General features: G+C 40.5%; 1 protein-coding gene and 1 non-coding gene across 2 annotated transcripts; both read left to right on the forward strand.

Annotated features, from left to right (window-relative positions):
- The first annotated feature begins 20,375 nt into the window (after nt 1-20,375).
- SMC3 (structural maintenance of chromosomes 3) lies at nt 20,376-55,747 on the forward strand. The gene is made up of 29 exons (XM_009010270.4): nt 20,376-20,513; nt 21,623-21,698; nt 26,761-26,799; nt 28,259-28,326; nt 30,508-30,579; nt 30,937-31,016; nt 31,771-31,849; nt 34,476-34,593; nt 35,772-35,947; nt 36,422-36,502; nt 37,261-37,425; nt 37,717-37,838; nt 38,067-38,280; nt 42,129-42,232; nt 42,416-42,515; nt 42,925-43,085; nt 43,535-43,676; nt 45,666-45,816; nt 47,030-47,182; nt 48,940-49,091; nt 50,105-50,263; nt 50,878-50,985; nt 51,485-51,593; nt 52,494-52,741; nt 52,822-53,034; nt 53,637-53,828; nt 53,992-54,169; nt 54,345-54,451; nt 55,342-55,747. Exons 1-29 carry the CDS (start codon nt 20,499-20,501, stop codon nt 55,411-55,413), a joined length of 3,654 nt encoding a protein of 1,217 aa, XP_009008518.1. The 5' UTR covers nt 20,376-20,498; the 3' UTR covers nt 55,414-55,747.
- LOC118146603 (small nucleolar RNA U13) lies at nt 29,415-29,516 on the forward strand. Its single transcript, XR_004732453.1, has one exon. It is a non-coding gene; the product is annotated as a small nucleolar RNA U13 (small nucleolar RNA).
- Nucleotides 55,748-72,089: the final 16,342 nt, after the last annotated feature.

A 72,089-nucleotide genomic window follows, 5' to 3' on the forward strand; every position in this document is an offset into this window, starting at 1 on the left:
TTTGTCATTTTAGTGATTTCCTCGTTAATAAGTTAAATCAAACTATGACACATGCTTATGTGAGAATTGAGTTTTTTTTAAATAAAGATTTGAAGATTATGGTGACACAAAGTTAATTTTAAGTAGAGAAGCAAAATGAAGGTTATTGAGAGTTTTTAGGCACTTCTTTTTAAAATTACTGGTTTTTCCAATATTGACAATTTTCCTGGCATCATTCCATGGAGGGCTGAGGACCTGTATTTCCTGTGAGGTAGAAGGGTCTGGTCTTTAGTTTGGGGGGCTTATTACAAGTATCTGAAAAGGCTTCTTTGTAAGGTTTTTCTCTGAAGTCCCAAAAGAGGCTTTGCAACATCTCCTAGGTATTTCTCTTCTGTGAGAGAAGCGGTGAAAGAGTTTGTCTCTCTTTCCTAAATCTCATCTTCTCACAAATATTCTGCTTCCATGTTTCAGGATGAGAGTGCTCTACGTTTTCTCTTGGGTGATTTGATGGTCCCAGGCATCACCAAGACAAAACTATAATTTGTGAACATCTCTAGGCTGTCAGTTCTATCTCTTGGGTACCATGAGGCACCATGAGAATTGAATAGGAACTGGGCAATAGTGAGGTATCTCTTTCTTATTTATGAGACTGGGAAGTATCCATAGAAAGTTTTCTAGCCTGCCAGGTGCGGCAGCACTTTGGGAGACTGAGGTGGGTGGATCATCTGAAGTCGGGAGTTTGAGACCAGCCTGACCAACGTGGACAAACCCCGTCTCTAAAAATACAAAATTAGCCAAGTGTGGTGGCGCATGCCTGTAATCCCAGCTACTCAGGAGGCTGAGGCAGAGAATCACTGGAACCCAGGAGGCAGAGGTTGCAGTGAGCCGAGATTGCACCATCGCACTCCAGCCGGGGCCACAGGAGTGAAACTCCATCTCAAAAAAAAAAAAAAAAGGAAGAAAGTCTGTCTTGCCTGAGAATAAAAATGGATAGGGTAAACATAAGAAAAAAAAAGAGGCTGGGCGTGGTGTCTCATGCCTGTAATCCAAGCACTTTGGAGGCCAAGGCGGGCGGATCACCTGAGGTTGGGAGTTCAAGACCAGCCTGACCAACATGGTGAAACCCTGTCTTAAAAAAAAAGAGAAAGAAAAAAAAGAGAGATAAAATATTTTTTAAGAGGTGGGGAGGAATAACAGATTGATAAAAAGATAAAATCAGTCCATGATCCCTTCCTGAGATGATAAAAGAAACTGAACTGAAAATAATTTAGAGATGGAACTTTCCCATGGAATCTCTTAGCAGTGGAGAGGAGATAAGGAGGGCAATGAGAAACTACGACATCAAGGTGCATCATATGTGCACTTCACCCTGTCCTGTCCCTCACCTTTGCTGTCTTTGGAGTTCTTATTGCACCAGATACTTTCCTGCACCAACAACGTTGTGTGAAAGAATCTACAGCCTCAGAATGTTTTTGAAATATGGCCAGAAGTCTGGGCACAGGTCACAGTCCTCTGCTCAGGTGGCATCAGACTGAAATCAAGGCGCAGCCAGGCTGCAGTTTTATCTGAGCCTCAGAACCTCTTCCAAGCTCCCTGGATTTGGCAGAATCCATTACTAGCAGTTGCAGAACGGTAGAACCTTTGAGACTCTAATGTCCCGAAAGAGGTCTTGCAACGTCTGCTAGCTATCCATGAGAGAAGAAATGAGTTTGTCTCTTTTTTCTAAATCTTTCCTTGGAGCCACCTGTCATTCCCTGCCACATGGCCTTCTCCACAACATGGCAGTTTGCTTCTTTAAGGCCAGGAGGAAAGCATCTCTGGCTTTGAATCTCTCTAACTTGACTTCCTTTCTGAAACCTTCTTTTAAAGGGATCACCTGATCAGGTCAAGCCCACTGAAGATAATCTCCCTCTTCATTAACTCAAAGTCACCTGATTAGGGATCTGAATGACATCTGCAAAGTCTCTTCACCTTTGCCACATATCAGTAACATAAGCTAATCACAGGAGTCATCCCCCATCAGAGTCACAGGTCTTAGCCACACTCAAAGGGAGAAGTATATACAGGATGTGCACCACAAGGGGGCAGACATCGTAGGTCCATGTTAGAATTCGGCCTGCCACAGAAGGTGAAGGAAAATATCAAATAGACGTAAGAGAGAAGAGACCTGCAGCCTCAGGAAGGGCAAGTGCAAAATCCCTGCAGAAGGAGACACCTGGTGCCCGTCAATGTGGCTAGAACTGAAGAGACGGTAGCAAGAGATGAGATCAGAGGGGTCAAAATGAGCTAGATTGTTTAGGATCTTACAGAACTTTTGTCTCTAAACGTATTATAAAAATGTTCAAAGTACAAAAAAGTTAAAAAATTTATTTTCTTTAGAGACTGAGTCTCACTGTATTGCCCAGGCCGGAGTGCAATGGTACAATCTTGGCTCACTGCAATCTCCTCCTCCTGGGTTCAAGCAATTCTCCTGCCTCAGTCTCCTAAGTAGCTGGGATTACAAGCACACACCACCACATCCAGCTAATTTTTGTATTTTTAGTAGAGACGGGGTTTCACCGTGTTGGCCAGGCTTGTCTCAAACTCCTGAGCTCAAATGATCTGCCTGCCTCTGCCTCCCAAAGTGCTGGGATTATAGGCATTGAGTCACCGCACCTGCCTTTTTTTTTTTTTTTTTTGAGACGGAATCTCGAGCTGTTGCCCAGGCTAGATTAAAGTGGAATGATCTCAGCTCACTGCAACCTCTGCGTTCTGGGTTCAAGTGATTCTCATGCCTCAACCTCCCAAGTAGCTGGGATTATAGACGAGCACCACCACACCCATCTAATTTTTGTATTTGTAGTAGAGATGGGTTTTGCCATGTTGGCCAGGCTGGTATCAAACTCCTGACCTCAAGCAAATTGCCCACCTTGGCCTCCCAAAGTGCTGGGATTACAGGCGTGAGCCACTACACCTGGTCAAAATCATTTTTTTTTTTAATTTTTTTTCTTTATTTATTTTAAAAAATTATTTTATTACTATTTTTAAACACGAGCTCTTGCTCTGTGCCCAAGCTGGAGTGCATAATGTAATCTCGGCTCACTGAAGCTGTGATCACTCCTGAGCTCAAATGATCCTCCCACCTCAACTTCTCAAGTAGCTGGAACTACAGACCAGAGCTGCCGTGCCTGGCTTCCTTCTCTTTCTTAAGCAACAGACTACGTTGCTAGTTGCTTCGAACTTTTCAGTTTCCAAGCCTCTCCACAATCACCACCACCTTTTTCTCACTCAGACTGAATTCTGCACCAGTAACGTCTTAAATTTGTATAACCATGGGGTTTAGGAGTTTTCCTACTTTTTAATTTGCTAGTAAAGGAATTGAGGAAATAAAGGGATATGATTTCCACGTGGCCAACAGGGAAATTGAAACTCAGAGTCATTCCGCCCATGGTTCTACAGCACAGCTGGTGACTGATCTGGGACCCGTTGCTGATTTCCAGGCTGGGGCTCTTTCACTAGGTAAGTGGCTTATCTGGTTTGCTTTTCTTGCCATTCCTCCCTCACCAAAAAGCAAGACTCCTGCTTTCATCTCCTGGGGAACAGAAAAGAAGGAAGGGAGAATTCTGCGGCTAATTACCCTGCAGAATTGTTTCCACCAGTAATTCCCCTGAATTAGCTGTCAGGGATTTCCTTAAATAGAATTGTTTTTTTTTTTTTAAGATGGAGTTTTATTCTTGTTGCCCAGGCTGGAGTGCAGTGATGTGATCTCGGCTCACCGCAACCTCCACCTCCCGGGTTCAAGGGATTCTCCTGCCTCAGCCTCCCAAGTAGCTAGGATTACAGGAATGCACCACCATGCCTGGCTAGTTTTATATTTTTAGTAGAGATGGGGTTTCTCCATGTTGGTCAGGCTGGTCTCAAACTCCTGACTTCAGGTGATCTACCTGCCTCGGCCTCCCAAAGTGCTGGGATTACAGGCATGAGCCACCTCGCCCTAGATAGGACTTTTAACACATACCACAGGCATATTCTCACTTCAGTGCCTTCACGTGAGTGGTTCTCCTCTGCTGAAATGCCTTCATCTGTTCTCTTCATGAACCCAAATCCATCCCAGTCTGCAGACATCTTCTATGTCACTTTCCTGCCTGACCCCACTTCACCCCACCAGGACTGTGACTCAACCATAGTGACCAAGAGTCTATGATGGGGCCAGTCATTGCTTCTAGGGTCTTCCACCTTCCTTATAGCATTTCAACCCACAGAAAACATGTGAAGCAGATGTTTTTATTCCCGTTTTAGAGCTGATGCAACCCAGGCTCAGGAAGGTTGAGAACTCCAGCTTCTTGACTGTCTTTTCTTTTCCCCATAACTCAAGGTGTTTTTTCCTCGTCAATGTCTTTTCCTTTAAAAAACATTCTAGGCCAGGCACGGTGGCTCAAGCCTGTAATCCCAGCACTTTGGGAGGCCAAGGCGGGTGGATCACGAGGTCAAGATATCGAGACCATCCTGGTCAACATGGTGAAACCCCGTCTCTACTAAAAATACAAAAAATGAGCTGGGCATGGTGGCACGTGCCTGTAATCCCAGCTACTCAGGAGGCTGAGGCAGGAGAATTGCCTGAACCCAGGAGGCAGAGGTTGTGGTGAGCCGAGATCACGCCATTGCACTCCAGCCTGGGTAACAAGAGCGAAACTCTGTCTCAAAAAGAGAAACAAAAAAACATTCTAGTTTTTCTGTGTACCATTCAGATGAACTACAAGAATTTTAGTTCCAACGTTAGGTAAGCCTCATGTAACAGTCTGCTGCAGGGGACAGGAGCGTGCACAGAATTGAATAATTTCCACTTAGGATTTTAAATAAAGTTTGCCAAAAACATATTATATTGCAAGCATCCAAGTTACTAGATGTCCTGAATGAGAGGTATAGGGTTCAAGGTCCTGGCCCCACTGGAAGTTCAAAAATCACTGACGTGGCAGATTAATAAGAGAAAAGGCATACAAATTTATTTACTGAGCACATGCTCAGGCAGAATCACAGAGTAACTGCACATCTCTTAAAAGGCTTCAGAAGCTCTTCCAAAATTCTTTTTTTTTTTTTTTTTTTTTTTTTGAGACAGAGTTTCGCTCTTGTTACCCAGGCTGGAGTGCAATGGCGCAATCTCGGCTCACCGCAACCTCTGCCCCCTGGGTTCAGGCAATTCTCCTGCCTCAGCCTCCTGAGTAGCTGGGATTACAGGCACGCGCCACCGTGCCCAGCTAATTTTTTGTAATTTTTAGTAGAGACGGGGTTTCACCATGTTGACTAGGATGGTCTCAATCTGTTGACCTCGTGATCCACCCTCCTCGGCCTCCTAAAGTGCTGGGATTACAGGCTTGAGCCACCGCGCCCGGCCCCTTCCAAAATTCTTAACTGAGTTTTGAGAAATGCATAAACCGTAGAATCTAAACCTCTATAAAGATACAGAACTTTATCATCATCCCCCAGAAAATTCCCTATGTTCCTTCCTGGTTCTCTCCAACTCTCCGTGAAGCAATCACTTTTCTGATTTTTTCTTTTCTTTTCTTTTCTTTTTTTTTTTGAGATGGAGTTTTGCTCTTGTTACCCAGGCTGGAGTGCAATGGTGTGATCTCGGCTCACTGCAACCTCTGCCTCCTGGGTTCAAGCAATTCTCTTACCTCAGCCTCCCAAGTAGCTGGGACTACAGGCTAATGCCACCATGCCCAACTAATTTTTTTGTATTTTTAGTAGAGACAGGGTTTCACCATGTTGACCAGGATGGTCTCGATCTCTTGACCTTGTGATCCACCTGCCTCGGCCTCCCAAAGTGCTGAGATTACAGGTGTGAGCCACCGCATCCGGCCTGATTTTTCTTAACCTATATGCCCTCATTATCAGACAGAGCTGATTTTTTTCCACCATAGATTTGTTTAACTCGATCTAGAACTTAATATACATAGAATTATACAGTAAGTATTCATCAGGGGAAGGCTGTTTTCACTCAGTATGATATATATACTTTTTTCCTTTTTGTGGAGATTGGGGTCTTGCTATGTTGCCCAGGCTGGTCTCAAACTTCTGAGCCCAAACATTCCTCCCGCCTCTGCATCCCTAAGTGTTGGGATTGCAGGCATCAGTTACCACCCAGGCCACACCCAGTATAATATTTTGGAGAGTCAGCCATATTACCACATGTGTCTGTAGTTCACTTTTTTTTCTTTTGAGATGGAATCTCACCCTTGTTGCCCAGGCTGGAGTGCAATGGTACAATGTTGGCTCACTGCAACTTCCGCCTCCTGGGTTCAAGCGATTCCCCTACCTCAGCCTCCCAAGTAGCTGGGATTACAGGCATGCACCACCACACCCAGCTAATTTTATCTTTTTAGTAGAGATGAGGTTTCGCCATATTGGTCAGGCTGATCTTGAACTCCTCACCTCAGGTGAGCCACCTGCCTTGGCCTTTCAAAGTGCTGGGATTACAGGTGTGAGCCACTGCCCCCGGCCTGTAGTTCACTTCTTTATATTTTCGAAGTATAGCTATACCTCAATTTATTGACTGAATCATCTGTGGATGGACATGTGTGTTGTTTCCAGTTTAGGGTCATTATGAATAAAGCTGCTATAAATATTTTTATATAGGTCCTTGTGGACGTATAATTTAATCTTGAACAAATACCTAGGTCACAGAGTAGGGGATGATTAATTTTATAAGAAACTAAAGCCGGGCGCAGTGGCTCACACCTGTAATCCCAAGACGTTGGGAGTCTGAAGCAGGTGGATCATGAGCTCAGGAGTTCAAGACCAGCCTGGCCAACATGGTGAAGCCCTGACTCTGCTAAAAATACAAAAAATTAGTCGGGTGTTGTGCCATGCACCTGTAATCTCAGCTACTCGGGCTGAGGCAGGAGAATCGGTTGAACCCAGGAGTTGGAGGTTGCATTGAGCCAAGATTGTGCCTACTCCAGCCTGGGCAAGAGGGTGAGACTCGGCCTCAAAAAAAAGAAAGAAACTAAAGCTTTTTGCAAAGTGATTGTCTCCTTTTGCATTCCCTGCATGAACTTATAAGAGTTTCACTTGTTCTGAGATCTTGCAGACATTTAGTATGGTCAGTATTTTTAATTTCAGCTATTCCAATGGGTGTGTAGTGGTATAGAAACAAATCTTAACTGTGTTGAATTTTAAAATGTTCAGAGATTTTGGGGTCTTGAAAGTTGTCTGCTTGGAGAGCATTGAAAAAAGAGCTAAGCTATATTTGGTGAAAAGTATGAAATGTGAAGTTGTTTCTTAGTAAATGTGGAAATCATGTGTTGTTTGTTTTTTAGCCAGAAAAACAGGTAATACAATATCTGCATTAAGTGTTTTTGAAACAACAACTGGCCGGGTGCGGTGGCTCACACCTGTAATCCCAGTACTTTGGGAGGCTGAAGCGGGTGGATTATGAGATAAAGAGATTGAACCATCCTGGCCAACATGGTGAAACCTGTCTCTACAAAAAATACAAAAATTATCTGGGCTTGGTGACGTGCGCCTGTAGTCTCAGCTACTCAGGAGGCTGAGGCAGGAGAATCGCTTGAACCAGGGAGGCTGAGGTTGCAGTGAGCTGAGATTGTGCCACTGCACTCCAGCCTGGGTGACAGAGTGAAACTCCCTCTCAAAAAAAAAAAAAGAAAAAAAAAAGAAAAAATGTGTTGTTATATGGCAAAGGCCTGAGGTTAGAGTCAGAGTCTTTAACTCTTCCTGTAGTTTCCTACAGAAAAGGGAGCCAAGCACCGCAGCTCATCCCCGTTATCCCAGCACTTTGAGAGGCCAAGGTGGGCTAAGGAGTTCTAGACTAGCCTGGGCAACATGGTAAAACCTTGTCTCTACCAAAATATAAAAATTAGGCATAATGGTGTGCACCTGTAGTCTCAGCTACTCTGGGGGCTGAGTTGTGAGGATGGCTTAAGCCCAGCAGGTGGAGGTTGCAATGAGCCGAGGTAGTACCACTGCACTCCAGCCTGAGAAACACAGCTAGAACTCATCTCAGGAAAAAAAGAAAAAAAAAAGTGTGTAGGGAGTGGACGAACCTCCCTCCTCTTAATAACTTGTTTTTCACATTTCATTGCTTTCTCCCAAAAATACTCATACTAGATTACAAAATATTTTAAATCATAAAAGATATTTTAAACCAGAAAACATATTAGCTAACGTTATTGTTAAATAATGTACTTTTGTGTTTAACTTTTTTTTTTTGAGACGAAGTTTCACTCTTGTTACCCAGGCTGGAGTGCAATGGTGCCATCTTGGCTCACCACAACCTCCGCCTCCTGGGTTCAAGCAATTCTCCTGCCTCGGCCTAGGAGTGCCCCCACATGCTCGGCTAATTTTTTGTATGTTTAGTAGAGACGGGGTTTCACCATGTTGACCAGGATGGTCTCGATCTCTTGACCTTGTGATCCACCCGCCTCGGCCTCCCAAAGTGCTGGGATTATAGGGGTGAGCCACCGTGCCCGGCCTTTTGTGTTTAACTTTCTAGGATACAGTTACTACTGAATAAAATATTGGGAATTTGGAACATAGCATAGTTGATTCTATGCCAGAATTTGGATTTCTGCATTAACCTAAATAGCTCAAGCTTTGTGTAAAGACGATCTAAACCTGAGATTTCAATAGCGCATTTGAAATTATAATGTATTTCAATTATATACAGCACTGTTATAGTTTATAAAATGGTTCAAGAATGACTTAGATAATTTATACATTATAATTTGTGCATGGTCTAAATATTGTTGTGGTTCAAAGATTCACTGTTGAAATCTTGTCCTAGGTTTTTCCAGCTTTATTAAGATATTTTCGCATACAATAAAATTTACCCATTTAAAGTATGCAGTTGAGTTGTTTTCACTATATTCAAGAATTCATGCAATCATTATTACAATATAATTTTAGGATATTTTCAACACTCCCTTACCTCCCCTACAAGAAAACCTGTATTCCATTTTCAAACCTTCCCTTCCAATCCCCAGCCCCAGGCAGCCACTGACCTGTTTTCTGTCTCTGTGGATTTTTCGATTCTGGATGTTTCATATAAATGGAATCATGCAATATATGCTCTTTCGTGACTGGATTTTTTCACTTAGCATAATATTTTTAAGGTTCATTCATTTGGTAGCATATTTTAGTACTCTTTTTTATTTGTGAATAATGTTTCATTATATGGCTAAACCACATTTTGTTTACCCATCTATCAATTGATGGGCATTTAGGTTTTTTTATGGTTTAGCTATTATGAATAATGATGCTATGGACAGTCATATACAAATTTTTGTGTGAAAGTATGGTTTCATTTCTCTTGGATATTGTAGGGGCCAAAGGAAAACTTTCCCTTCATTATCTAAAGATTTGCTGAAAAATCAACTGACAAAAGGCAGATTAATAAGAGAAAAGGCATAAAAAATTTTATTTTAACATGCATGGCATAGGGGAATTGCAAAAGAATGATTACCCAATAACCCAGTGCTGTGTAGTAGATTATGTACTCTTTTTTTCCCTAGGGGAGGGGAAGATGGAAAATGTAGACAATTCTTTGGAGGAACAGTAAATAATCAGGGAGAACAAATGGAGGCAGATAGAGGAAGTAGAGGTGGAGCTGCACAGGACAAAGGTTGCCTTCTTATGCAGACAGTGCCTCCCAGGTAGCCTTTGGGAGCTGCCCTCAGCATGGTGATGACTCCTCATCTCTCCTCTTCTCCAGTGGTTGATCCTTCCTGGTTATTTAATGAGATTCCTACAAAAGGGATTTAAGACAATTATATTTCTTTTCTTTTCTTTTTTTTTTAAGACAGCGTTTCACTCTCGTTGCCCAGGCTGGAGTGCAATGGCACGATCTTGGCTCACTGCAACCTTCACCTCCTGGGTTCAAGGGGTTCAAGCGATTATCCTGCCTCAGCCTCCTGAGTAGCTGGGATTACAGGCATGCACCACCATGCCTGGCTACTTTTTGTATTTTTAGTAGAGACAGGGTTTTTCCATGTTGGTCAGGCTGGTCTCGAACTCCTGACCTTAGGTAATCCACCCGCCTCAGCCTCCCAAAGTGCTGGGATTACAGGTGTGAGCCACTGCGCCCAGCCAATAATTAGGTTTCTTTCGGAAAGAAGCTTTCTTGGTCAGATAAGGGAATTCCAAAGAGAGCCTCTCCTGAGCTGGGAGGGGAGGGGACAAGACAAAGTTAGAAAAACCGTCTAAAAAGTTGTTTATCTGACCTTTCAAGAAATAGAGAGAGAAAATAGCCAAATCCCAAACAGGCCTGTTTTAGCCAGCATGATTAGGAAGCTTCCTCTGCTTTAACCTTTACAAGGAGAGCAACTTTGAAACAACCGTGCTTTGTTTTCTTCAGTTTTCCTTAGCCCTTTTCTACCTAGAAAGCCATGATCCTCTGCTCAACTCACCAGCTGATCTTTTCCATAGAATGGGGTATTGCCTGATTCTAGAATCACAAGTAAAGCCAATTAAGATCTTTAAACTAAATTTGTTATAATTTTGTCTTATGATTGTTTAAGTCTATGACCCATAGGGGTTTGTGGCTATGGCTCATTATCCTAGGAGTGAGATAAGTCAGCAGCCAGTGATGGTATGTATAGCTTCACTTATATTCCAAATTAGATTAGGCTTGGGCAAGCACAGGCTGATGTCAATCACCACAACGGAAAGTCTCAACCCCTCATCCAGTTTATGGATAGGAGGCAGATCTCACACCACAGCCCATCAACTCAAGAGGAAGCTGAGTCCTAAGGAAGGTGTATTTTCTCCTCACTTATATTCAGGATCATTTCCTTCAACCTGACCTTGAAACTTAACAGAGTAACTGAACCCTAGGAAAAAGGGAACACCAGTATCTTTTGAGTGCTGTTGGATATACAATCTGAGCTGACACTGAGCTCAAACATGTTTACGGCTCCCTTGATACAGTGGAGGTGTACAAAGGCACGTGATAAATGAAGTCCTGGCTCAAGTTTGTTTCACGTTGGTTGCACTGGGTCCATAAACCTATCCTGTGGCCATTTCTCTGACCAATGAGCACACAGCCAGGATGGATTTTTTGTTGTTGTTGGGGTCCGGCAAGTCTGTTGGGGGACTACCGACCTGCAGGAGTCCCCGAGACCACCAACGTAGATGTCTCTTTCAACCTGAGGGAGAGAGTGCGCGGAAGTGAAAGAAAATAGAAAAGCGGAGTCTGGAGGGCTGGCTTAGGCTATGTCCAAGCAGCAATTTTATTTTTGCAATACGTTTCATTATATACTTTTCTGAAGTCAAAGTTGTTTACACCAGATCAATGTACTTAAGTTACAGTAAGCAAGTTATGCCCACTAAGTTACGCCCAGTAAGTAAGTTAAGTCCAGTAAGTAGGTTATGCTCAGTCAGTAGGTTACTTCCAGTAAGTAAGTTACGCCCAATAGGTCAAGGTAAGTAAGTTACAGTCACGCCCTGTAAGCTATGGTAAGTAAGTTACAGTTACACCCAGTAAGTTACAGTAAGTTACCAAGCGTAAATACTTAAGTTAATATTTTACAATGAAGATAACAAGGGTCCAAAATGAACACAATCAAGCAATAAACGATAAGGAGCCAAAAGTGGTCACAATGCCTTGCAAGTCCTCATATCCATAAAGTAAAGTCTGTTAATTATTTTGAATAACATATAGTTCCTCTCTCGGTTCCTGCTTTCCCTCAGCTCGACTCCCCCAACCAGGGATCTGTGTCTGGGCTCAAGCTCACCGTATGGGGAGGCCCATTTCCTAGGGGCCTCACATGGGAGCGACCCCCACAGATTCCCACATTTTTTCTCTTTTTTGAGACTGAGTCTCACTCTGTCACCCAGACTAAATGAAGGGAATAAAACCATTTTTTTTTTTTTTTTGGAGAGGGAATCTTGTTCTGTCACCCAGGCTGGAGTGCAGTGGCACAATCTCTGCTCACTGCAACCTCTGCCTCCTGGGTTCAAGTGATTCTTCTGCCTCAGCCTCCCAAGTAGCTGGGACTACAGGCCTATGCCACCACACCCTAATTTTTTTTATTTTTTAGTAGAGATGGGGGTTTCACCGTTTAGCCAGGATGGTCTCTGTTTGGAAAACTCTGCCCCTACCGCAAAAGCTCTCTCTCTCTTTCCCTCCCCCACAAAGAGGCTCCCTTATCTCTCACTTTACATACCGATACCGGCCCTAGCCCTCCCGCCGCCCAGCTTCCCGCCCAGCAGTTCAAACTGACCAACAGTTGCCCACCACCTCGGCTTTTGGCTTCCCCACCCCCCAGCCCTTCAGCCCCCTATAAAACAACCCTGCCCCTCTGAGCGGCGCGGCCATTTTTCCTTTTCGTCCCGGCTGGCCTGCCCGGAGGCTCTTTCCTCTCAATAAAGCCTGAACTTAAGGAATTTCCTCTAGCCTGCGGTCCGGTTTTTTCCGAACGAGCTCAGTCTTCCCGCAGAGGGTAGGTCGGACAGTCTCAATCTCCTGACCTCGTGATCCACCCGCCTCAGCCTCCCAAGGGCTGGGATTCCAGGTGGGAGCCACTGCTCCTGGCCTGGGAATAAAACCTTTTGGGTCAATGGGGAAACTTTTGGAAATCTTAGCATGGGAAAAAGTCAACATGGGTACTTCAAACATATCAGGAGGCTGTGTTCAAAGTATTGGTTAGCTGTTCAACCATATTCCCATACTGTTTGCAAGTTTAATAGAAACTAGGAAACAACCACCAGAAGGAGAGATTAGGTGACTCATGGTCACAAGCCCTCTCCCCACACAGGACTGGGGGACAAACACTCAGCAACTCAGAATTACTTGGGGGTAAAAGCCCTGACAGCCCTGACCAACAGCAGCAACCCGCTCAGTTCCCCTTCCAGGCTGTGGAAGCTTTATCTTTACTTGCTCAATAAACTGCATTGCTGCTCACTCTCTCGGTTCGTGACCTCTTGTTTGGAGCTGGAACACTCACCGTTGGGTTAAGGCTCTCTGCTCGATTCTTTGAGCAAGGGAAGCTAAGAACCTGAGCCTGGAGCCCAAGCTGCAAATCCGGTTATGGTGTGATCTTAGCTCACTGAAACCTCGGCCTCCCTGGTTCAAGCAGTTCTCCTGCCTCAGCCTCCCTAGTAGCTGTGATTTCAGTCTCGGGCCACCAAACCAGGCTTATTTTTCTATTTTTGGCCGGACGTGGTGGCTCACGCCTGTAATCCAAGCACTTTGGAGGCCAAGGCAGGCAGATCACCTGAGGTCGGGAGTTCAAGACCAGCCTGACCAACATGGTGAAACCCCATCTTTAAAATAAAAAAAACAAAATAAAATAATTTTCTATTTTTAGTAGAGACTGGGTTTCACCTTGTTGGCCAGGCTGATCTCAAACTCTGGACCTCAGGTGATCCGCCCTTCTCAGCCTCCCAAAATGCTGGGATTATAGGCATGAGCCACCACTCCTGTCAGGATGGATATTTTTAGTGACTGACAGAAATCCCACGTTAGTTTCCAGACCTATGAACTAAGAGCCATTGTGGTAGAGAAGCCACGTAGAAGTCCCTAAAACTGCCTCAAGCCCTGCCAAGATAGTAAACCAGAAGCAGTACCACATCCTAGGCAGAATGGTAGTGAGTGCCACTTTCAAAGATTTAAATGTGGTGTTATCCATCACATCTCCATTTATTTCACCAGTTAGGTAAGTCCTTGACAAAATCAGATGGATTATGTCAGGTGACACTGGACTAACTTCACTTAATTATGCAAGCATAACTCTGATCTCAACTGCTTTGCTGGATGTGGAATTTTTCTTTTCTTTTTTTTTTTTTTTTTTTTGAGACAGGGTCTCATTCTCACCCAGGGTAGAGTGTGGTAGTGTGATCTTGGCTCACTGCAGCCTTGACTTTCTGGGCTCAGATGATCCTCCCACCTCAGCTCTCCTGAATAGCTGTGACTACAGGCGCATGCTCAGTTAATTTTTTGTATTTTTTTGTAGAGACAGGGTTTCGCCATGTTGCCCAAGCTGGTCTTGAACTCCTGGGCTCAAGTGATCCACCCACCTCAGCCTCCCAAAATGCTGAGATTACAGATCTGGCCTTGGATGTGGAATCTTTACTGGACAAGATCAACATAGCCTTTGGCACTTATTTTGCACCTCTTATCTGGCAAATGCATTCTTGTCAGTCTTCATCTGGAAGAAGGATCAGAGACTTTCCTTGGTGCAGGCAGCAATTAACATTCAAGGTCTTACTCTATGATGGGGTTCCCAATCCCTCCATGGCCTGTTAGGAACCGAGCTGCATAGCAGGAGGTGAGCGGTGAGCAAGTGAGCACAGCTTCGTCTGTCTTTACAGCCACTCTGCATCGCTCGCATTACCACCTGAGCTCCGCCTCCTGTCTGTCAGATCAGTGGTGACAACAGATTCTCATAGCAGCACAAACCCTGATGTGAACTGCACATGCAAGGGATCTAGGCTGCAAGCTCCTTATGAGAATCTAATGCCTGACGATCTATCACTGTCTCCCACCACTCACAGATGGGACCATCTAGTTGCAGGAAATCCCACTGCTCAGGGATCCCACTGATTCTACATTATGGCGAGTTGTATAATTATTTCAATATGTATCACAATGTAATAATAATAAAGTACACAATAAATGCAATGTGCTTGAATCATCCCAAAACCAACTCCCTCCCACGCACCCCCCTGCCATCCGTGGAAAAGCTGTCTTCCAATGAACCCATCCCTGATGCCAAAAAGGTTGGGGACTGCTGCTCTAGGGCCTTTTCTGTTTTCTACCATGGTCTGAAGAATCCTTGAGCATCATGTCATTGAGCAGAATATGATGCTAGAATACTGTATTGGTAATATCATGTTTTCGGTCCTGTGAGGGAGGAAGTGGCAAGTATCCTGAATAACTTGATGAAGGGGTTCAGAATATATCACTGTGGCATAGAAATTATTTTGAGCTTAAGGCATCTGAGTTCCTGAAATCTCTTACCCGCTTAAAGCAGAGCCTCTGTGGGGACAAATGTGACTCCATTTTGGATGCTAATCTGCCATGTTGACTTCTGCTTACCCCTGGTTCCCAGGAATGGCTCCCTCCCCTCTCCTCTTCTCTCTCTCTCCCTCTCCTCTCCTCTTCTCTTCTTCTTCTTCTTCTCTCTCTCTCTCTCTCTCTCTCTCTGTCTCTGTCTCTGTCTCTGTCTCGGCAGAATCTTGCCCAGGCTCCTGCATCATCTTTTTTATTTTTTATAGAGACAGGGGTCTTACTATGTTGGCCAGACTGGTCTTGAACTCCTGCATTCAAGCAATCCTTCTGCCTCAGCCTCTCAAAGTGCTGGGATTACAGGCATGAGCAACTGCACCAAAGCGCCTCCAAAATTTCTACTTTATTGACTGTCCTTAGTGTAAAACTGTTTAACCTCAGTGTCATAGCACAAATTATAAGCTGCGACACAGACAGCATGCTCAGTGGTTCTGGATGCAGTTTGCCTTTAACGTCCTGCTGGAGCAAGTACACCTTTTTCCTAGGGTATATAAGCCTCAGGTCTGGGAGGTAACGGTGTGAAGAGCTACCTGCCTTGCAGTAGCCCAAGGCTACGCATCTCTCTGTAAGTTCCCCAGTAAGTCACCCTCCGCTGACAAACTAGATTTGTCTGCCTTATTCTTTGGTTTCTCAGTTCTTTCAGTGTTTGGGAATTGCTTTGCATAGACAGCCCTTTCATGAAACACTCCTAAAACAACTCAATTGTTACAAATCTCTTCCCCTGGAAGAACCAGGGAAGACTGGCTCTTCACCACAGACAGTAAGTCTCCACACCACACTTAAACAGACAATGTCACAAAAGCCATCATATCTTCCAAACTATCATTTATTTATCTTTCCTAAAAGTTTTTTATTTTCCTGTAAGTGCCCTTCTCCCTCTCCTTTTTCACCTATTCAATATTATGTAAGCCCCAAATTGTAACTGCCCTTTTGAGTCACATTTCTTTGTGAACTTCCACATGTATATATGATGTATGTGATTAAAATCTGTTTTTTCTTTTGCTAATGTGTCATCCAGGGTGGAGTGCAGTGGTAACAATCATGATTCACTGCAGCCATGAACTCCTGGGTTCAAGCCGTCCTCCCACCTCAGCCTCCGGAGTAGCTGGGACTACAGGCAATCGCCACCAAGTCTTAAGCTTCTGCTCTCTTAGGTTCATGGATTGCACCCCCCACTCATAAACATAAAAAAGCAGAGGAAAAGTTTCTTCCTCCTCAACACTATTAAGACACATTCATGCAGAGACAATCATGAAATATCTGTTCAATGAATGAATGAATGAATCAATCAATCAATCAGTAATGGTTGGTGGGGTGGTCCCAGAGTCTTTGGTCAGTTTTCTCCCGGCATGTTGACCTTTCAGTTTAGCTCTTTGCTGTCTTTTCCCAGGGATTTGCTGAATACACGTTTGGCTTTGAACTAACAGCAAAAAACAGCTAACATTATCTCTTGTGCCAGTTATTTTAAGTAAATCATCTCAATTTATCTGCAAGGAGATTTCCATAGATATCATTAAAATCCTCACTTAAAGATAAGGAAACAGGATGCAGGAGGTTAATCTTCCCCAGGTCATGTGTCAGCAAGTGGTAGAGCCGGGATGTGACCTAGGACTCCCAAAGTCTGACCACTGACTATTGGGGCAATCTCTATCTGCATCTTTGCTGCCTGGGAAGGCACAGAATATTCCCATTTCATTTACAGGAAAACTAAAGTCACATGGTAAAATGACATATTCCAAGTCATGGAATCTGTCAAATGGAGTCAGCATAAGACCCCTGGGTTTCCAACCCAATGCAAAATAAGTGCCCTTGCTCCTCACAGCATCAGTGAGAAAAATCTAAGACAGACTACACATGTGACAGCATTTCGAAGCTGGTGAAGAGCTACACAAATATAGGGGATTATGATTGCTGTCTGTCTGTGCTTTGAGCATTAAAGAGACTCCATTCTTAAAGAGACTTATGATTAACCCCTCTTCCCCCCGCCCACTCGAGTGTGTCTAAGTGATCATGCTGAATCAGTCTGAAATAAAAACACAGATGAGGTGATGCCATGTGTTGTTAATGGGATGTTTAGATGTCAAATGATGTTACCAAGCAAAAGAGGCTCGCTGCTCGATGTGCTAGAAGTCCATACTATCATACTGGGTTTTTGAGAAAAGAAAAGCTTTTTATTGCAAGTTGACTAAAAAGACAAGAATCCAGCTCAAATCTGTCTCTCTGTGCTAAGTTTGAGGTAGTAATTTTATTAGAAAAAATTAGAGGGTGGATTCTGGGATTAGTAGGTGATTGGCAGAAGGAAAGGAGAGGTCTAGAAAGTGCTCAGGCATGCAGTTACCTCTTCATGTCACCACATGGATCATATGTCAAATTCATGGGGAGTTTGTATGAACCATGCACTAGAAACTCAGGCTGTAGTGTCAGCAAATCGTTCTGCACAAACTCCAGTTGGTTATATTGGTTCCAACCAATTTCAGTCAATTTTTTAATATCACAAGTGAAGGGAGTTTCAGCAAGTTGTTTCTTCTCAGCTGGGCGCAGTGGCTCACGCCTGTAATCCCAGCACTTTGGGAGGCCGAGGCAGGTGGATTGCTTGAGGTCAGGAGTTCTAGACCAGCCTGGCCAACATGGTGAAACCCCATCTTTATTAAAAAATAATAATAAAATTAAAAAAAATAAAAAGTTGTTTCTTCTCTCATCTGCTATCTTGCAAACTCAAGAATTTGTTAGTCATAGGCTTCTTTAACTCTTGGGGGCACTGTTTCAAAGGCTGCAGTTCTCCATTGTTTAGCTATGAGCCAGTAGGCACTGTGTGGCTGGTGTTTTGCTTTATGATGGCAATTTCTTTCGGGAATGTCCCTTTGCTCACAAATAGTTCATAGGTTTGAAGAACTATTCATCCCAGCCAAAGGAGATCAGTATGTTATACTCCTAAGAAAAGAATGATGCTCCTAAGAGGGATGGGAGGGGAGTGGAATGAGGACACAGGGAGCTTTTAAACATCAATGGCTGGCATATGTGAGCCCTGCACCGTGCTAAGTACTTTGCCTCTGTGAATTTTTCACTCCTAAGTCTTTACAGTGCTTTCTGTGAATTAGTTACTAAGTAACAGCAGGAACAAAATGAAGTCCCTTCTCTCTTGAATTTATATTCTTGCAAAGACAGGCAATAAATACAAAAATATAAAGAAAATAAAAGCATTACCTCAAAATCACCTTTTGATATTTTAGGTTTTTTGCTATCTTTTTTTCTGCCTATATAAATTATGTAAGCTAATTGTATAAGATTCATGTAATATGGAAAAGCCTAAGGAAGAAATTTTAAAAACCCCATTACTGTGAAATCTATTGAAATGTTTTAGTTACCATCTTTTCATATTTTACTTACATATATATACACAATTTCAGGTAAATAGGAATATCTTATACCTCCTGTTTGTAATTCTAAATATGATGGAGTTTTATCATCTTCATTTTATAGAGTGGGAATTGGTGAACTTAAAAGTTTTTTTTTTTTTTTTCTGAGACAGAGTCTCACTCCATCACCCAGGCTGGAGTGCAGTGTTGAAATCTCAGCTCACTGCAATCTCCGCCTCCAGTGTTCAAGTGAGTCTCCTGCTGCAGCTTCCGGAGCTGGGATTACAGGCGCCCCCACCACGCCCAGCTAATTTCTAGTGTTTTTAGTGGCTCATGCCTGTAATCCCAGCATTTAGGGAGGCAGAGGTGGGAGGATAGCTTGAGGCCAGAAGTTAGAGACCAGCCTGGGCAACATAAGGAGACTGGCCTTTATTTAAAAAAAAAAAAAAAAAAAAAAAAAAAAACCACAAAAGTTACCTGGGCTTGGTGCCCACAGCCTGTAGGTTGAGACAGGAGGATGGCTACTCTGATGCAGGCTGAGGCAGGAGGATGGCTTGAACCCAGGAGTTCAATGCTGCAGTGAACATGACTGAGCCACTGCTCTCCACCTGGGTGACAAATCAAGATCCAGTCAAGAAAGTAAGAAAGAAAAGAAAGGGAAATGCTTAAATATTTATGTATTTATTTATTTTGAGACAGTCTTGCTCTGTTGTCCAGGGTGGATGATCTCGGCTCACTGCAACCTCTGCCTCCCGGATTCAAGCAATTCTCTTGCCTCAACCTCTTAAATAGCTGGGGTTACAGGTGCCCACCATGATGCCCCGCTAATTTGTGTATATTTAGTAGAGACGGGTTTTCACCATGTTGACCAGGCCGGTCTTGAACTCCTGACCTCGGGTGATCCTCCCCTCGTTGGCCTTCCAAAGTGCTGGATTACACACGAGAGCCACTCTACCCAGCCTATTTATTTTTTCAAACCGAGGGCTGGAGAGGATTTGATTCGGGCTCCAGATAAAGGACTCCTAGGGAGATACCCTGGTTAACAGAGGCAGTTAGAAGGGTATTAAAAATAGTTCTATCTTGCTTATACCCATTACTGGAGATAGGAATTAAAAAAAAAAAAAAGAAAATTGTTCAATTTAGAAATAATTAGGGCCAGAAATGCTTCCAGTAGCAGGACTGGTGGTGGGGCTAGGGCTGGGGATGATTTGGGTAGTTATTTTCTTCTCTTCCCAGCAAGTAATTTCAGAGCGTCCCAGAGGTCCATTTTCTAAACAAATGTTTTTCTGCCAAGACTGATAAGGATCAGAAAGACCTAAGGTTGCCACTAGCCCCTAGTATCTTTCAGTTTTTTTGTTTGTTTTGAAAGTGGATTAAAAGCTTTCAGCCTTACCTAAATCTCATTGTTGCACTTGTACAGATCTGCCTAGATTTATAGCAGATGGCAGAACAGAAACAGCTCCCAGGGGTATTAATTACCACATTACTAAAACAAATGTTCGAGCATTGACAAGTCCCTTCGGGGCTATCTTCAGAGTGGGCAGTTCGGAACCAGCTTGGGGCGTGCAAAGACTAAACGTTCCTAGGAAAAGCGATAACAAAGGGGCAGCGGCGGGGGGGGGGGTGCACACGTAAAATTCCAGCCGTCACCAGATTGGCACAGTCCGCGCGGGGTCCGCTTTTTTAAACAGCGCGGAATCACGTGGCCGATGGCCCACGGCACTCGGAATCTCCCACTCAGCTTTGGCGCGGAACCTTTCCCACCTTGTGGACGCGACCATTGGCCCCGTGCTCGGAGGTGGTACGGGCCAACCTTATGGTCATGGCTTCTCCAAGTAGAGCTTTTGACTAGGTCTCAGAAAAGCGTTAGCCACAGAATTCTAGATTAAAATGAAATCCACCAAATAACGCTGTGGAAGACCCGTTTTGCCTAAAAGAAAGAGCAGATCTGAACTTGACTCCCCCTACGCCCTGTTACTGCTGCAAGGTGGTTCCTTCCGAGGCGCGGACTCCTCCTCCACGAGCGCCGCCATTTTGTTTGGCTTGAGGGGAGCAAGCGGCGCTTTGTGGGAGGGGTCGTGTAGGCGCTTCACCCGACTCGGCCGCCGCGCAGTTGCTGCTCCCGGGCGGGTTTCCGTCCCGGCGAGGTGTGCGGAATCATGTACATAAAACAGGTAAGGCCTTTGCGTCCCTCCACCCCGTCCTGGGCCAATGAGGACCGCTCCTTGAGGCAGGAGTCTTGTGGTGCCTCTTCCCACTCCCCACGGGCTGGACCGGGGCTGGGCAGGGACTGTGGGGGAGGAGAGGGACCCCGGCCTCGCGAGTGCCAGGGCTACGGGGTCGCGGAGAATTGGGGCGCTTTGCAGCTCGGGCCTCCGCGCTGGGGCTCGTCTGGGGGAGTCAGGATCACCGAGAGGTGTGGATGGGGCTGGCGGGCGGGCCGCTGGGAGGGACCCGGCCTTCCCGGGCGGCTGGAGAATTGGCGCGGACACCGCGCCGGGGCGGCCGCGGGCGGGAAGGGCTGCGTGGTCCTGCAGGGGTGGCCTCGCACGGGCCTTGTGCGTGGGATGTGTGGAAAGGCGACCTCACCGGTCCGGGGGCGCCGGTGGGGTCACAGACTGGGGTGTCACTGGCACCGCGGGGGGCCGTTCCTCTGCCGGATTAACCCGCGAAGCGAGCGGGACCCTCTGGCTTGCAGGATGCGGAGCGCCGCCTCCTTCGGTTGTTTACTTCTGTCAAGATGGTCTTTCCGCGCGGGAGTCCACCACAAAGACGAGCCCAGGCACACAGCCTTGGAAACCGTTTTCTATTAGGTCTGTCGGGCTCTGAGCGCTCCTTCTTTGTAACGTGGGCTCTTTCTGGCTGGCGGGTGCGAGTGACTGAAAGCTGCCCTCGCTGGTCTCGGAGTCGGGGAGCTGAGGCCGGGCGGCCTGCTGGGATAGACTTGCTATTTTGCATTGCAGTGTTTACTGTTCCAGTTAAGCTCACGCAGTGTTCTTGATTTTGAAAGGTCCTTAACAGGTTAATAACTATAACTCCTAAAGAAAAAAAAAAAGCGAAATCCAGTAGCGTTGCATTGACAAAGGTTACCGATAAAAGGACTTTTTTGAAAGCAGATTTTTAATCATCGCTTTCCAGAGTGAATTTTTCTTATATGAAATTGCAAGTTTTCTATATTGCAGTAAATAAGAAACAAGAAAGGAAAGAAATACAAGAGAAAAATGTTAATGTATATATTATTTCTTTTTTGGGTGCCTTCTCAAAAATGTCTTTTATTTATTAGGTGATTATCCAGGGTTTTCGAAGTTACAGAGATCAAACAATTGTAGATCCCTTCAGTTCAAAACATAATGTGATTGGTAAGTGTTCTTGGCTTACTGGATCAGATTTATAGTCTTTACAGGTAACGTAAATTCTGTCCATTTGTATATTGGCTTAAGGAGACAGGAATTGTCTTTGAATATCGAGTAAAGTTAAATATATTTTTCTGCTTGAAATAACTCATTGCATTGATGAACACTTATTTTTATAGACAAAATGTTTGGATAATACACTCTTTAAGTTACACATTTTTATCTGGGTAGCCTTGTATGTATGTGTAAGAGTGTTTTAAAGCATTTGAGCGTTTCTGTTCATGTTATATATCCTAGTTAAAATACTGTTACCTTATTTCAGACAGACAATTTTTATTCACAAAGTGGATCCCAGGGTTCCCCGCCCATCAGTGTCTAAGGACAGACCAAGTAGCTAGATTGGAAGAGCATAAACTTTGGAGCATAGCAGAAGGGGGTTCAAATCCCAGTTGTGGCATACATTCTTTTTTAGACTTTCTGAGAAGCTTCAGTTTTCTCATTTGTAAAGTGGAGATGATACCTGTCTCATAGGGCTGTTGGGAAAGTTAAATGAGAAACCTTACATAAGTGTGACGATAAAGGGTTACTGGTGATTGCCATTAACAATATTTTGTCATTTTAGGCTGTTCAGATTGTACTGTGCATTTTGTTGATACAGCTAACAAAATGTTTTCTGACATTCTGCTGAGTTTTTTAAAAGATAGATGAAAGGAGTGGTTCTAGACACCAGAAAAACAGACTGCTATTGACAGTTTTGCTATAGAGTCCATGCTAAGAGGTATATTCGTTTGCTTAGGCAGCCATAACAAAATACCCTAGATTGATGGCTTAAACAAGAGATTTTTTTTTTCTTGCGGTCCTGGAGGTCAGACATCCATGACCAGGATACCTGCGTGGTTAGGTTCTGGCGAGGCTCTCTTCCTGGCTTACAGACAGTTGCTCTCTTGCTGTGTGCTCACATGGCCCCATCCTCATGTCCTTATTTAACCATAATCATCTTCCAAGGGCCCCCCATCTCCAAATACTGTCATATTTGGGTTTAAGGTGTCAGTTGTTTCAGGGGACACAGTTCAGTCTTGGTGTGAGCGAGATTCATATTACCGTTTCCAGAAGACCCGTAGAGAATCATACTTTATTTTGTATAAAATGATAAAATTGAAGGCAGGTTTTTTTTGCCTTCAGTATATCAGTAGCAGTCTTGTAGTTGGGAATAAAGTAGACATACCTTTTTTTCCCTCTTGTGCTCTATCTACTGAAGTCAGATAATTGAATTGGTATACCATAGGGTGGCATAAATGTACTGGGGTTTTGCTTATATACAGGTACTTATTTTTTTATCTATCAAAAAATCTTTAGAAATGTAGAAAAATAACAATTACTAGTTTTCTATTATTTAACATGCACATTAAAATGGGTAAGTCTTAATATTTGTGTGATTTTATAAATGATCTAAAAGTAACTTATTAGCTAGAATGATTACATTTTATTTATAAAGTCCATCAAATATCATTGTTTAACTGTTATCAGGTAACTGTTTTACTGCTGTGATTACAGCGTTAGATAACAATTACTTACTAAGGAAAATTGTTTAAAACAAATGAACCCAAGATGACATTACTGATTAAACATGTTTTAAAACCAGGTATGTTAATAATGTAAGAAAGACCAAAAGTAGTATGTATTGAGATTTGCCTTAAAAAATATCTGGTGAAAGCATACCACTTAGATTGTTGAATGATTTTGACTATTAAAAATTTCTCTTGGCCCAGCGCGGTGGTTCACGCCTTTAATCCCAGCACTTTGGGAGGCTGAGGCGGGTGGATCAAGAGGTCAAGAGATAGAGACCATCCTGGTCAACAAGGTGAAACCCCGTCTCTACTAAAAATACAAAAATTAGCTGGGCATGGTGGTGTGTGCCTGTAGACCCAGCTACTTGGGAGGCTGAGGCAGGAGAATTGCTTGAACCCAGAAGGTGGAGGTTGCGGAACGCCGAGATCGTGCCATTGCACTCCAGTCTGGGTAACAACAGTGAGACTCCGTCTCAAAAAATAAAAATAAAAAATTTTATCTTGTACTGATGTTGGTTATAGGCATCAAACATACCCTTTTAATGTTTTTTTCCCCCCTAACCTTTTAACAAAAGAAATACATGTTAATTATAGAACATTATGGAAAAGCTGAAAGGAAGAAAATTAAGATAAACTATAATCCTTTTACCCAGAGATAACCATTCTTTGTTTTTTACTGCACACCGTGATTCTTCAGAGATAACCATTCTTAATAAGTCTACATTTGTGGTTGTCCTGGTTTCCTAGAAGACAGCACAGATAGGCTTAGCTGCTAAGACTTGAGTGGGAGGTGCAGTTTGATGGCAAGAATGAAGGGAAAAGCTGGTCACAGATTTCTAAAGAAGACACAGCTGGTTTGCAGTCATGTTGAACTTGTGTGTACTCACCATGCCTTGGAAAGGTCAGGTGGGGCTGGTCCGAGTGCAGTGGTGTTTACAGCTAATTGATCACAACCAGTTACAGATTTCTTTGTTCCTTCCCCACTCCCAGTGCTTCACTTGACTAGCCTTTAAAAAAAGAAAAAAAAAAAAAGGTCAGGTGGTAGAATGGATTTAGATTTGGAGAAGAGTTTGTCTCCTGGCACCCATCTTTTTCATTGGTCAAAGTTTTCTATGTCCGGCATTAATGCTTTCAAGCTTTTGGACTGTGGTGCTCTAGGAACTCACACCTGGAAGTAGTCAGGGAGTTAGAACCTCCTTTGGGTCTTCACTATTCAGGAGAACCTGAATATACTCCTAAGGTAGCTTGAAACTACTAGAGGTATTAGGAGACTGAGCCTCTCCATTGATTGGCATCCAAGGCCTGGGTTGAGAAAGGTGAATTTGGAGCCACATATAAGCTGTGTTTACCTGAGTCCCTTTTTAGTCTTTGTATACTTGTAAAAGTAAGCCTTTTTTTAAAAAAATGGGCTTATCCTATAACTTGTTGGTAATCTGTTACTGTCCTTCAGGATAAATCTTGAATATCTTTCCTTTTTAATTATTCAGCATCCTTTAAAATTGCTATGTAGTGTTCCACTCTGTAGGTAGGAGTAATTCTTACAAGGAAATCCCTAAAATTTCAGTTAATCGTTCATGGATGGATTATGGTTTGAAATATTTATTCATTTAACGACAAATTGTCATCTTAAATGTTTATTTAGAAATAGTTTCAAATTTACAGAAAAATTGCCCCAATAAGAGCTGTACAGAGAATACCCATAAACTCTCTACCTAGATTCAGCTATTAACATTTTCCCCACTTGCTTTGTCATTTCTACTTTATGGACACAGTTTTTTCCTTGAGATGAGTTACGTACACCATGGTCCTTTAGCTCAGACTTTAATGTGTGCTTTGTAAGAGGAGGGATAATCTCTTTCATAATCACAGTACAATTTACAAGTTATGTAAATTTAATGCATAATAATCTGTCCAGTTATAGACAGATAGGTTCTTCATAGCATTTTTCCCCCTCCAGTACAGGATCTAATTTAGGATCAGGTATTGCATAGTTGTCATGCTTTTTTAGTCTCTAATCTGGATCATTTCCTCGGCCTTCCTTTGTCTTTTATAACATTGTTATTTTTGAGAATTAAGACATAAATGGTATGTCCTCAGGTTGTCATATCTTAAGGCACGTGAGGTCTGTCAACGTCTTATTGATGATACTACTTTTGATCACCCAGTCCAGGTCTGCTGTTTCCATTGTGTAGGTATTTTTTCCCCTTGAAACTAATAGTAAATATAGACAGATGCTTTTGGACTGTGAATCTTGTGCTTATCAAACTTTCTGCCTGGATTTAGCAGCTGTTGATGACCTTTGTCTTTATTCTGATGGTCACAAAATGATGATTTTTTATTTCCAGCATTACTTTGACATTTACCACTTGGCATTTGGTAATTCTCCTCCTTCCTTACCTACTTATTTATCTTTTTATTATTGGTATGAATGCATGGATTATTCCCCCACCAATAATGTATAATTTATTTAGTTATATTGGTGCTCAGATTATCCCTAGATTTAATTACTGAAAGCCCCCCTTCAAGCTGGCTCCTGTGTCTGTCATATGCCTTTTTTTAAAAAGTACTTCCTTTCTGGCATGACATGAATGGTCTTTTTGGGATTCACTTTCCATTAAAGGTGATAACTTTGAGGTTGATTTGCTCAGGGTATTTCTGGTTCAAGATTGAGAAGAGTGACATAGTTATTTATGAGTTTTAACACTGAAAATTTCACTAAACAAATACACTTATTTAAAATCAAAAGGATTTGATATACTTTTATGTATAGAATTGCTTGTATTTGAATTTTATTAGTCAAAAAGTGCCTTAATATGGCCTATACTTTTGTGGTTCTGTGAGACTGACTACACATGATAATATTGGGTTGATTGTAAACATGAGAACTCTTTAAGGATTTAAAATGATTATTTTAGAATATTTGCAATATGTGAATCTTTAAATTGTTAAACATATCATGTATAGTTAAAATTATAAATCCTTTGTAATATGATAAATTATAAGAGTCAGGTAGTATGTTTAGTTATTTCTATTCATTTAAAACTGTTGGGTAAGAGTAAAAGGATCAACTGTGAAATATCCTTAAAGAAAAAACTATTCAGGCTGGGTGCGGTGGCTCACGCCTGTAATCCTAGCACTTTGGGAGGCTGAGGTGGGTGGATCACCTGAGGTGAGGAGTTCAAGACCAGCCTGGCCATCATGGTGAAACCCCCATCTTTAAAAAGAAGAAGAAGAAAAAAAAAAAACTATTCAGTCTGTACAAAATTTGCATTCATTTGGTGATTATAGCTTTATTGGTTTCTTTTGTTCACTGTTGTGTTTAATTTCAGCTGTTAAGATGTATTTTAAAATTGGATTTTAAAAATTTTAGGGTTTTTTTGGTTGTTTTTTAGTCTCCGTTCACAGGAAGATAAAATTTTGAGTGTTTTTAAAAAAAGGTAAACAGTTTTAATTTTATTGGTTTTTATGTAAAATAACTTGTCCTTTTTGAAATTTTACAGTGGGCAGAAATGGATCTGGGAAAAGTAACTTTTTTTATGGTAGGTATTTTTTGAATTATAAATATATTAAGACCTGGGTATCTTAAGGTAGTGTATTAAAATCATTGATATTCTGAGGTTATGTCTGCATGAAACCCAAGAAATACTTTACGATTGCAGTTTAGTGTAGAGGGTTTATAGTGTACAGATCTGAATTCTACTCTGTACCCAGTGGCTAATTAGCTATGTGAGACTACATGTAGCCTCTCAAATTGTTCTTTTCACTTTAAAAACGGAGATGTTGGATGTTTGCCCTGTCTACCTTAGATGGTTTGTGAGAATGGAATGCAATAGTATGTATGAAAATGCTTTTTAAACTTGAATGTGATATATAAATGTTATAAATGCATATATTAAAATGTATGTAAATGCAGTAGAATAGTTGATATTAGTGTTTTGGAAAATAGTTGATCTTATTTCACCTTTTAAAAAATGTTTTCTAAACCAGTCATCTGTTAACAAATCCTTTGAGGAGAAAAACAGTTTAACGAAATTAGACTGTTAAGGAGTAGGTTGAAAATTTTGAAATTTTTAGTTGGGTAATGCTTGACGGAAAGGGGTATTTATTTAGTGGACTGACTTAATAAGAGTAAAGGTTCTATCCCTTCTGTGCACACAAATCTGAAAGGCACTCTGTTACCCGTATGTCCTGTAATTTGGCAGTGATGAGACAGTGGACTGAAGTGGAAGTATTTCAGAATCTCCAGGGGATGAGGGCAGTGTGAAGTCTCCCCACTCCACCCATGTCCACAACACACACATTAATGCTTGCTTATGCATATGCTTGCTGATGTGGGTACGTGCCCCCTCCCCCTTCCCCTGACTCAGTGTTACAGGTCTCTTGGGTGGACTGGGACCGGAACAGCTGAGTAAAGAGTTCCACTTCCTGGGCAGGGTGGTCCAATTAGGAGGTACTGTCTATGAAAGTAGGAATGGCCCCTTCTTAAAGAAGCTAAGTATAGTATAAGAAATACAGTAGAAGTTGGGCATTTCTAACATTTCCCTGTATTTCCTTAGTTTTATTTCATTTGGTAAAGTATCCACTTAAGCATATTCTCAAAATACATCCTATTTTGTTAAAAAGGATTTTAACTCATACCATTTATGTCTAGTGGGGTAAAAAGCAAATACCATGTTAACCTAATCAGTGTACACTTTGAGCCAGAGGTGTACCTTAGTTTTGCTTGTCTGTTTTCATGTATCGTGGTGTTTTCTCTTGATTCTCTTACTTTAAATGTTTGAATGAAAACTTTTCAGTATTTTTCTTATATCATTTCCTACCTGATTAGGCTGATGTGCAGGCATATTTTCTTCATTTCCTTTTGTCCATTTGGAAGAGATAATTTATTTGCATTGTCTATTACCTGACACACAATGTTCTATTGAGGTATGGGAAGTTATACATAAGTCATAAACCCTTTTTTTTAGGGTATATTAATGGTTGTTTTTGTATTTCCAGCAATTCAGTTTGTTCTCAGTGATGAATTTAGTCATCTTCGTCCAGAACAGCGGTTGGCTTTATTGCATGTGAGTGAGACTGCTTTAAGATGTTGTTGATATTATATGTATTTTAAAAATAAATTTTCCATGCTAGTTAAAAAAACATTTGTTCAGGTTTCAGATTTTTTGTGAACAAGACACAATCTATCTCATAAGTTTATTACTCTGCTGTGAAGTTTAGCCTAACATGTTAATGTCAAATAAAAGCTCAATTTTTATAGCAGTTAGGAGAAAATTACAGGATTTGCCTATAGATGGATATGTCCTCCATCTAAATTTCTTTAAGGATGTGATCTGCAAGGCTTAAGCAGGTTTGCTGAGGGGAAAGAAGAGTTTGAGATTAGGGATTAGGAACTTTAAGATGCAGAACCAGAAGTTAATTGGGAGCATAGAGAAACAACCATTGCAAACTAAACAATATACAAGTTGTTTTAGCCATATTTGTAAACATCATTTTCTAGTGTGAAAAACAATAGAGATGTTCTGCAGCTTACAGTGGGTTTGTGTCCTGATAAACCCATCATAAACTGAAAATACCATAAGTCAAAAATGCACATTAGCCTACAGTTGAGAGTTGAGCAAAATGATCTAACACAAAGTCTGTTTTATAATGAAGTGTTGAATCTCTCATATAATTTATTTTTATTTATTTATTTTTGAGATGGAGTCTTGCTCTGTTGCCATGCAGGAGTGCCGTGGTGCAGTCTCGGCTCACTACAACCTCCGCCTCCTCGGTTCAAGCTATTTTTTCACATCAGCCTCCCGAGTAGCTGGGACCACAGGCACGTGCCACCACACCCAGCTAATTTTTGTATTTTTAGTAGAGATGGGGTTTCACCATGTTGGCCAGGATGGTCTCAATCTCTTGACCTCATGATCCGCCTTCCTCGGCCTCCCAAAGTACTGGGATTACAGGCGTGAGCCACCGCACCCAGCTCTCATATAATTTATTGAATCCTGTGCCGAAAGTAAAAAAACAGTGATTTTATGGGTACTCGATTTATAATTTCTACTGACTAGATGCTTTCCTACCGTTCTTAAGTTGAACTATTGTAAGTCAGGGACCACCAGTATATTTACGGTAATGTGAGTTGTTAGAATATTTTATTAAATGGTTCCTTTTGTAATTCATAAGCATGATGATTGGGTTTTCATGTTCATGTTAGTCATGCCTTCCTGAAACCTTGTTAGGACACTAGCATATTACCAATGTGATGTGGAAAATAATAATATGAATAATGGACTAAAGTAATTTTAGGATAGAAAATCATAAAAGACTACAATAAAATGATATAATTAATCACACTTCTGGTTTGAATATTGCTTATTAAAGACTAGAAATTCCTCAATATTTCTTAACAATGTTTCTCACACATAGGAATTATTTTGTTTAGCTGTTGTTCCCCCCCGCCCACCTTGTTTAGTTTGAATTTGTAGCCCGTAATCAGAATTGATTTCCTATAGAAAAATTCTTTTTAGATTTTTCAGATTGGCATTAAAATAATAACCTCTTTGGTATAGTTCTTCATTGTATTTAGCTACTACATAGTAACAGTTTCTAGAATCTGGAAGGTATCTGTACTTGATACCATAGTTTTTGTGTCATAGATTGGTTTAAATGTGACACATGTTAAATGTGTATATTTCCATAATAGGTTTAGAACTATAGAATGTCTCAAATATTTTTTAAAAACCGGCTTTTGATAATTATCCCATGATTTATTAGGGTTTCTTTCCAGCATTGAGATCAGTCTGTAAGAGAAGAGCCTCATGGTATATTAGCAAATTGGTAGAATTAAATGGTCCCAGTCTTGCAGTCCAATAAAGTGGTCTGTAGAATCAAATTTAAGGGTATCTAATTTTGACATGTCTTGCATAGTTCTTATTTTTTGTTCAGAATCAAAAGCTTGGTTGAGATTTGTTATTCTAATCTAATGCCTCTGCTGTTTTGGCAAGAGGGATATATACTGTCCCTCTGGAGACACCTCCAAAGTATGTATCCCTCTTGCCAAAACAGCAGAGACGTTAGATTAGTGAGTGTGTGTGTGTGTGTATATATATATATATATATATATATATATATATATATGAATCTAGTAGAAATTTTTCTCAATTGAATCAGACTTGTTATCATGCTTTAGACTTTAAGAAGTGTTTAAAGAATTTGAATATATTAAATGGCAGATTTCTCACTTTTTTCATTTTTAGGAAGGTACTGGTCCTCGTGTTATTTCTGCTTTTGTGGAGATTATTTTTGATAATTCAGACAACCGGTTACCAGTAAGTAACTTGTTTTTTTTTTTTAAGTAATGTTGAGAATTTAATTGGTGTAGCTAATTTTCTTTATACTTTGAAACTTTTTAAGCTTTTATCATTTATGCTATAGTAATTACACAGTTTGCAGACTGATTATATCTGAAAATGACAATGAACGCTGTGTTAACAAATGCGAATATACAAGCTGTTGTGAAGAAGTGTCTTGGTTAAGAGTATTGAGTATTCGTAGTATTATCTTTAGTGAGGTAACTGAAATTTTAAAATAAATAATTATGGTCAGGGACTTTTTAAAATGACTATATTTAAGAAGTTTTCTTCTTTACTATTAAATTAACTTAGAGCTTTTACACTTTTTCTTAGATTGATAAAGAGGAAGTTTCACTTCGAAGAGTTATTGGTGCCAAAAAAGATCAGTATTTCTTAGACAAGAAGATGGTCACGTAAGCATTTTTCTTCTCTTTTTTTAAAAAATTGAATATATACTTAAATAGAGATGGGATGTTTGCTATATTGGCCAGGTAGGTCTTAAACTCCTGGCCTCAAACAATCCACCTCTGGCTTTTAAAGGGTTGGGATTACAGACATGAGCCACCATGCTTAGCTAGTATTTTTCTTTTCCCCTGAGATGCAGTCTTGCTTTGTCACCCAGGCTGGAGTGCAGTGGCGCGATCTTGGCTCACTTCAGCCTCTGCTTCCCAGATTCAAGTGATTCCCTGCCTCAGGCTCCCCAGTAGCTGGGATTACAGACATCCATCACCACACCTGGCTAATTTGTGTATTTATAGTAGAGATGTGGTTTCACCATGTAGGCCAGGCTGGTCTTGAACTCTTGATCTACCTACCTTGGCCTCTCAAAGTGCTGGGATTACAGGCCTGAGCCACTGCACCTGGCCCACATTTTTCTTTATGTTTGTAATTTCCTTACAAACAAGTAAGGAAAATATAATTTCCTTACAAACAAGTAAGGAAAAAAAAAGTATTCTTTTACCTGTCTCTCATATGAGAAATATTTGCTTAATCTTCAACAAATCAATATATTGTGGATAAACATAAGAATCAGAAAGTTCTGAGAACAATACAGATGGTTTAATTACTGATCTTCACTCCCTAATGCTACTAACCCAGGGGCTAGTCTACTTATTGCCTAATGGTACTTTAAAATTATTTATCTGAAAGTAATTTCATTGTCAACAGGAAAAATGATGTGATGAACCTTCTTGAAAGTGCTGGTTTTTCCCGAAGCAATCCTTACTATATTGTTAAACAAGGAAAGGTAAAACAATTGTATGTCCTTTTTTAATAGAATTTGTTTTTTGAGTAATTCTTGAGTGATGAATTTGATTTATTGATTTGAGTGGTTAAGCTGAAGGAAAAATGGCCATATCTTTTACATGGCCATAAAAGTACCAAATAGATCCATTGCATGTTGAGATGGAAATATTTCAGCAGGTTAGGCGGATCTTGTTTTTCTAGTGACTGGTATTACTGAGGTGAAAGTAGGGGAAGATGTTGGCTTATGAAAGTTGCAATAATTAAGAATATTGTAGAAATTCTATAAAAATCACATTTGAAAAAATTACTTTATAAAATTAGTTTTTTGCATTATTTATTTATCACAGAATTAAAATACTGAAAAACTAACATTACCAGAAATCTGCCATTATGCTACATGTTATTTTCCTTAATAGGGATTATAGGTTGTTTTTTTTTTTTTTTTTTTTTTTTAAGCAGCCAAACTATAAACTTTTTTAACTGATTGTTCTCTTTTCTTAAATATTTCCACTTTTTTTTGGACTAGGGAAAATTCTTGAAGAATGTTCACTTATTTTGTACTATAGGCTTTTTTTCCCTAGATATGTATGGAAAAGTTAGCATTCAGAAGAAGTGATTAGGAAGAATATGGAGTTTCAGTTTTAGAAAATGTACCAGAGCAAGTTGTTTTTTTTTTCCCCCCAATTTTACTGTTTGTGAGAGAGATTTTTTTTAAATGGAGGCTGATTTGAAAGAGCACTTTACTGAGATCTGTGTGCTCTCAGCCTAGGCCCTTTTACTTCATATCAGTTTCTGCCTGTATGACATACTTGATTGCCTTATCTAAAAGCATTGCCTTCCCCGCAACCCTATGTGCTTTATTTCCTTAATCTCTTTTATTTTTCCTCATAACACTTAAATTACACTGTTATAATACCTATTTTCTGTCTTTTTCCAAAAGAATGTAAGGTCCACGAGGTCAGGACCTTTTCTGCTTTGTTTTCTCTTTTCTAGTGCCCAGCAGTGGCACATGTTGTAGCCATCTGATAAATATGTTTTTGCCAGGCGTGGTGGCTCACGCCTCTAATCCAAGCACTTTGGAGGCCAAGGCGGGAGGATTACCTGAGGTCTGGAGTTCAAGACCAGCCTGACCAACATGGTGAAACCTCGTCTTAAAAAAGAAAGAAAAAAATAAGATAAATTTTTTTTTTTTTTTTTTAGACAGAATCTTGCTCTGTCACACAGGCTAGAGTGCAGTGGTACAGTCTTGGCTCACTGCAAGTCCTGCCTCCAGGGTTCAAGTGATTCTCCTCAGCCTCCTGAGTAGCTGGGATTACAGACCTGCGCCACCACACCCAGTTAATTTTTGTATTTTTAGTAGAGACAGGGTTTTACCATGTTGGTCATGCTGGTCTTGAACTCCTGCCCACCTCGGCCTCCCAAAGTGCTGGGATTACAGGCGTGAACCACTGCAGCTGGCCTGATAAATAATTTTTAAGTGAGTAAATTGCATGAATGGACATATATAATTGGAGCTCTCAATAATGAAGATCTGAAGGATGATTTTTAGATATAGATACTTTTGATAGACCATATTTTCTTAGCTTAGAGTAACTTTCATTTCAATTTTTTAATGCAGTGGCAGTGATATCATTGTTGACGTTTAGGGATACTTGTTATATATTAAGTTGCATGGCAGTTAAGTTGTTACCATTCTCTCTATATTTAAAACACACAATTTTGTCATACAGTTAGCTCTGTATCTGTGGGTTCCACATCTGCAAATTCAACCAACCATGGATCAAAAATATTTAAAATAATAGTACAATAAGAAATACAACTTTAAAAATACGGTATAACTATTTACATAGCATTTACATTGTATTAAGCATTGTAAGTAGAAATTAAAGTATACAGAAGGATGTGCATAGGTTATGTGCAAATATGCCCTTTATATCAGTGACTTGGGCATCCTTGGGTTTTGGTATCTGCAGGGGGTCCTAGAACCAATATTCCTTGGAAACTGAGGGGGAATTGTACTTTTAATATATAGCTTTAAAAAATATATATAGTCAGTGATGATTTCCCCTTATAAAAATATTTTGTTCTTTGAGAATGGAGCTCATCTTTTATACCTCATCATACTGACTAAGAAAAAGATGATTGTGCGAGATACTCCTTCACTTGTTAGGCCTAATTATAAAGGAGAGTTATGGACATAACAGTTGTATTTGGAGTGTATTTGGTAAATTTAAGTAAAAGAGACATAGATATGTAGGCATATGTTCTACACTAATGACATTGGCCAAATCATAACCTACTTAAAAGTTGGCATGTCCCAAATTCAAAAGTCCGAAATACAAAATGTTCTACAATCTGAAACCTTTTGAGTATTGACAAGACATTCAAAAGAAATGCTTGTTGGAGCATTTTGGATTTCAAACTTTTGCATTTGGGTTGCTCAACTGGTAAGTATAAATGCAAATATTTCAAAACCTGAAAAAATCTAAAATCTGTAACACTTTTGGTTCCCAATCATTTTGTATAAGGGCTACCCAACCTGCATGTGTGTTGAAAACTTTTCAGTGTGTTCTCGTTCTTAAACAGACGCTACAGCCATAAAATGATTATTTTTCTGAAATTTTTAGATCAACCAGATGGCGACAGCACCAGATTCTCAGAGATTAAAGCTATTAAGAGAAGTAGCTGGTACTAGAGTATATGATGAACGAAAGGAAGAAAGCATCTCTTTAATGAAAGAAACAGGTAAAATAAATGTGATTCTGCCTTATTTTTGTTGTTGCAAATTACTGTTATTTTTAACAGAGTAGCTCCATGATAGGAACATAGTAGGTATTCAGTATACAGCAGCAATAGATAATGCTGTTAGTAATAAAAATTGAGAATCCGTAACACCAGTGATGTTAGCAGCTTTTTTTTTTTTTTTTTTTTTTAAATGGAGTCAGGCGTAGTGCAATTGCATGCTCTTGGCTCACCACAACCTCCACCTCCTGGGTTCAAGCAGTTCTCCTGCCTCAGCTTCCCAAATGTCCGGGATTACAGGTGCACACTATGACGCCTGGCTAATTTTTGTGTTTTTAAGTAGAGACTGGGTTTCACCATGTTGGTCAGGCTGTTATCAAACCCCCGACCTCATGATCTGCCCGCTTCAGCCTCCCGAAGGGCTGGGATTACAGGTGTGAGCCACCATGCCTGGCTGGCAGCTTTAAAAAATATCGTAGAAAGGCACACTGACTTCTTTTTGGTTTTCGAGATGGAGTCTTGCTCTATCACCTAGGTTGGAATGCAATGGCGTGATGTCCACTTACTGCAACCTCTGCCTCCTGGGCTCAAGTGATTTTTCTGCCTCAGCCTCCCAGAGTAGTTGGGATTATAGGTGCCCGCCACCCTGCCCAACTAATTTTTTGCATTTTTAGTAGAGGCAGGGTTTCACCATGTTGTCCAGACTGGTCTCGAAATCCTGACCTCAGGTAATCCACCTGCCTTGACTTCCTAAAGTGCTGGGATTACAGGCATGAGCCACCATGCCTGGCCAGCACACTGACTTTTTAAAAGGAAGTTTAAATTGAGGCCCTTACTACGTGTTTTAAAAGAACCAGCATCACCACGTGTAAATTTATTCTCTGATGCTTTTCATGATAAAACATCTTAATCCATTTATGCTTAGTGTTCCATTATTGGAACGCTAGGCTTGTGGAAGTTACTTGTATCCTACTGCTCAAGGTCATCACCAAGGTCTGATTTTTCACACAAATTTTGCAACCTTTGGCATAAATGGGTTAATTGCTATTTTAGTATTTTAATTCTGGTTACCATATAACGTTAAAGAAATTATACTACAGTTCTTAAGAATTATTTAATTCAAGGTATATTTAAGAAGTTACATAAAAATTTTGTTAACTCCTCTCCCCATTTCTTTTAAGAGGGCAAACGGGAAAAAATCAATGAGTTGTTAAAATACATTGAAGAGAGATTACATACTTTAGAGGAAGAAAAGGAAGAACTAGCTCAGTATCAGAAGTGGGATAAAATGAGACGAGCCCTGGAATATACCATTTACAATCAGGAACTTAACGAGACTCGTGCTAAACTTGATGAGGTAAAATATTTACCTTTGACACTTAAAATCAGATTAATTTTGTTTTTATGAATATGTTAAACTCATGCCATAATTACACTTTTCAGTGAATGTTAAATAGAAACTTAAGCCTCTCAATTTATTAGCAAGTTTTTTCTTTCTGTTTGAGGTAAATACCCATGTGGTCCCTGATACATAGTTTTATCTGAAATATAATCAGATGGTGGTATTAGGCAGACAAGATGAGAGGAGAGCCATTTTGAAGGCTTCTTGTAGTTTTAGAATATATTTTGTAATTAGTATTGTTGACATTTTGTACAAAAATTTAGGTAGTGCTTCAGTTCTCTAGTTAAAATGATTTTTAAACTTTTTGTAAAACTTTTGAGTTTTTACTTTTGGTTTATTTTAATAGATAAAATAAATTTTTATTAGATGTTATGAAACATTTAGCAAATACAAAATGAGTTAGATAAAACTTGTTATTTTTTTCCTTAGCTTTCTGCTAAGCGAGAGACTAGTGGAGAAAAATCCAGACAATTAAGAGATGCCCAACAGGATGCAAGAGATAAAATGGAGGTAAGATTATAAACAAGGTTTCTGTTAACTTACTTTTTTCTTTTGAGACAGGGTCTCGCTCTGTCACCTAGGCTGGAGTGCAGTGGTGCCATCATGGCTCATTGTAGCCTTGACTTCCCTGGCTCAGGCAGTCTTGCCTCAGTTTCTTGAATAGCTGGGACTACAAGTGTACCACCACACCTGTCTAATTTTTAAATTTATTGTAGAGAGGATGTCTTGGCATGTTGCCCAGGCTGGTCACAAAGTCCTAGACTCAGGTGGTTCTTCTGCCTCAGCCTCCTGAAGTATTTTTTTGTTGTTGTTTTAAGAGAGGGTCTCACTCCATTGCATAGGGGTGGGGTGCAGTGGTGAGATCACAGCTGACTGCAAACTTGAACTTCCAAGCTCAAGTTATTCTCCCACCTCAGCCTCCTAATTTTTTAATTTTTTTGAAGAGATAGAATCTTACTGTTGTTGCCTAGGCCCGTCTCAAACTCCTGGGCTCAAGCAGTCCTCCCACTTGGGCCTCCCAAAGTGCTGAGATTTTAGGCTTGAGCAACCATGTCTAGCTATCTTATATTTTTGACCATAGTAAACCCTTTTGTACCAGAATTATGGAATGATAACCACAAGGGGGATTTAGAGGAACTGAATATTGAAAAGACAAAGTAGTACTAAAGGTGTAAGTGAAAGAAAAAGGGACAGAATTAATGGTGTCACAATTCTGCTATTGTACTTCTAATTGCCTGACTTATTTTCTGTTTAATACTTTTGAATAGGATATTGAACGCCAAGTTAGAGAATTGAAAACAAAAATTTCAGCTATGAAAGAAGAAAAAGAACAGCTGAGTGCTGAAAGACAAGAACAAATTAAGCAGAGGACTAAGTTGGAGCTTAAAGCCAAGGATTTACAAGATGAACTGGCAGGCAATAGTGAACAGAGGGTAAGTTAAAATGCTAAAAATGAAAGACATAAATGTTCAGGTGAGTAGGAACTGCAGAAGACAGTCCTTACTGTGACTGGTATGTGCTGAGATTTTTTTTAAAACTTTGCTACATTAACATAATTTGTACTCAAGTAATAACTTAGTACTGTCTTTTGTTTCTTAAAAAAGAGTTTATGTTACAAGTGGGTTTTCTCATGAAGTTTTTTCCATGAGAAAATGTTTTGTGGTAGACTTAAATTTTGCAAAAAGTTTAAAGCAGTTTGCATTTTTACTTACCTTTATTTACAGAAACGTTTATTAAAAGAGAGACAGAAGCTGCTTGAAAAAATAGAAGAAAAGCAGAAAGAACTGGCAGAAACAGAACCTAAATTCAACAGTGTAAAAGAGAAAGAAGAACGAGGAATTGCTAGGTCTGAGAATTTTCACCAACACTTTAACTTTCTATATCATATTACGTAAAACTAGGTAGTCCAAGGAGCTCAATTATATATAGCTGCTTTTTACACTTAATTCCTTTTCTTTGGTATCATTTTGGAAAATGGCTTTATGTGTCTGTGTACAGTTGACATTATTCATGACAATTAAACTTGGTTATTTCTTATTCTCCTCTTGAACCCATTCTCTTCTATTTTGTGTAGATTGGCTCAAGCTACCCAGGAAAGAACAGATCTTTATGCAAAGCAGGGTCGAGGAAGCCAGTTTACATCAAAAGAAGAAAGGGATAAATGGATTAAAAAGGAACTCAAGTCTTTAGATCAGGCTATTAATGACAAGAAAAGACAGATTGCTGCTATACATAAGGATTTGGAAGATACTGAAGCAAATAAAGAGAAAAATCTGGAGCAGTATAATGTAAGAACTTTTATAGTTGCTTTGCAGAAATCTTTCAGAAGAGATAAATGTGTTTAGTTTTATCTACTTCAGGTTTTCTTTTTAAGTCTACGTGTTACTCTTAAAATATAGGACAGATGCTTATTTAGAAAAGGCCAGCACAGTTTAATATACATATAGTAGTTCGCTTTTTAAAGAATATTCATGTCAGTGAGCCTTTATTTAGATTAAGTATATTAAAATGTATATATTTTTAATTTTTTTGAGTTAGGGTCTTATTCTGTCACCCAATCTGCAGTGCTGTGGTGCAAACACAGCTCATTGCAGCCTCCACCTGTCAGGCTCAGTGATCCTTTGTCCTTAGACTCCTAAGTAACTGGGACCATAGGCATCTACTACCATGCCCAGCAAAAAAAAAAAAAATTTTTTTTTTTTTTTTTTTTTTTTTTTTTTTGAGGCAGAGATGTTCTTCACCCAGGCTGGAGTGTAATGGTGTGATCTTGGCTCACTGCAACCTCCATTGCCTGGGCTCAAGCAGTTCTCCTGTCTCAGCCTCCTGAGTAGCTGGGATTACAGGAGCTCGAAACCATGCCTGGCTAATTTTCATATGTTTAGTAGAGACAGGGTTTCACCATGTTGGCCAGGCTGGTCTAGAACACCTTACCTCAGGTTATCTGCCTCCCTCTGCCCAAAGTGCTGGGATTAACAAGCGTGAGCCACTGTGTCAAGCCCAGCCAGAAAAATTTTTATTTTTGTTTTTTGTAGAGACTGGGTCTTATGTGGCCTAGGCTGGTCTCGAAATCTTGAGTTTAAGCAGTCCTCCCACCTTGGTTTCTCAAAGTGCTGGGATTACAGGTGTGAGCCACTGTGCCCAGCCTATGTTTTTGTGAATTGGTAGTATGTGTGTCTTATGTACCTTTAATTTTAACAAGATGTCATATATGTCTAAAACAATAGTAACTTTTTTTAAACTTTACTTTTTGGTATTTTAGCATTATGTGTTACATTTTGTTGTCATGTTTCTTTGATATGATTTAATCTGGACCAGTTCTTTAGTTTTTTCTTGACTTTTGTGATTTAACATTTAAATTATTTGTTATAAAGTACATATATTAATATTTATGTATTTATTAATTGTATATTATATATAATTATTTCTCCCTAATCTTTTATAGGACTTAAGTTTTTGCTGAGTTACCTTTGAATGTATCCAAAACCTCAATGAAGTTTTTAGAGAAACAGCTGTTTTCTTTGTATTCATATTCTCACTTTATTTAATTACATAACCAAAACAAAAACAGAGTAGGGAGCAAACACAATAGCCTCTGTAAACATAAACAACTTAACAGGTAGGTAAAATTGCCAGGAGTGTAGCCTGCTGTTTTTGGAAGTCCATTTGTGCTATGGGCTTTAGTTATGACACTTTGTGGAGGGAGTGGAAAACCTGGGTGAATCCAGGTAGTCTTTTATATGGTTATTATAGACTGAACTGTGATAGTTACATCTCTTTTCTTGAAATAAGATGAGTTTTCTCTTGAGTTTATGAAACCACCAACCTCAGCAGATGCCCTTTTTGAAGGAGCCTCCAGTGAGAGAATTTATTCATTTTTTTGTCATTCTTGAAGTTTAATATTTTCAACTATTCCAGACATACTTCTCATCAAAATTACCACTTTTGAAGATGAAGCTTTGCCATTGGACAGAGATGATTTTAAAGTGCTGATTGCATTATGTAAAATGACCTTTTGCCTCTTGGTATAATCCTAATTTTTCCACAGTATATGTATATATATATTTTTTGAGACGGAGTCTTACTGTCGTCAGGCTGGAGTGCAGTGGCGCAATCTCGGCTCACTGCAACCTCCACCTGGGTTCAAGCGATTCTTCCGCCTCAGCCTACCGAGTAGCTGGGACCACAGGCATGTGCCACCACACCTGGCTAATTTTTATATTTTTAGTAGAGACGGGGTTTTACCATGGCCAGGATGGTCTCGATCTCTTGATCTCGTGATCCACCCGCCTCGGCCTCCTAAAGTGCTGGGATTACAGGTGTGAGCCACTGCGCCCGGCCCCCACATTATATTTTTAAGGCCTGCAGTATGAAAAATGAAATGTCTTTTTGGTGGTTTTATTATGCTTTATTATGTTTCTTTTATCTGATAAATTTAGTAAACTAAATTTTTAGACTTCTAACTGGTGTTAGTGGTATCTTGGCCCTAGCAACTGCTGTGGAGAAGGGGAAGCTTTTAAATAGTTTCAGTGCAAACTAAATGTTTTTTTTTCTTTTCCAGGTTGTAATGCATTATTCAATAAAGTCTACATAACACTATGTTTAGAATTTAACATAGGTAGCTTACTTTATTATTGGTTCTGAGTAGCATCATTGTCTCAGAAAGGGAACCATTAGTATTGTTACACCTGGAAAAAAAGTATGTAGGATTTTAGAAATACTGTAAGCTGTAATGCTAGTTAATAACACAACAATCTTTGTTTAGGACTATAAAAGGTGAAACATTAATTTAGGAAAGCTGACTCTTCAAGGTTTACACTCCTCTTTATACATGTATTCAGATAGCCTGGGGATGAATTAAGTAATTGCTGCAGAAAAGTTAAATTTTACATACAGAGTTTACTCTTATGGTTTCAGTTACCACTGAGTCTCAAATTCCTCATGTGTAGAATTAAAGGGTTTCATTATCCAAGATGTTAAAAGTGATTCTGATTATCCAAGATTTTATGACTCAGTAGTAACATTGACTTTTTCTCAGTGGAATTAGTAGTAACATTGACACTTTTTGTCCATTACAATTTTGGACAAAAAGTTAATGTTACTACTGAGGATTAATACTTGTTAGTACTCTGGGAATATTTATAATTACTTTGATATCTGACAATAGTCATAATACAATCAGATGATTGTAATTCATGAAGCGGTTTGAAGCCCTTCCCCTAAGGGATAATCGTCAGATTTATCTTGCTTGTTTTATTGCTTCCCAAGAAGGCAAGGATTTTTGTTTGCTTTTGGTCTTTGATTATTCTCCAGTTGTTATAGGAATGCCTGGTACATACTGGGCTTTGGTAACTTAATTAAGTGGATGAAGTTTCAGCTTCCTTAACCTCTAGCCAATGAGGTTATTGCATTTTTTTCAGCTCAGTATAATTTACTAAGTTAATGAATACAGTTCATTAACTATCCTTAAGGAAACAGTACCTAATGTTAGGTTCTTATAGATTACAGTTTCTGCCTTTTAACATTTTTAGCTAATTTTTCTTGAATGTGAAATAGTTGAAAATCGTTTTTGTGTTTTGTTGTGTGTGTGTAGAGGGGGAAGTATGAAAGTAATGCACTATTATGAGAACTTAGATTTTTTTTCTAAAATTCTGCAGTGTATATTATAGAAATAGGAAGATTTAGATCATGAATGAACAAAACTTATTTTAGCAATATGTTTTAGAGTATTTAATGGTTTGTGTTTCCTGGTGATATGCTCTTTTGCCTAAAGACAACTTTTAAAAACTGAAATTGGATTTTTCAACAGCATCATGGTGGTATAATTGACATACAGCAAATCGTACATATTTAAAGTACATCATTCTTCCTAGTCAGGAAAGTGGCAAAAATAAAGTATACAATTGGCTGAGTTTTGACATACATATACAACATATACATCTGTAAAACCATCACCACAATTATAAGACAATAAACATGTTTGTGTCCCAGAAATGTTTTCCATACCCCTTTTTAATTCCTCCGTCCCTCACCTTTTGTCTTCTCCCCCATCCTTTTGCAGTCACTGATCTGCTTTTTGTCACTGTCCATTAGTTTGATGAAACTGAATTTTAAATTTGAATTACTTTTATTTCCATAGAAACTGGACCAGGATCTTAATGAAGTCAAAGCTCGAGTGGAAGAACTGGACAGAAAATATTATGAAGTAAAAAATAAGAAAGATGAATTACAAAGTGAAAGAAAGTTAGTATAGACTAAGATATGCATTAATTTTTTGAGTAATGCTAGTTGCTAGATGTTATGTGGTCTTTTAAGTTACAAATTAACTGTACAGGCTTGTTTTCTCTATTTGATTCTAAAGTATATACTGTTCATGCATTCTCATACGTGTTTAAAGCTAAAGAGAGTCTACTTTTTATTGATTAGTTACTTGTGGAGAGAAGAGAATGCAGAACAGCAAGCACTTGCTGCTAAAAGAGAAGATCTTGAAAAGAAGCAACAACTTCTTAGAGCGGCAACGGGAAAGGTGATTCATCACCTCTGTTTACACTGAGTCATTGAGTTGTTACTAAGAAGTTACTACCTTTCAAGGTGTAGGTCATGGGTTCCAAGTGATAAATAGGAGTAGAGTCTAAATTATTCTCTAAATATGAAATGATAGAGATTAGTTTTATTACTACACATACTATTAATAGTACTTTTGATTTTCAGATAAAGAGCCCATTTTTAACACTACTGTTATAGAACAGAACCGATCATATAAGGTCTTAACATGTAGTTGGCATATTGTGAGGTGGTGATGTGTGTTTGTTGGAGAGGATGTCTAGTTTTATCACTGGTAATGTTTTAAAATATATGGTGTTGTGGGCTCATTTCTTAGCAGGAGTGCCATTGGTGGCGATACTTTAATATTTTTCACTTCTGACAATTTACAGGCCATTTTAAATGGAATAGACAGCATAAACAAAGTGCTAGACCACTTTCGTCGAAAAGGAATAAACCAGCATGTTCAAAATGGCTATCATGGCATTGTGATGAATAACTTTGAATGTGAACCAGCTTTCTACACATGCGTGGAAGTCACTGCTGGAAACAGGTTAAATCGTTTGCTTGATATTTAGCATTTTTAGAAGAGGGAATAAGAATAGCCTAAGAAACAACTTTTGTAGTTTTTATATAGTATATCTTCCATTGTCTTTTTATATCCTCGATTCCTTACTTAAGAAGTAATTGCTAAGTATTTGTTCCTAATTATAGAAGCTCAAATTTTTCTTTTGGAGGTTTCTCCTTTCCCACCATTGGAATTTTTAAGTGGTCTTATTTTTTTTCCAAAATCATTTTGACTATATAGGAAGAGGGTTGTTTGATGCTTAAGTGTTACAAAACTTTAATAGTGCACACCTGTAATCCCAGCTGTGCAGGAGGCTGAGGTGGGAGGATTGCTTGACCCTAGGAGTTTGAGACTAGTTTGGGCAACATGGGGAGACCATGTCTCAAAAAATAAAATGTAATAACAAAGATATGTCTTATGCTGTTTATATTTAGGTTATTTTATCACATTGTTGATTCAGATGAAGTCAGCACGAAGATTTTAATGGAGTTTAATAAAATGAATCTTCCTGGCGAGGTTACTTTTCTACCTCTTAACAAGTTAGATGTCAGGGATACTGCCTATCCTGAAACCAATGTGAGTCAATGTGTGATAAGGTCTCTCTCTCATTACTTTTTATCACATAGTCTAACACATGCTAGTGCCCAGGCATTATACACTGGGATTCAGTGGTCTGTGAGATAAACATACTTGTCTTGCCATGGGCCATAGTGCTGAGTGGGTTTTGGGGAGGGAGCCAGAAGTCACAGCCATGTTGGATGTGGTGGTGCACACTGGTAATCCCAGCTACTTGGGAGGCTGGGATGGAAGGATCATTTGAGCCCAGGTCGTGTAGACCAGCCTGGGCAACATAGCAGGACCCTGTCTCTTTAAAAAGAAAAAAAAAGCCAAGATAGAAAACAGATCATTGCAAATGTGCAGTGTTAAAAGCGTAAGTACAGAATTTGAGAGCATATCTGGGAGTGACATAATTAAGGTTAGGGATTTGGAGAAAAATCCCCAAGGAACTGTCATGTAAAGTTTTACTTTAAAAAGAGTTTATAAATTGAATGAAAAAATGGCTAGTAAGGTGATAGACTCTGGAAGCATAATATTGCTTTTGTTACTAGCTAGTGCACTTTTACTCTCAGACATCATTTTTGGAAGAGTGTAATTGCTTTGAGGTACTTGACTTCAGAATGTTGATGGTAGTTATCAACTGTTTTATCATTCTCTGAAGTTAAAGCTGAAACCCCATGGGAATGATCAATAATTAAAGTGGAACATTAAAAATCTTGGAAGCTACCAAAGGGTCTAGCTTTTTCTGCTGTCACATCTGTAAATTGTCTTTGAAGTTTGGGAAAGAAAAATTGAGTCTCAGAAACATAATGTATGAATGGAATGAGACACAAAGGAATACATGTGGCATGGTTCCATTTATACCACATAAACAAAACTAAACTTAGATGAGGGCCAGGCTCGGTGGCTCACACCTGTAATCCGTACACTTTGGGAGGCCAAGGTGGATGGATCACCTGAGGTCAGTTTGAGACCAGCCTGGCCAACATGGTAAAACTCCATCTCTACTAAAAATATGAAAAATTAGCTGGACATCGTGGTGGGCACCTGTAATCTCAGCTATTTGGGAGGCTGAGGCAGGAGACTAGCTTGAACCTGGGAGGTTGAGGTTACAGTGAGCCAAGATCATGCCACTGTACTTCATCCTGGCAACAGAGCAAGACTACATCTCAAAAAAATAAAGTAAATAAACTTAGATGATAGAAGTAGGAAGTACAAAGAAGTGATCAGCACAGTCCTGGTAGTTAGTGGTCACTTCTGCCAGTTAACCAGTATAGGTAACTGCTATGTGATGAGGAAAGGAGCACACATGGCTTCAGGGGGGTCAGCATTCTATTTCTTGTGCTTTATGGTAGTTATGTTGGTGTTCCCTTTGTTAATTTACATGGAACACTTTTTTTCTGTATTGGAATATAGTTTCATAATTTAAAAAATTCTAAAAATCCTGTTCTAATAGTTTAGGAGAGAAAAAATGAAATTTATTCTGACAAAATATTTTCCTGAATATCTAATTTAGATATATAAAATATGTAAAATTGAGACATTTTGAGGCAATACTATTTATATTTAGCCCTTTTATGTGAGAGGTGCTATCCTACGTTTTGTGTATATTAATTCATTTAGTCTTCACAACTTTATAAGGAAGGTATGTATTATCTACAGTGTTGTAGATAAAGTATTATCTGAGGAAGTTAAGCGGCTTGTCCATAGCACACATCTGGTAAGTGCTGAAACCAGTATTTGGAATTTGGTTAGTCTAGCTTCAGAACCACTAAGCTCTTTAACACTGTTATGCCCTACTATTGAAAACCTTGATTACATGAGCAGAATTACCAGGATATTCTAGTGGAATGAGTCTTTTCACTACTACAGGAAAAACCCCAAGAGTTTTGAAATATAATGGAGTTTGTGGTTCATTTGTATTTCATAAAGATGTAATTTTGTAATTCTAAGTTTTTAGTTAACTATGTTATGATCTCTATGTTGACAAAATGTTTTCATTTTTAGGATGCCATTCCTATGATCAGTAAACTGAGGTACAATCCCAGATTTGACAAAGCTTTCAAACATGTGTTTGGAAAGACTCTTATTTGTCGTAGCATGGAAGTTTCAACCCAGCTGGCCCGTGCTTTCACCATGGACTGCATTACTTTGGAAGGTTTGTAGTAATTCTTAGCTTTAAACAGATTAATTCTAACAAATCATTTAAAACATATAATCTGTGTAATATGTTATCCTGAGCTGTATGCATGTCTGATGAGTGTATCTTACAGTATTTCGGAGGCTTTCTGGTTTTGAGAGTATTTGAAAAATTCATGCTTTGCCTTTGACTGGGCGTGGTGGCTCACGCTTGTAACCCCAGTACTTTGGGAGGCCGAGGCAGGTGGATTACTTGAGGCTAGCCATTGAAGACCAGCCTAGCCAACATGGCAAAACCCCATCTCTACTAAAAATACAAAAAATTAGCCAGGTGTGGTGGCGCACACCCATAATCCCTACTCGGGAGGCTGAGGCAGGAGAATGGCTTAAACCCGGGAGGCAGAGGCTGCAGTGAGCCAAGATCACACCTGTACTCCAGCCTGGGTGACAGAACCAGACCCTGGTTAAAAAAAAAAAATTATTTCCAATTATTCTACCATTTTAAAAATGGTTGGTTCAATTAGGAGTCCAGACAAGGTTCATACTTGATATTTACTTGATATCTCTGAAGTATAATCATTTGGTAGATAGCAGGGGTTCTTACTTAACCTTTTAGGCAGTGTGGACTCCTTTGGCTATTTGAAGCCTATGGATCCTTGCTCACAATTCCTTTTTACTTTTCTTTTCTGCAACAAAAGCTACATTCAACATAATTTTTAATGCATAAATTACAATGCTTTGGATCACAAAGGAAGTGAATTATATTGGTATGGTTATCACAATATTTAAAATCATAATTTTAATGTATTCAAAAAACAAAAATTAGTAGGTCTAATAACTACCATAAATTTGAAGTACTGATGCATGTAAACAGTATTTTGAGATCTGAAAAGTGTAGTCTAATATGAAAGTAGCTCTTTTGGTAGCAAAGTCAGGTACTAATAGTACTGTGATTCTTGTCCTGTTCATTATAGATGGAAATGTTAAATCTCATTTTGAGGTTAAAAATAAAGATGTAAATTTTTTTCCTACTCAAATTACAGATCTTCTGAATTTTATCTTTGGAATCCAGGGTTAAGAACCTCCAGTATTACATACATAACATTTTTTTCAGGGTGGTTTAAATTATTTTCAGTTCTCATGTAGTTAAAACCTGTAGGTTAGTTTTATTATAAGTCATTTTATCATTGAATCAAAATGATATACCAACTTACTACATGTTTTCTTTATAGGTGACCAGGTCAGTCATCGGGGTGCTCTCACTGGAGGTTATTATGACACAAGAAAGTCTCGACTTGAATTGCAAAAAGATGTTAGAAAAGCAGAAGAAGAACTAGGTGAGCTCGAAGCAAAGCTCAATGAAAACCTGCGCAGAAATATTGAAAATATCTTTTTGTTTTGTGCATAATGACAGATTGTGGGGAAAGAACTGTTTTGGTTGCCATATATAATCTTTTGTTTTTTCACATATATGTGAAAAATGTTTTGCATTTTATTAAGTTCAAGAGCTTATCTTTGTTTAGCTTTTGAAGACTAAGGGAAAAAATCTAAAAGCTATTTTAATGATTCTTTGCTTAAGTGTTAAGTAGCTAATACTAGCGAGTCACTTTTGGAAGAAAATAACCCTTGGAACATGAAAATAAAGGTTGTATCAGGCAAAAAAGGAGGAAACTGAGAAGGATCAGTCAGTGAATTGTACAAGAAAAACTTCGGTAATGCATTTTTTTTTCCTGTTAATTTATGTAAGCAAGAGAGTGTTTTAAGGAAGAGAGTGGGAGGCATCAGTAACGCTACATACTGCTTAGGAGTCAAATATATAAGGGCTGTCAGTTCATAATACTTGTGTGGTGGCAAAGCTATTTAGGAGGCTGAGGCAGGAAGATCACTTGAGCTTGCCAGGTGGAGGTTGCAGTGAGCTGAGATCACACCACTGTACTCCAACCTGGGTGACAGATTGAGACCCTGTCTCAAAAAAAAAAAGGTGGGGAGGAGTGAAAAATGTCTGCTAGATTTTACTGTCTTGAAGTTAATTCAGTGTAGATTTAATGGTAGTGGAGGAAATGCCTGTCATATACCCAAGTCTAATTACCCATATTTTTTTTTTCACATAAAAATGGTGCTACATGAGGAGTGGTTAGTTCAGCTCACTAATGAAAGTTGTGCATGTGCATTTTCTTAAAACCACTATGGTGCCTTGGATAAGACAAAGTACTTTATGTATGCTTCCAATTTTGCTGCACAAGTTGAAAAATAAAGAGAATAGATACAAAGTTAATGATAATGATTTAAAGCCAAGTGAAACTGGTCTTTTTTTTTTTTTTTTTTTTTTGAGACAAGAGTCTTGCTCTGTTGCCAGGCTGGAGTGCAGTGGCATGCTCTTGGCTCACTGCAACATCCGCCTCCCAGGTTCAAGCGATTCTTCTGCCTCAGCCTCCCAAAACTGGCATTTTTTAAAAAACTGCAGATTTATAACTTCTGTGCCATCACATCAGTGCAAGCACAGAAAAAGAAAAATAAGCACCTGAGCTTTGGTCTTGCAGGGGTTTGCATATCACACTTTAAAGAACTGCCTAAATTTGGCAAGATGTTAACACCAAGAGAGTATGGGGAAATACTGAGAAAAAGGAGGATGTTGGCAGCGTATACCAGCTGTCTTCCTGTATTTGATAATCTAGGTAGATTGAATTTCTTCCGTATATGGCAAGAACTACTCTTTGTACATAAGCCCTTAACATAGTGCTTTAAGCATAATAACGGTAAATATTTGCTGAATGAAAAGATATTTAAAAGTATGTACTATTGTTAGATTTAACCTACCCCCCCCTTTTTTTTTAAAGTCATTGATGCAGCGCCACCTAGCCTTTATAGTTTTCCAAGAATTTGTTTTGTATAGCTTTTAGTAAAACAGAATACATGCTATTCTAAGAGTGAAATGGTAGGGTAAAATGAAATGTGTTTAGCTTCTTTATGATTGAACACCTTTTGGGTAATATAGTTCAACATTGTTTTGGTCCACAAATTTGAGGACAAATTTATTTGGGGGTAAAGAAAAGGAAGGGATAACACCGTGTTATGTCTGAAGAGAATTTAGAATATGTGATATATTTACAACCTGGAGAGAATTTTCCTTAGCCTTGTATATGGATTAATAATGAAATTGATCAGTTGATGAACCAAATGCAACAGATTGAGACCCAGCAAAGGAAATTTAAAGCCTCTAGAGATAGCATATTATCAGAAATGAAGATGCTAAAAGAGAAAAGGCAGCAGTCAGAGAAAACCTTCATGCCTAAGGTTCGTAAGTGTATCTTTGGTTATATATCAATTGTTATATATTATATGGATCATACATTATGAGTTGTTCTTGAATTTTACATGTTTCATTTTTGTTTGGACCTGTACTTTTGGGTTTTTTTTTTTGAGACAGTCTTTCTTTGTCTCATCTGGGCTAGAGTGCAGTGGTATGATCTTGGCTTAGCAATTTTCCTGTCTCAGCCTCCTGAGAAACTGGGACTGCAAATGTTTGCCGCCACAGCTGGCTAATTTTGTATTTTTACTAGGTATGGGGATTCACCAGCTGATCTCAAACTTCTGAACTCAGGTGATCCCCTGGCTGGGCCTTTCAAAGTGTTGAGATTACAAGCGTAAGCCACTGTACCAGGGCTGGACCTGTCCTTTCGGATATCTCATCTGTTTTACCATTCTTAAATCTATAGATAACCAGAGTCTACTATTGTTGGCATGTTCAAACTTTCCACCTTCAGTGAACAAACAGGCATTTGAAGCTATGTCATATTAGTACTGTCTGATGGTCAGTTTTTGTTAGTAACCATTTTTATCTGAAGCTCTATGGAATTAGTTGAGTTTTTGATTCCATTTTGTCCAGATTGTATTAAAATTAGGAAGCAAACTTACAAGTGATAGTAAGTTACTGGTTTCATGAACTTGATAGTTTTAACAAATCTTTTATATAGTACATTATAATACTAAAATTACAAAGAGCTTCAAAAAATAAAGTACCTACAGTTGTACCATCCCAACACATTCTGACAACTTTTTGTTCTTATAATATGCCTGAAGATTTTTGTATAATCACGGAATGTGATCTGTTCCACCCTGCCCCACCCATACTATTACATCATATTTTTTCTTTTGCTAGAGTTCTAATTACCAAATTAATAGGCACCTAATATTTGAGTTGATATGACTGTGTATTTAGCTCACATCAAATATAGATTGTTTTAAAATTTTCACTGTAAGTAATACAGTGGCTAATACCTTATTAATAAATGGGTAATGTCATACAGCAACGTAGCTTACAGAGTTTGGAGGCAAGCTTGCACGCTATGGAGTCTACCAGAGAGTCACTGAAAGCAGAACTGGGAACTGATTTGCTTTCTCAACTGAGCCTGGAAGATCAGAAGAGAGTAGATGCACTGAATGATGAGATTCGTCAACTTCAGCAGGCAAGTACAGCTAAGAGGTGAAAAAAATTCATTAGTAATTGGCTACTGTGTAAAGTAACTTTCTTGCTAACTAGAGAAGTAACAAAAGAACTGAGAAAATACTGAAAGGAGGCTTGAACTTTTAATACCCATAAGAGTAAATAAGATACTGTTTTTCTAAACCATTGTAGCTAGGTTAGGATTATACAAGAAATTTTCATTTCCTTACAATTTAGTTAATTAGCATTACTTATTAGTTGTAAGTATTGCTGTTAGTAAATTTGAGCTTGTTAGCCTTGCCATACTTACCACCTTTACATATTTAATGTTTTGATTAAATATTTTAATAATGGATTTTTTTAAAACGCATAGGTGTAAACCACCAACACTGATTCTAAAAAATGAAAAGCAGGAAAAGAAACTGTTTTTGATAGCATCCCTTATAAAAAGCCAGGCATAGAAACATTAATCGATGAGAGAAAAATGAAGCATAGGGCTCTTTTGAAGAATATAAATTATTAAATTACGTTTCAGCTCATGTGAGCATGATAGAGAGGACAGCAGATGAGCAGTATTCCTGTATATGAAATGTACATGCTTATGAAGACAACTGATTTTTTTTTTCTTAATTTTAGGAAAACCGACAGTTACTAAATGAAAGAATTAAATTAGAAGGTATTATTACTCGAGTAGAGACTTATCTCAATGAGAATCTGAGAAAACGCTTGGACCAAGTAGAACAGGTGTGTCTGTGTGTGTGTGTGTGTGTGTGTGTGTTTTAAGGGCTCTTTGATGACCATAACTTATGCAGGTGGTTATATCAGAGGCTCTCATCGAAAGCGTGGGCCTTGGGGACAGAAAGCTTACAGTTTCTGTGGGCCTTGGGTTGGATTTGTAGTACTGCCCCCTAGTGTGTGATTTTGGACAAGTCACGCAGTATTTCTAAGCCTCAGTTTCTTCTTGTGTAAAATAGGCATTGTAGTACTTGTTTTATATGATTGCTATCCTGGCACATTATAAGTACTTAGTAAATGTTAGTTAAAATTTTCACAGTGGTGGTTAGATGCTTGGAAATTTTCTAGTAATTATGTCATTTTTTCTTCCCTTTAATGGATAGTATTTACAATTATATGAAGTATGTGTATTTTTTGGTTTTCTTGAAAGTTTATTCAGACAATAGCTATAGAAAATGTTGGCAGTCATAACATTTGAAACTAATGGAATTTTCATTTTTTGTTATAGGAACTTAATGAGCTGAGAGAGACAGAAGGGGGTACTGTTCTCACTGCCACAACATCAGAACTTGAAGCCATCAATAAAAGAGTGAAAGACACTATGGCACGATCAGAAGGTGAGTTTTTATGTAGTAAAATTTTATTTATTACAGAATGAAATGTTCAAATAGGCAGAAGCATGAAATAATGATTTTTTTTTTTTTGAGACGGAGTTTTGCTCTTGTTACCCAGACTGGAGTGCAATGGCGCGATCTCAGCTCACTGCAACCTCAGCCTCCTGAGTAGCTGGGATTACAGGCACGCGCCACCATGCCCAGCTAATTTTTTGTATTTTTAGTAGAGACGGGGTTTCACCATGTTGACCAGGATGGTCTCAATCTCTTGACCTCGTGATCCACCCGCCTCGGCCTCCCAAAGTGTTGGGATTACAGGCTTGAGCCACCGCGCCCAGCCTGTACTAATGATTTTTTGTTTTCCATCATTATAAACAATGTGTGAATGGAATTTAGTAAGTTGACTATAAATAGTAACTTAGTTTTACTGAAATGTTTGTGACAATTTTGAGACCATAAAGGATTCATTTTGTTGATAAAATATGAAGTACCTGACTCAAGTTGCTGTTATCACTTAGTTGCTAAGAAAATAATTTTAGTTTATAAGCATTAACATTGAATAATGAAAATTATATATTTGAGTGACTCATATAAACTCCTAATTTTGGACTGACTTAAGTGGTTCATAGATTTTCACAGAAAATTTTAAACACTGATAAAACCTAAAACCTATTTTGGTAGGTTTGACCATAAAAATCTTTACTCAAATGCTATAACATAGGGTTTAAAATAGGGCGCGGTGGCTCACGCCTGTAATCGCAGCACTTTGGGAGGCTGAGGCGGGCAGATCACAAGGTCAGGCGTTCGAGACCAGCCTGGCCAACATGGTGAAACCCCGTCTCTAAAAAAGAAAAAAATAAATAAAGGTATTAGAGCCTAATTTTGTTTTTTTTCCCATTTTAGATTTGGACAATTCCATTGATAAAACAGAAGCTGGAATTAAGGAGCTTCAAAAGAGTATGGAGCGCTGGAAAAATATGGAAAAGGAACATATGGATGCTATAAATCATGATACTAAAGAACTGGAAAAGATGACAAATCGGCAAGGCATGCTATTGAAGAAGAAAGAAGAGTGTATGAAGAAAATTCGAGAACTCGGATCACTACCCCAGGAAGCATTTGAGAAGTACCAGACACTAAGCCTCAAACAGGTTGGTTTTAAATAAGTTTTATTACAAATTGCTTGGTATGTAAATTTATTTATATTAATACATACTTTTTCTTTTTATAGTTGTTTCGAAAACTTGAGCAGTGCAACACTGAATTAAAGAAGTATAGCCATGTTAACAAAAAGGCTTTGGATCAGTTTGTAAATTTCTCTGAGCAGAAAGAAAAGTTAATAAAGCGACAAGAAGAGTTAGATAGAGGTTACAAATCAATCATGGAGCTGATGAATGTACTTGAACTTCGGAAATATGAAGCTATTCAGTTAACTTTCAAACAGGTGTGTTTCGCTTTATAGTTAAAACATGCACAGGACCAAAGCTTCAGGCCTTACTCAGTTTGTAAAGATTTTAAAGCTTTTTTCCTCATTAACAGGTCGATCTAATACATGTGAACAAATCCAGCCTACAGGTTGTTAACATACAGTAACTTGAATGTTTTACGCAGCCCTTAGAAGGATCTGGTCTGTTATTGTTAAGATTAAAAAATAATTGGTTGCTGGCCGGGAGCGGTGGCTCATGCCTATAATCCCAGCACTTTGGGAGGCCGAGGCAGGTGGATCACGAGGTCAAGAGATTGAGACCATCCTGGTCAACAAGGTGAAACCCCGTCTCTACTAAAAATACAAAAATTAGCTGGGCATGGTGGTGTGCACCTGTAGTCCCAGCTACTCGGGAGGCTGAGGCAGGAGAATTGCTTGAACCCAGGAGGTGGAGGTTGCAGTGAGCCGAGATTGTGTTATTGCACTCCAGTCTGGGTAACAACAGCGAAACTCCATCTCAAAAAAAAAAAAAAAATTGGTTGCTTTTAAATACTTAAGTTGTATGTATAATTCTACCTAAGCAAAATTTATATTTCAATCTTTTTTTTTTTTTTTTAAAGGTATCCAAGAACTTCAGTGAAGTATTCCAGAAGTTAGTACCTGGTGGCAAAGCTACCTTGGTGATGAAGAAAGGAGATGTGGAGGGCAGTCAGTCTCAAGATGAAGGAGAAGGGAGTGGTGAGAGTGAGAGGGGCTCTGGCTCACAAAGCAGTGTCCCTTCAGTTGACCAGTTTACTGGAGTTGGAATTAGGGTAAAATACCTTTACATTCCATTTTCCTCAAAACATTACCATAATAGAATTTATAGTATCTTTTGCAAATCTGATTGGTGCATTATATTTCTCAAGTTATTTTTGAGCGATGGTGATTCCAATATCCTAAAGGATATTAACTCATAATATGTTTATTCTTAAGGTGTCATTTACTGGAAAACAAGGTGAAATGAGAGAAATGCAACAGCTCTCAGGTGGACAGAAATCCTTGGTAGCCCTTGCTCTGATTTTTGCCATTCAGAAATGTGACCCTGCTCCTTTTTACTTGTTTGATGAGATTGACCAGGCTCTGGATGCTCAGCACAGAAAAGCTGTGTCAGGTACAGTTTCAGTACAGTTTCGGTTTTGTATTTCACAATAAGCTGGTAATATTTGCTGATGTATGTATGAAAAAACTCAGGCAGTTTTGAATTTTAGGAAGATTAAAGATAGTTTCTTTTTAAATTTTCAGATCTGAAAAGAGAAATTTGTTAAAGCACTATTTTCTTTTTACAGATATGATTATGGAACTTGCTGTACATGCTCAGTTTATTACAACTACTTTTAGGCCTGAACTGCTGGAGTCAGCTGACAAATTCTATGGCGTAAAGTTCAGAAACAAGGTAATTTTATTTTACATGGAGTTTAAATTTGTATTTAATCCATTACGTTCGATGAATTCTGGTTTTATGTTACTTCAGTAGTGAAAGAAAACTTAGAAAGTCGTTGCTTATCTGATGTTTTTGTATAGAAAAAACTTTTCCTTCAGGTAACTATGAAGTTTAGCAACATTTTAATAGCATTGCATTGGTTTTATTTTCATTGGCATTAACGAACAGTATCTTTCTGTTCAGTCTATTCAATGCTCCTGTAATGCACAGTCTTTAACAATTACATACGTTCATTTGTATGGATGCACAGCTCTTCATGGCTATCTTCTGAACCTTAAAATTCTTGATGAAATAGCAAAGTAATAGAAAGTGAACAAAAGGTAGCTTAGGTGTTTAGGCATGGTATTTATTTTTTTCTGAGCATTAAAATACCTATTTTTAAAAATCCATGCAGTAAACACTACTGTAAATAAAGGGTTGTTTTTATTTTTTTGAGACAGAGTCTCACACTCTGTCACCCAGGCTCGAGTGCAGTGGCACAGTCTTGGCCACTGCAGCCTCCACCCACTGGGTTTAAGCAATTCTCCTGCCTCAGCTTCCTGAGTAGCTGGTATTACAGGCACCTGCCACCATGCCTGGCTAATTATTGTGTTTTTAGAAGGCAGGGTTTCACCATCTTGGCCAGGCTGGCCTTGAACTCCTGACCTTGTGATCCAGCCACCTCAGCCTCCCAAAGTGCTGGGATTACAGGTGTGAGCCACCCTGCCTGGCCAGTAAATAAAAGTTTTATGAGTCAGTGCTTCAGAATTATTTTACTTGATATATAAAATATAGGTGATAGGCTGTATATATTATTACTCTATACATTGCCAACACTGATGTATTTAACATTTATTCCTCAGGTTAGCCATATTGATGTGATCACAGCAGAGATGGCCAAAGACTTTGTAGAAGATGATACCACACATGGTTAATTGGAAAATACTACCTACTGGTTTGGGAGATGTGTATAGTAATATGATTCTTATACCCCGGAACTGTAAATTTAAACCTAAATATTTGGCCATTATTAGTAGTTTCCAGATTTAAAGGATCATAGTCCTTTTATATTTCTGTCTTTGTATTTTATAAGATACTCTGTAATGTTTCTACCTATAGTTTAAGAATTTTATTTCCTGTACAACTTTTTGTAAAATGTCCTGCTCCTATTTTAAATCTTTTGAAACATACTAAATATTCTTTCCTAATTATTTTATCACTTATACTACCTTTTTTTAATAGCTTCAATTAAATAATCGGTTTTATGACTAATTTAGTGTTTTCTGTGGCTTTTCATTTGTCGTCGTCTCTTCCTGTGAGAACGCTAATGGGATTGGATGTAAGGCCTCGTTTTAACTTAATCACCTCTTTAAAAGGCCTGTCTCCAAATACAGTTAGTTACATTTGAGGTATTGAGGGTTAGGACTTCAACATGTGAATCTGGGAAGGAGGGAAACACAGAATCAGCCCCTACCATGGTGTATTTATCATTGATATATTACTGTCAACTAAATTCAAGATTTTATTCAGATTTTACTAGTTTTTCCACTGAGGCCCTTTCTCTTTTCTAGGATCCCACAGAGGATACTACGACAGTTTCCCTGTCACTGTTTATCATATCTTGACAATTTTGAGGAACACTCAGATGTTTTTTAGGATGTTCCTCAAATTGGGTTTGTCTGATACTTTTCTCATGTTAGACTATACCACAGAAGTGAAGTATTCTCATTACTTTATGTAATAGTACATATTAACATGCCTTATCACTGATGTTTACCTTGATCCACCTACCCAACAGATTCTTCATTGTGAAGTTACATTTATTTCCCTTTCCATACTCTCTTCTTTGAAAGCAGTTCTTTGAGTGCAGCCCTTACTGGGGGTCTCTTATGACCCTGGAAAACTACCTTAATAGGCCTCATAGCTTTTTTGTAGATTGAGATTTTCTACATAGACAATCATGTCTTCTGCAAGTAACAGGCAATTTCTTCCTTTTCAAATGTTTACCTTTCATTATGCTTGTTATCTGCAGGATAATTTGTTAAGGAGCTACTCTTCCATCATTGGAAACCAGAAATACCTAAAGAGATACTTTAAAAATAAAGAAATAGTAATGGGACTTTAAATTGAATTTTAAAATGTGTGTTTGCTTTGGGTTTTCATTTTGGCTGAATCTTTAGAGTTTAAATGGTATATTATTTATACTTTATAGCTTTGCTATAACTGATCTATAATAGACAATTTGGTATATGTTCTATTTACAACTCCATTCAAAGAGCTATGTAACTATAATACCTAATATTTCTACCATTTTTCTTACACATTTATCCAGTAATTTTTCTTAAACATCTACCTAGGAATATTCATCATGAATGCTTGGTGTCTAGTTTATGATTTGTAGATTTGGTCTGGTATGACCAACCTACAGAATTTGGTATAAGATAAATTCCATCTGAGGCTTAGTTCAATGGATGTTATAATATCATTCTAGATAGATTCGCTCTGATATGACCAACCCGTTATCCTACAGAATTTGGTGTAAGGCAGATTCTGAGACTCAGATCAAGGGATGTTACAGACATAGCATCATTCTAGAACTGATTAATACTGTTCTTAGGCATTTCCCCAAGGATACTAGTATAATGAAATGCCAGTAAATTTGTAACAAGCACCTAAATAATGAAACATGATAAAGTATTTTTAAAAGCCAATTACTAACTCTAATGAAACTGAATAGAAAAATGACCATCCTGAGCATACTTAACTCAGAAACTTAGAGGAACGACAGACATTTACCCAAGGAGTTAGCCAGTGATTTCATAAGAAAATCTAAGTAAGTGCTTCTCTAGCTGGAGAGTCCTTTCCTTGAAGTAACATTATTACTGTTACAAATGCATTACATTCACCATAGAAGTGAACATGTATTTTAAGAGATGAGGGTCTCACCCTGTTTCCCAGGCTGGAGTGCAGTGGCAGGATCACAGCTCACTATGACCTTGAACTCTTGGGCTCAGGTGATTTGCTTTGGCTTGCCAATATTAATATTTTGGTGCATTTCCTTCAAATCTCCGTAAGTTTTGTGGTTTATGTTTATTCTAGGTATATAATTTTATATCCAGAGCTTTCATTTAGTAATACAATATAAAATATTCCTGTTTTAATGCTTTGGAAACAAAATTTTAATAGCCATATACCATTTTGTCAAATAGAAGTAGCATAATTTACTTAAATATCCCACTGGAGGCTTAGATCAAAGACGAATTAAAAAACAGATTAGCTTTTTTTTTTTTTTGGAAACGCCTTCACTCTTGCTGCCAGGGCTGAATTGCAATGGCACAATCTCTACTCACAACCTCTGCCTCCTGGTTCAAGCGATTGTCCTGCCTCTCAAGTAGCTGGGATTACTACAGTCATGTGCCACCTTGCTCAGCTAATTTTGCATTTTTAGTAGAGATGGGGTTTCTTCATATTGGTCAGGCTGGTCTCAAACTCCTGACCTCAAATGATCTGCCCACGTTGACCCTCCAAAAGTGGTAGGATTACAGGTGTGGGATTAACATTTTTATATATAAAACTACTGAAATTTAGGATTATTTTTCCTAGCATAGATTCCTAGAGATCAGTGTGAATATAAGGATTTTTGTATACTTTTTATACTCTTGTGAAAAATGTAAAATATGAAATGGTTAGTATTTAGGTTAAGGGTTTGTCTATTCAAAATAAGTGAAAAAGTAATTTTAGGAAATCATGCAATTTATAGAAATAATTTTACTGTGAATAATATGGTCAATAGAAAAGTGAAGGCCGGGCGCAGTGGCTCACGCCTGTAATCTCAGCACTTTGGGAGGCCGAGGCGGGTGGATCACAAGGTCAGGAGATCGAGACCATCCTGGTCAACATGGTGAAACCCCATCGCTACTAAAAATACAGAAATTAGCTGGGCATGGTGGCGTGTGCCTGTAATTCCAGCTACTCGGGAGGCCGAGGCAGGAAAATTGCCTGAACCCAGGAGGCAGAGGTTGCGGTGAGCCGAGATCGCGCCATTACACTCCAGCCTGGGTAACAAGAGTGAAACTCCATCTCAAAAAAGAAAGAAAGAAAGAAAGAAGTCCTCCCAAAGTCAGTTTTCACTTTTTTTTTTTTTTTTTGAGACAAAGTTTCGCTCTTGTTACCCAGGCTGGAGTGCAATGGCGTGATCTCGGCTTACCGCATCCTCCCTCTCCTGGGTTCAGGCAATTCTCCTGCCTCAGCCTCCCGAGTAGCTGGAATTACAGACACGTGCCACCCTGCCCAGCTAATTTTTGTATTTTTAGTAGAGATGGGGTTTCACCATGTTGACCAGGATGGTCTCGATCTCCTGACCTCGTGATCCACCCGCCTGGATTTTTTTTTTAAAAGTAAGCCATAGCAAACTTGTCTTTGGAAATATTTGGTTAATTCTTAAAAGGTTTTTCTCTTTTAACAACTCTCTAGATAAAGGACTAGTACTTTGATTCAGCTTCTTACAAAGGAAGAATACCAGTGTTTAAAGTGAACAGTATTCACATTTCACTATCACCCAGCAAACGGTCTTACACAGGATACAGCTTCCAGATGGATGCTTCCCACATAAGTGCAGAGATTGTGTTATGTCTTAAGGATTTAAGAAATCCTTTTCTTAAAAGTTCTGCTAGATGTAGTGGCTCACACCTATCTTACCAGCATTTTTATATGCTGGAGTAGGAGGATCATTTGAGTCAGGAGTTTGACACCAGATTGGGCAGCATGTCAGACCCCATTTCTACAAAAATTAGCTGGGTGTGGTGGCTACACCTGTAGTCCCAGCTGCTTGGAAGGCTGAGGTGGAAGGGGTCACTTGAGCCTGGGAGGTTGAGGCTACAGGCTACAGTGAGCCATGATGGTGCCACTGCAATTCAGCGTGGGCAACAGAGCAAGACCGTGTCTCCAAAAAAAAAAAAAAAGAGTGTTGTATTTAAGAAACAGTATTCATTCTGTATCTTTTTACTCAGCCATATATCCTTATCCTGGAACACAAATAATCCAGGTTTGTGTATTTATGCTTAGTCTGATGTTTTAAACAGAGGGAAGTGTAAATGGAACCAGTTGCACATTAATGCAGTTACAGCCAAGTGTTGGTCTGCTACATAGAAGTTAGGAGGATTTTTCCTTCCCTACTTGGTATTTTCTTTTAAATAGAAGATAGGGCCTCACTCTGTCGTGCAGGCTGGAGTATAGTGAATCAGTCATAACTCACTGCAATCTCCAACCCCTGGGCTCAAGGGTTCCTCCCACCACACCCTCCCTCCAAAGTAGGTAGTTAGAATTATAGGTGTGTGCTAGCACACCAGCTGATTTCTGGTTTGTTTGTTTTTTTGTTTTGTTTTTAGTAGAGACAGGGGTCTCACTTTGCCCAGGCTAGTCTCAAACTAATGGCCTCAAGTGATCCTTGGCTTCCCAAAGTGTTAGAATTACAGGTGTGAGTCATTGCACCTGGCCCTTTTTTGTTTTAAAATTATATGTAATTAGGTAGAAATTACCTTCTACTTTTGTGTGTAGATTGAGCAACAGTGATAATCCTTGTTTCCTTAGTTTTATATTTTGGAAGAAACAGTTCGTCCTTTTCATTCGGGAAATGGAGTAACAGAATCTATTTGAACTGCCTATTGCCTAGAAATGTCAACAGCTTTTATTTCGGTCACATTAAGTAATTCTTGATAAAGTGGGTTAACATTTCTAGAAGAAATATTACTTTGGCAAGAGCAGATTTTGCAAAACATGTCCTCTTAAAAATGGCTTTCACTTAGGACTTCACAGGATATATTTAGATCCAGAGATAGAAAAGATTTTTTTTTTTTTTTAAATAGAGACGGGGTTTCACCATGTTGGCCAGGCTGGTTTCGAACTTGTGACCTCAGGTGATCCGCCCGACTTGGCCTCCCAAAGTGCTGGGATTACAGGCATGAGCCACCGAGCCTGGCCAAAATTTTTTAGTTTAATACTTTAATTTGAAGCCCAGATTAGTTAGGCGACCCAAATGAATAAATGAGCACGCACAGCTTAATAACCAAAAGAGCCAGAACCAAGTTTTGGCTTTCTTGTATCAGAAGTAGGACAGACTAATACATCAGCTCTTTCTTTCTCCAAGTTAACTATGAAAATGGGAGAGATGTAGTACAGTGTTGACGGATCCTCTACATGACAGAGAGAAACAGATTTCAAGGGTACAGTTCACCATCATCTCTGGTTTTCTTTGCCCTTTGCCTCCCCAGTCCTATTTTCTTTAGACTGCACCTATTTAGGTACACCCTGAGCACTTGTCTCAGTGTCCTAGGGGGACTGGATTACTCCTGGCTGCCAGTCTTCTGCATGAAAGATGCCAGCATTGCTCTATAAATCTGCCACCGTGTGGCACTCACTTTTCCCTTCCTAGAGACAGAGAGTCTCCTGGGTGTAAGAGCCCTTGTGGCAGCCAGTGATTGCACAGGGACATGAGGCATCCTGGCGGTTAGGTTTGCAAGGAGCACATGGATATATTTCCTCTCTCAAGTCCTCACATTGGTTGGTATAAGTCTAGGTTTGAATGTTTTCTCTTATGGATACTGTGTGTTTAGATCAGTGCCTGGAAAGTTGGTTATCAAACTTTAAAGTGTTCAGTAATCACAAATCCTGCTTTAGCTTTATAAATTATGCCTAAAATTATTCAGCAATTAGCAATGATGGCTATAAAGGCTGGAAACATGGAAGTACATACGGGTGAAAAGATCCACCACCATAGAAAATTGAAGGACACGGGTTTAAGGACAAATCATTTGGGACTAAGTTAACAGAGGCAATTAAAGTATAATGTACTAAAGGTCCCTGGCCCTTCTGACGCAGAGGCCTTTGCTAGGAGAGGTCTTCAAACACAGGAATCTATCGTACTAGTTAGATTAGAATTAGAAATGGTGGCTGCAAAGGTAGATAAAGCCAAGGCTTTCTTCAGTCTTGTCTGGGCTGCTACTTTTTCTTCCAGTAACCTAAATCTCCAATTACTTCACTTATTTCCCAGAGCCACTAGAGGGGGCCCTTAACACATGCCAACCCCTCCATTTTTTTGGTCTAGTTTTTCAAACTCTGGTTTCTTAGAGTTCCAGCTGCAAGGAGAGATGGTCAAGGTGTGATATTCTTGAGATTTCTCTGTTGCAAGAGTTTATGAGCTAGTGTTAACTGCTTGCAACAGTTTGGATTGCTGCTTAGGTATGCAGCAGCTGTTTAACAGGATCTTATTTACAAAATGGGTTCTCTACGGGGACAGAATAGGATAGATGTATATGTAAAAGAGTTTATTAAAGTGTATTGACTCACACTATCACAAGGTGAAGTCTCACAATAGGCCGTCTGCAAGCTGAGGCGCAAGGAAACCAGTCTGGGTCTCAAAACCTTAAAAGTAGGGAAGCCAACAGTGCAGCCTTCAGTCTGTGACTGAAGGTCCGAGAGCCCCTGGCAAACCAGTTTGTAAGCCCAAGAGTCCAAAAGCTGAAGAGCTTAGAGTCCAATGTTTGAGGACAGGAAGCATCCAGCACAGGAGAAAGACGAAGGCCAGAAGACTCAGCAAGTCTGCTCTTTCCATCTTCGGCCTGCTTTAGTCTAGCCGCACTAGCAGCTGATTAGATGGTGTCCACCAAGATTGAAGGTGGGTTTGCCTCTCCCAGTCCCCCGACTCAAATGTTAACTTCCCTTGGCAACACCCTCACAGACACACCCAGGAACAATACTTTGCACTCTTCATTCCAATCAAGTTGACATTCAATATCAACCATCATTCAGTCCTGTCTTGCAATAATAGCCCTACTTGTTTCTCCTCAGTTTCTTCCTCTGTGCTTTCTGAATCTTCATATAAATACAAAAGAGATTCTATTATAATTTTTCTCATTCGCTTTTTGTCTCTAACCTGGCATCCCTTAATTGAAACAGCTTCACCTATTATGTTCCTTTTCAGCTTACCTTTTCTAAGTCATCTCCCCAATAAGACAGTCTGAATCAGGGTCTCTTATGATCTCTCTCAGAGTGATGGGAATACTTGCTGACTTTTCTTATTAGAAATCTTTTTTTTTTTTTTTAGATGGAGTTTCACTTTGTTGCCCAGGCTGGAGTGTAAATGGCATGATCTTGGCTCACTGCAACCTCCTCCTCCCGGGTTCAAGCAATTCTCCTGCCTCAGCCTCCCAAGTAGCTGGAATTACAGGCACGGGCCACCATGACTGACTGATTTTGTATTTTTAGTAGAGATGGGGTTTCTCCAAGTTGGTCAGGCTGGTCTCGAACTCCTGACCTCAAGTAATCCGCCCACTTCGGCCTCCCAAAGTGCTGGGGTTATAGGCGTGAGCCACTGTGCCCGACTCTTATTAGAAATCTTATGAGGATCCCTGTAGCCTTGGGATTCTGTGTCTATCATATGGGACCATTAAGTGCTTTAGGATTATTCCAGAAGTCCCATTTCCCTGTGCTTAAGTGTTCATCCCTGTGGTGAGCAGGCATGTAAGAGCCCACACACAGCCCTGCTCCTGTACCTCAGCACAGGGGTCACACAACAGGCTAAATCTCATCCTCCGTGATGCGACATCTGCCTTGACACTGATGGGAATGCTGGCGTGACCACTGAGCATGGCCTTGCGATGGACAGAGCTCATCTCATTTGTGAGATTCAAGTTCTGAGAAACCTCAAAAAAAGAGAAACCACTGAAGCTGTTGTCAAAGAGGTCTTCCCAGTGACCCTTGTCTTTTGTATTTTCTTTTTCTTGTGGGCATGCTCTACGCAGGGGGTCTTTCCATCTAACCTCTGCCCTTGGCTGAGTAAATGAAAAAGGGGGGTTCATTTCAAGTAATTTTTTGTTCCCTTGGGGCAGAAGAATTAGTCTTTCAAAGATAGCTTCTTTTTGTATGTCGATGTAGGCACCTTGTGCATAATAATTACCTACTAGGTACCATCTCTCTTTTATCATCTCTCTTAAGGGCAGTGACTTTGAAGTGGGTGGTGATAACCCCAGTTTGCAGAAGAGGAACTTAGGTTCCTTGAGGGCAGAGTAACTTGTCTAACAATTTCTGTTGGAAAGCAGTGGAACTTGGAGTACTGAATTATCCTATTCCACCAACCTCTCTAGCTGCTGTTTTAAAATTCAAAATAAAGCCAGTGCCAACAATTGTAGACAGACCAGCCACGGGGAAGGGCAAAAATCACCTTTGAACCAGCTGGTTTCAAAGCTGTCTACAAATCTGGGGTGTATTCTTTCCTGCTGTCTCCATCCTCACAGCCTTGGGATGCCATGCCACAAAAGCAGAACGCTTTGTTTTAACAAGATCCTAGGTGATGGAGGCTCTTTCAGATGGTGCCTGAGGAGGAGCTGCAAATTCAAAACCAGGAGCCCCTTCTCGCAGCCTGCATGACCCATGTGCATCTCAGCAGAGGAGGTTGCCGACTGAGTGCCTTTGATTCTGCTATTCTCTAGCAGTTAACTTTCAACTCCTCTCACCTGGCCCAACCCTAGTCTCTACTCCCAGTTTTAAAAAGAAAAAGGCCAGTGGAAGATTGGAAGTGGGAGGATTGGGAAGGGCGGCACGCCGAGCACCACCTGTGCACCATCACTACCTGTGCCTGTTCCTGACCCTCCCGCTTTCCCGCAGGAGCCTGGCCCAGCCCTACTTTATCCCCCTGCTCTGAAGAGGAGGATTGTTCTGTCCCCAAGCACACACCTTTCATTTCTTTTTGTTCTCACATCTAATTAATTGTGTTTCACTTTATATTTTGCAGTGTAAGAGGGTTTTTGTTTTTTGTTTTCTGAGAGGGAGTCTTGCTCTGTCGCCCAGGCTGGAGCACAGTGGCAGTCTCGGCTCACTGCAACCTCCACCTCCTGAGTCAAGTGATTCTCCTTCTTCAGCCTCGCAAGTAGCTGAGATTACAGGCGCTTGCCACCACACCTGGCTAATTTTTGTATTTTAGTAGAGATGGGGTTTCACTACGTAGGTCAAGGTGGTCTCGAACTCCTAACCTCAGATCATCCACCCACCTCAGCCTCCCAAAGTGCTGGGATTATAGGCAGGAGCCACCACGCCCGGCCATAGAGTGTTTATTAAGGAGAAACTTGGGACATTTGAGGTAGGAAGGCATTAGTCTGTTCTTGTGCTGCCATGAAGGGAATACCTACGACTCGAAAATTTATAAAGAAAAGAGATTTAATTGACTCACAGTTCCACATGGCTGGGGAGGGCGCAGGAAACTCACAATCATGGTGAAAAACAGCTCTCCACAGGGTGACAGTAGAGAGCCTGAGCACCCAGGGAAAGTGGAAGCTCCCTATAAAACCATCAGGTCTCGTGAGAACTAACTCACTATCACGAGAACAGGATGGGGAAAAATCACCCCCATGATTCAATTATCTCCACCTGGTCCCTTCCACAAGCTGTGGGGATTATGGGAACAACAGTTTGAGGTGAGATTTAGGTAGGAACACAGAGCCAACCATATCAGGAGGGATGTGCAACTGGCAGAATTTTAGAGAGAAAGGCCCCCAAGCTGGAGGGCTGGGGTTACAGAGATGAGTGAGCCAACGCCCCCATCCTGACCAGCCACAGCAATGTGCTACTGCCCCATTTGACTTGGGACTATTAAGCTCATTCTTTTCCTGAGGAGAGAGGAATTTTAAACTTGCCAGTTTGATTTACTGGCTTCCTCAAAGAAGAAACCTGAAGCTCACAGCTGACGAGTCTGTGTCTACAGCAGCTCTGAGGGTGGGACCTGCGGGTAACCACAGCCCTGGTGATGCAAATATGCTACTGGGGGGGCCTTATGGCTGCTCCTTGCCACCCGATACTGTCCTTGTACCAGAGGTTTCTAGGGAGCTTTTGTTAAAAGCCAACATGAAGTGTAACCCACTCCATGGTTGTCTCCTCTAGCCCAGCCAGTATGAGTCCTTCCACCAGGAAAAACCCCAGTGGTCCCTGCCCAGCATTCAGAACTCAGACCTGAAGCATCCCTTATCTCCCCAGGCCTGGTCAGCTGTCACAGGCCTCATTATGATTCAGCTTCCCTTCCAGAAGGCTTCCCACCCTGCTGCCTTCATTCCTGGACCCGAGGAGCCATTCCTTGCAGTCTGCCATCTTCCACATTCACCCCCACCTCCTCCAAAAAAACTTGCATCACCAAACCTTCTGGAACCTTCCTTTTACTCTGTGAGGATGTTTTTGAGGTTTCTTTTCTTTGAAACCCTCTCTCATAGAGACCAGATTTCCCCGTCCACCTTCTCTCAGGTTTAGGAAGAGGGACCAATGAGCTCCTGACTTGGTGGCCACTTTGCTTGACCACTGTGGTTTAGCAATCACCTCTCCCAGTTCTGTCTGCCCCTCTCCCCCTGCCTCCCTGTGTCACCCACAGCCCACACATGCCCACCAGCATTCTCAGCACCATTAACTCAGGACACAGGGGCACTTCCTGCCTTAGCTCAGCCTTCTCCCCGCTACGGCCTGTCATCCTTCACAGTGGCTTCAGCCTTCTTCCTCCCAATTTCCACCCTCAGATGTCCTTTCACCCCAGTTCTGACCTCCTCTGGAAACTTGAGAGCAGTGTTGAAGCATACTTTTTGCAAAGTTGAAATCATGATTCTCATATAGGGTATAGTGAGAATTTGTCAGGGACTTGACTTATTAATGAGGGAACCAGCAGGATGACAAAAGTTCTCTAGGACGTTAACCTTTGGGCTTATCTTTTCTAGCAGAAAAGAATCACTTTCAATTATCTGGGCATGGTGGTGGGTGCCTGTAGTCCCAGTTACTCAGGAGGCTGAGGCAGAAGAATTTCTTGAATCCGGGAGGCGGAGGTTGCAGTGAGCCAAGATTGTGCCACTGCACTCCAGCCTGGGCAACAGAGCGAGACTCCATCTCAAAAAAACACACAAAAAACATGCAAGAATCACTTTCTTTGTTTTTTTTTTGAGATGGAGTTTCGCGCTTGTTACCCAGGCTGGAGTGCAATGGCACGATCTTGGCTCACCACAACCTCTGCCTCCTGGGTTCAGGCAATTCTCCTGCCTCAGCCTCCTGAGTAGCTGGGATTACAGGGGCGCGCCACTATGCCCCGCTAATTTTTTGTATTTTTAATAGAGACAGGGTTTCCCCTTGTTGACCAGGATGGTCTCGATCTCTTGACCTCGTGATCCACCCACCTCGGCCTCTCAAAGTGCTGGGATTACAGGCTTGAGCCACCGCGCCTGGCCCAAGAATCACTTTCAATTTACCAGCCCCCTATTCCCCTTTAAATTGAGACCTCATTTACAGAGTCTGGGTCTAATCAGTAGAAAATAGTGGGTCAATTAAATCTCCTCTCCCCTGGAGCGTCAGTTGACCCTTGGCGGCCTGTGGGATCGTGCTCTAGTTTGGCTTTGAAAGAAGATCCAGAGAGCTTGTCAGGTCTTTCCAAGTATTAGACACATTTCCAAAACATAGGAAGCTCCTCTGACCACTCACTCAGGACTCAGAGTGTGGCCATGAGGAAGGCAGCTCATGGACTTTCAGGGCAAAAGGGAGGCCTGATAAGGAGCAGCTCAGGTCAAGGTCCTCATGTGTGGGGGGATGTTGGGAAGGGAGGGAAAGTACGCAGAGGGTGGGGTTAGGGGCCTGCACCACAGGGATGAATGACAGATCTGGGGAATGACTCTTTGGTTTTATTCAACCATCATTTGGTGAAGACCTGAAGTCTGATGCTTTGATTAACCAGTTTTTATGATGAGAAAACTGAAGCTTAGATTAGGAACAGGGGCAAGCATGGTGGCTTATGCTTGTAATCCCAGCTACTCAGGAGGCTGAGGCAGGAGGGTCACCTGCGGCCAGGAGTTTGAGACCAGCCTGGGCAAAGTGAGACCCCCATCTAGACAAAAAGTTAAAAAAAAGATAATCCAACTGTGGTGGTACACACCTGTAGTCCCAGCTACTTGGGAGGCTAAGGAGGGAGGATGCCTTGAGCTCAGGAGTTGGAGGCTGCAGTGAGTCCTGATTGCAACACCGCACTCTAGCCTGGACAACAGAGCGAGGCCCTGAGATCCTGAGAGCCCATCTCTTAAAATAAATAAAAATAGATTAGGAACAGAGTCACCACCTAAGGCGGGAAGACCAGAATTATCAGGCCTGTGTGGGGCCTCCACATCACTGCCACACACTGAGCCAACTGTGTGGGAGGCCGCCGAATGGGTGGTAGAGGCAACACTGTGTGTGTGTGTGTGAGCACATGCTGAACACTGAAGTGGGGGTAGAAGGAACAGGGTGTGCATGTGCATTGTGTATAAACATACCCTGAGTGGGAGGTTGAGGTGACACTATGTCAGCATATGTATGTGTATGTGTGTGAGCACACACTGGAGTGGGAGGAGGTAGAGATGACATTCTGCGTGTGTGTGTCCTGAGCAGGAGTTAGAGGTGACACTGTGTGTGTGTGTGTGTGTGTGTGTGTGTGTGCCCTAAGTGGGAGGTAGAGATGACACTATGTTTGTGTGTGTGTGCCCTGAGTGGGAGGTAGAGATGACACTATGTTTGTGTGTGTGTGCCCTGAGCGGGACGTAGGGGTGACATTGTGTGTGTGTGTGGGGGGCATGCCCTGAGTGGGAGGTAGAGGTGACACTCATGCCCTGGATGGGAAGTAGGAGGTGACTTCCTCCAGCAGCAGGTGCAGAGCCCAGGCCTGGTGTGGTCTGACACTTCTAAACAAAGGCAACTGCAGGATTCCACACATCCTCACTGCAGGGCCCTTATTCCTGTCCCTCTTCAGCACCAGCTGCCTGGGACCCCAGGGAATGAGCTCAGCAAGCGGGGGCCACAGCGATGACAGCAGCTGGCACGGCTTTTGACAGATTTGTGCTCCAGCTTTAGCACTGTTCCCAGGAAGGATGGGTCTCGGCCCTCCTGCAGACTGGAAGGAGGAGGAGGAGGAGGCAGGGAGGCGGGTGGTCTGGGGTTTGTAATAGGATAGGAGGGCATGATGGTGGCAGCTGTGGCAGGGGCCTTGGGAGGGGGCTTGGGCGAATGGAACGAGGTTGCGTCTCGGGTTTGGACTCATTCATCATCCTGAAGGCAGCTCTCCTGGGCACTGGAACCCTCACTCCCATGTCTACTGCAGGGGTCCCTTGTGTCACCAACAGCCTGTGCGGGCATGATGTCTCCTGAGTGGGGAGAGCCCTAGGAAGCACCCACTCGTCAAGACAGACAGTACACGTAGGCTCTGGAAGGTGGCGTGGGTTTTCAGTCCCAGCTGTGCAACTTGTTAATTGCATGGTCTTGGGCAAGTCTGTCAACCTTTGTCTGTTTCCTCTCTGGTAAAATGGAGACACCACACGAAAATACTGAAGCAAGGTGGCTTGAGAATTACGTGCAAACAGAGTGCCTGGCATGCAGTGCTTGCTACGTGAGACTTGGGTTTAGTTTTTTTGTGCCCGTTGGCAGCCAGATTACATCTGTAATATTTGGGGCTGGCTAAGCTTGTGTGTACTCACTCTGTAATGGGCTCCACAGCAGCTCCTGGAGAGGGGAAGTTTTCCTACAGTTATTATGATTGTACAACAAATGACACCAAAACTCACATTAAAACGAGCACCATTTGATTGCCTCTTATGATTTTGAAGATCAGAAATCCAGGCAGGACTCATTAGGTGATTCTTTGCCCTGCATGGCATTCATGGTGGTTGCCTAAGTGAGATGGAGAGGACAGATGGTCTGGAGGGCCCATCACTCCTGTGTCTGGTATGTGTTTTGGGAAAGTGAGAAGGCGGGACTCAGAGATGCTGTCAGCAAGAGGCCTGTGAGAGAGTTCTCTGGCCTGGCGGTCTCAGCGTGGCTGAACTTCTTGCACAGAAGCTCAGGGTTACAAGAGGGAGTGTCAACTAATGACTAAAGTGAAGCTGCTAAGCTGGCCTTGGAAGTCCTAGAACATCACTTCCACATCATTCGATTTGTCAGGCGAGGTACTAAGCCCAGCCTAGTTTCAAGCAGAGGGGAACTGGGCCCTACCTCTCCATGGAGGAATAGCTACGATTTTGCAACCATCTTTAATCTGCCACAGTTACCCTCAAAAAGGATCTTACAAAGTATTTCTTTACATAGAACATTTCCATTGCCATCTTGGGAGAGTACTGGATCAGACACCAGGAAACCTGGTGTTTGAATACAACCAGCAATCACTTTGAGCTCCCATTACACTGAAGACCCTATGTCTGATGCTGGGATCACAGAGGGAGAAGAGTGTGTTCCTGGCTTCTAGATCTCGCCTGGACTTGCTTCTCACATAGCGACCTCAGGCAAATCATATTCCTTCTTGGTGCCCACCTCCCTATGAGCATGGATTTGCTGCCCATGAGCCCTTTCCTAGCACCTGACCCCTGTGAGGCTGGCTGGCACTACTTGGGGAACAGAGACAGGCCTGGCCTCATGCCAACTTTCCAGAGGTGTCTCTGTGCCTCTTATCTTGAGCAAAGTCCTAGAAAAACAGCTTCACAAAGCTCCATAGGGAAGAGGTATCTGGTCTGCTTAGAAGCTTCACAGCAGAACTCCTTTCCACTGCCAGCTGTCCCAGAGGTCTGGAAGAATGGGTATACAGAAAGGGAATTCCTGGTCCTTTCTCAGAAACACTGAGGCCTAAAGCCCCACTTGCTCTCCAGTGAACTCCAGTGTGTCGAGGAATGAGATTTGCAACTCTGGCTGAGTCAATGTGTAAGGGGGAGAGCCCCAGGCCATGTAGAGCCTCTCTACCCACTGGGGCTACACTGATCTTCTCACCTGGAGACGTTCCCAGAGCAGGCAAGCCGTCCAGATGGGGATCTCCAGAAGGCTTAGCAGACCACCAAGGCCCCAGCCTGACCCCTTCGAGACCACCCCGGAGTCTCACATCCTCTGGGTATCTATGGGCCAGGCCACCCCAGGGAGGGAGTAGGGGAGCCAGGCTCTGACCACTACTGGAGGAGGTGGGGGAAGGGATGGGAGGCTGAGTACTCTGGCCTGGAGCCAGGCTGTGGGATTTGCAATTATCCTGGGGCCTGTAAATACTTGGAGCCGCTTTTTAATCTTGAGGCCATGAGTAATTGAGCCAACTGTGTGTTATATCCTACAGCTGGGCCCTGCTTCCTCCCACTCACAGACACACACACACACACACACACACACACACACACCCATTTAGAGAGAGAAGTACCTTGTATGGAGTGTTTATACTCTATGCTAGCTGTGCATTAGATGCTTTTCATATAATATCTCATTTAATTTTTACATCAATTCTCTAAGGTGGGCCCTAATATCCCCATTTTGCAGAAAAAGAAACTGAGATAAGGCGAAGTAAAGTGACTTGCCTAAAAATCAACAGCTAATACGTAGCTGAAAGAGGACTTGCGTCCCTGTTCCCCTCCCCACCAGCTCAGGCCCTACCACAGGCTCAGTCCAAGGCTGAGTCTCAGATTGCCTGACATCACCTCTTTTTGGTATCTAATGGGGACATTGGACTTAAAAATGACTACATATCTAAAAGAAAAGGTTGATAAATTCTTAAAAAAAAAAAAAAAAAAACCCCTGCATGGCCAAAAAATACACCATAAACAAAGCCAAGTATCAAGCTAAGAAAAGAATTCATGTTCACTTCACAATATGAGCCTGAAGTGTTTCCTTATTCTCTGATTTCTGAAAGAGTTTGTATAGGACTGATAACAACTGATATTCACTGACATTAAGGCAAAAGGCTAATCTTCATAATATGTAGTATAAAGAGTTTCTATCGTTTATATGAAAAAAGGCCAAAACAATTTTAAAAATGGGCAAAGGATAAAGACTGTTTTTGGAAAAAGAAACACGAATGGTTCTTAATCAATAAAAATATGTTCATTCTCACTTATAAAAAGAATAATACAAATTTAAGCTATACTGATTTTATATTTGGCAAACGACTCAATTCCACATTACACAAAGAAATTCTACAATGTAAACAGAAAAATACAGATAACTCAATTTCAATTTTTTTTTTTTTTTTGAGACGGAGTTTTGCTGTTGTTACCCAGACTGGAGTGCAATGGCACCATCTCGGCTCACTGCAGGCAAATTAACTGCTCTCATTGAACTCCTGGGTTCAAGCAATTCTCCTGCCTCAGCCTCCCGAGTAGCTGGGACTACAGGTGCACACCACCATGCCCAGCTAATTTTTGTATTTTTAGTAGAGACGGGGTTTCACCTGGTTGACCAGGATGGTCTCGATCTCTTGACCTTGTGATCCACCCGCTTTCGCCTCCCAAAGTGCTGGGATTATAGGTGTGAGCCACCGCACCCAGCCTCAATTTTAATTTTTAAAACAGGCAAAATGTCTCAAAAGGATTTTCCAAAGCCAATACACATTGGAAAGTCTTCAGAGAATGTGAATTAAAATCACAAATTACTACTATATATCCATCAGTGTGGCTAAAATTAAAAAGACTCACAATATCAAGTGTTGAGGAAGTAGAGCAACCGAGATATTTGTATACTGCTGGTGGGAGTATAAACCATCACCATTAGTATAACCGCTTTGGGAAAAGGTCTGATGGTCCATAAAACTAGAACATACAACCACCCTATGATTAGT

This window comes from Callithrix jacchus, chromosome 12 (genome assembly GCF_049354715.1).
Source record: "Callithrix jacchus isolate 240 chromosome 12, calJac240_pri, whole genome shotgun sequence".
Lineage (NCBI taxonomy): Eukaryota > Metazoa > Chordata > Mammalia > Primates > Cebidae > Callithrix > Callithrix jacchus.

What these genes read in the sequence shown, in the direction of transcription:
- SMC3 (XM_009010270.4), top strand. An exon ending in AGATTCGTCAACTTCAGCAG is followed by an intron (nt 50,264 to 50,877) that starts GCAAGTACAGCT and finishes TCTTAATTTTAG; the next exon opens with GAAAACCGACAGTTACTAAA. An exon ending in GCTTGGACCAAGTAGAACAG is followed by an intron (nt 50,986 to 51,484) that starts GTGTGTCTGTGT and finishes TTTTTGTTATAG; the next exon opens with GAACTTAATGAGCTGAGAGA.